At 38.3% G+C, this 72,089-nt stretch overlaps 1 protein-coding gene across 1 annotated transcript; it reads right to left on the bottom strand.

Moving 5' to 3' along the window:
• Positions 1 to 31,875: 31,875 nt before the first annotated feature.
• Positions 31,876 to 69,638, bottom strand: BPNT2 (3'(2'), 5'-bisphosphate nucleotidase 2). Its single transcript, XM_070630558.1, has 5 exons — positions 68,978 to 69,638; positions 50,755 to 50,917; positions 49,301 to 49,396; positions 39,498 to 39,659; positions 31,876 to 37,867 (listed from the first exon to the last, which is right to left on the bottom strand). The coding sequence occupies exons 1-5, from the start codon at positions 69,362 to 69,364 to the stop codon at positions 37,596 to 37,598; spliced, it is 1,080 nt and encodes a 359-aa protein (XP_070486659.1). The 5' UTR covers positions 69,365 to 69,638; the 3' UTR covers positions 31,876 to 37,595.
• Positions 69,639 to 72,089: the final 2,451 nt, after the last annotated feature.

Raw genomic sequence — 72,089 nt, 5'->3', positions numbered from 1 at the left:
GCTCCACCCAACCCCAGTCCTCTCTGAGGAGATCTCCGGCAGTCCAGAGCCCCTCCCAGCAGTCAGTGGGGCAGGCAGTGGCAGCTGGTGGGCCACTGCGCTGTTTGGGATTCTCTCCGGGACCCTCCCGGCGTTGCGGATGCTGGGCGGGGCCTCTCCACTAATGGCGGGCAGAGACTTTGTCTGCTGCCCGGGCAGGACTCCAGAGCTTCCCCCCCGGGCCATGGAGCTGGCCGCTGGAGCTCCACCCAGTCCCAGTCCTCTCCCAGGAGATCTCCGGTAGTCCCGAGCCCCACCTGGCAGTCAGTGGGGCCGGCAGCAGCAGCTGGTGGGCTGCCACGCCATCTGGGATTCTCTCTGGGACCCTCTGGGTGCCGTGGACGCTAGGTGGGGCCTCCCCGCCAATGGTGGGCAGAGGCTCTCCCCGCGGACTCAGGTGTGTAACTCCGGAGCTTCCCACTGGGCTTAGGTGTAATTGCGGGGGGCTTAGGTAGGGCTCTGGTCACCTGTTTCCACCTTCGCTCCTCTGTGTGCGCTCCCTCCTGCCCTAGGTGTGTGTCATTGTTCTGGGGGCATCCGCTGGAAGAAAGCAGCTTGCAGGTATTAGGCTGTTTGGTTGGGGTTGGAGAGTTTTCACCTGTCTTCACCTCCTCCTGGAGGGAAGTCCGTCCGCCTTCCGATGTATAGCAGTGTGGGTCTCTCAGGCGTCCTGAGATGCTATATGGATATCCTTTGTTAAGTGATGAATGTCCAGTTAGTTGTAGATTCGAAGGGGGAGAGACAAAGAAGACTACTCACACCGCCATCTTGGATCTTCTGCTAGACCATTATTTTTTTAAAAATCACTTCTAAATGATTTGAAAGCACTGAAACTTTTTGATTGTCTTAACTCCTCAAGGGCTATTTTGTTTTTCCCTTTTAACTCTTGTGGTTGGCAGATATCAAAAATATCATCTCAGGGTGGCCTGGTGGTGAGGCAGTTGGGTTCATGAATTTGGATCCCAGGCGCAGACCTAGACACCACTCATCAAGCCACGCTGTGGCAGCATGTCACATGCAGAATGGAGGAGATTGGCACAGATGTTAGCTCAGGGACAATCTTCCTCAAGCAAAAAGAGGAAAATTGGCAACAAATGTTAGCTCACGGCCAATCTTCCTTACCAAAAAAAGTGAAAACTGTTCCCACAGTGCTTTTCCATGGACTCAAGTCCTCCAAAAGGAAGCTGGTGTTGCCTCCAGGGCATTTCTACCCTAATCTGTTACTCACTGTCACAGGGCCTTTTTGTGCTTAGTCTATTAGATTAAGATAAAGAATTGCCCAAATTATTAGATCTGACAAATCAGGCATATTTTGTTTGTTTACAGCCCCAATCTTTCATAATAGTTAATCAGAGAGTCTCATCTACCATATGGACAGCCCACTAAAGGACATGGGACCTCCCATTCTCTTCTCACCAGGATGAGGCCAACCACTCAAGCTAACATTAATGATAAGGAAGAAAGCCTGAGACCCGGGCCTCGGGGCACCCAGCACTCATCTCACTCAAACCTATAGTGATCACTGTCCCCACCTGCAACCTTCCACACCCACTCACATCCACGCAGGTCCCAACATGCCAGGAGGGAGCACGGCCATCTGCTACTCAGACTAACAGAGCAGTAATGGCTTTTGCCTTAACTCCTGGAAATCTACAGAAGAAGAAGGATCAGGAACTTGATAGGGATGGAAGTTCTGAGCGTAAAAACAAGCCTGCAGGCCAATCTGTGGATCTCCTGCCCTCTCCAGTCCAATACCTCACAGAAGAGAAAGATACCAAGAAAGTGGCCTGTATGGCCTGTGGCTGCAGACCTTGGATGTTGTTGAGATGTGGGTCTCCAATCAGGAAAGAACAAGTAAGAAACCTGGAGAGGCAATGGTTTTCAGCTGCCCCTCCTGACAGACGGGCACTGACTGGGGATCGGGGGAGGGGGAGTGGTCCTCACCTCATCCTCCCAGATCAATCTTTGTTGATTGGATTTTAATAGCTACTGTTTCCTCTGCCTAATCTTCTTTCTTTTCTTACAGATCTTGTCTTGTCCCTTGGACAGTAGAGTTTGGGACAGGCAAGGGCATATATCCCAACCAAACCAAACACAGTCTTTTCCATTACTTTTCTGTAAAGTTGTGTGAAAGACTTTTCCAAGCATGTGGAGTCCGCTGGAAGAACGTGCATCTGGGCTGTCTGAGAGCCATATTCCCCATTTTATGGAGAAAGACAATCTACAGAAGGAGAGGAGGAAGGCAACACACCAGCAGACAGAGAGAGCCAAGGGAGGGAGAGAGAAGGAGGGAGAGAGATGACCACATCATTTAAATAGTCGATCTTCCCATCCCTAATCTCATCTTCTTCAGACACTTGAGCCAAGGAATCATTTTGTACTTAAGTTAATTTGAGTTAATTTCTGTCTCTAGAAAGCAAGAGAGTACTCCCTGATAAATACAACATGAGGCAAAGGCCTTTGGATCAGACAAGCATAAACAAGGCTTGGAGGGGAGAGTGTGCATCCTTCAGGGCTGTGAAACTGTCCTAAGCTTGTTCCATATTTTATCTCATTTCATCCTCACAACAATCCTGTGCTTGGTACTAAATTACTTCTCTTTACAGCTGGGTACTTTGCCAAGACCATGCAGCTAAGAAGAGGCAGTGGTACATTCAAACATAGGCAGTCTACACCAAGAGTCCCAGTGGTGAATGTCCATACTCAATACTCTTGTCTCTGGAGGTTCCTGAGTCCTGTTTCTGACACGGCTCAGTAACTGACTATTCTTGAACTGTTGGTTTACACACGGGCCTCTGGTTTAGCAGATCCACCCTGTCACTCTCCAGGGTCCAGGGCTGAGGGTGACCTATCCGTACTGGAAATTCAGATCTTACTGTTAATGGCGGTATCATTTTGTTGTCTGACAGACCTTATAATTTTGAATGTTCCCTTTGTTGAGATATTTAATCCACCGAGGTTTCCAAGACATATTCGGCTTGCAGTCCAAAACAAGTGTTTGACACACTGAAGAATGTTTTATCACGTCTCCAGAGAATAAAAAGTGTTTTTGAGAAAGATCGTTTCCCTCCGGCCCCATGCCATCCCACTGCTTACCTACCAACAGCTGCGTTAGGCAAAATTACATCCACTTTTAAAAATATTTTCCATGACAATGTTCTCTTTGAAAAAATTGGATCTGGTCCTCTGCCAATCGGAGATTTGACGTAACCAAAGATCTTAATCCAGCTGGAGAACGAAATTCACTGAAAACAGTAAGAAAAACTTTCACAAATGTGCTGTTTGCATTCCTACTGTGAAATAAGATCTGACCCGGCACATATCTGGGAAGAACTCCCACCAGAGCTGTGCAAATCTTGTTTCACGATCGGAAATGTTGTTTGGGAAAGAAACCACTCTGCTCTCTGTCCAACAAGATGGAAGCCTGCGTCTCCTGATGTTCTCATGTTAATCCCAAAAGCACGATTGGCTGGCAAACAGCGCTGGCTGGGAGGAAGGAATGAAAGTTCTAGAGAGTAAATGGAGACCGTGTGAGGCGGCGGACGCCATCAGTGAATTCACAGTGAATCATGTTTTTTTTCTCCATTTACTCCAAGCTCCAAACTGTTTGAGCAAGATAAATCAAAATTTTTGGAAGTTTCAAAAAATAAAAAATTAGATAGTATCTCTGAACTATCAGGTGGTACTTGGCACTGACAGAGACGCCCCTCTTTCAGGAAAACTTGAGCCTGTATTGAACTGCTTTGGAAACTGAAATGATATTCCTGATAAGAGCCATCCAAAAGAGTGAAATGGGAGGAAGAAAATAGTCCTTGAAGTTATTAAAGGGCTGAGATATTAGAAACATTTCTGTGTTTTCAAAATACTCAAATTATAGAGCAATTTTTAAAATGATGGTCTACATCCTAATTTTTTAGTTAGGATATAGAATAGAATTCTCTATTATTTATTTATGTGAACAAATAAAAAGCATTTTTAAAAATACAATTATGAATTTTCTTATTTACTATCCCTACTTCTACAGCAGTGGTTTCTAAGATAATAAAGCTCCAAAATGCAGAACGACATTGAGTTTCACTTCCAAAAGCAACAGATTCTTAGAGGCATCCCTTATTATCTTCTGCTTAGAAATGCATATATTTTTTTCAGTTGGAGAGATACTTTTGTGGCCTCTTGTTTTGGATAATCTCAACTTGTGGAGATAGACTATTAAACTGGACTCATGTAGGTTTCATATAGTGGGCATGCACTGTTAAGATGAAAGCCTTCTGAATATTCTCTCCCTGATATCTCGCATCCCCCTCAAACATGTATGTCTTAGTTCAGAATTCCCTGTCCACCTGCAAGGCATATTCATGTCTCTACTCCACAAGTTTCAAATCCTCTTGTTGACGTGCTACATAAAAGGGGAGTTAGGGGAATCTTATCCCACTATTTGAGTCAAACATTCGGTGCTGAAACTTCTCAGGAATTTCTGGTGCATAAGGAAGGAGCAGGAATCACAATGCCACCCTGTGTGCCTGTAAAAAATTTCCAATGGGTATTTCTGAGACTCTGAGGAAAGCATATATGTCCTCCAAATCAGTCTGGGTGTCCCATTATCTCTCGCTCCAGCCGAATAGACTTCTGCTTCCGTCTCCTCTTACTATCACATAGCTGTTTCTCCTTGCACTTCACTGCTTTGCCAAGGTGTCTTCCTTCTCAAGATGTAACCTGGAAGATAAGGAGACCTTTAGCAATTAATACCTGCTCTGGCCTGTTTGTTGAGACCCCAGGGTCCCTGAACGACAGATTAGCAATGGCTGAGGTAGTATTTGATAACATTCTTAGCTGCAAATAATTGAACCCACCTTAGCTAGTTTCAGCCTACACCGAAGTTTATTAAACTCTAGTAGGGAGCTCTCAGAATCTCAGGAAGGGCAGAGAATCAGAGTTGGAGGCTATACAGCCAGGAACACTATCCAAATTACACTGTGGGCCATTCAAGAAAGACCCTAGAGTCACTGCCACCGGGCACGGGCACTTTAGCTCACTGCACATGTGGTCCACCAGATGCTACCTTTCAGAGCTTTGTCAGGGCTGACTCTGCAAGCCGAACGTTTCATTGTCACCCTCAATTTAATTATTTTACACCATACTGCTTTCTTCATGTCACTGCTATCCAGGTTGCAGTCATATGTGAGATTTCAGAGTCTATGCCACATATCAGTGTCCTGGTGGCAAAGAAGACTTGGAACAAGAGTTTCTCCTTCTACCGTGTGAAGGTGAAGCCATAAACCAAGGAGATGTGATCTAAAGTGTGGGTAACAAGAAATCAAAACAAATATCTATATAGGTGAATGGGCCTGAAGACAGCCTTCCATAATCACTTGAACACGAGTGAGGTGGTGGGAAAGACGTGGAGAGTCGCACACACCTGCTGTGTCAAGTGGACACAGAAGCACTTAGAGGGCTGATGGACCCAAAGGGCCTGGCCAGAGCAAGAGGAGTGCAGAGCGCACAGACTGGATAGCCAGAGTCCACAGCGGGGTGTCAGGACACTTCAGCACAGGCGCAGCTAGAACAAAGGCCGGCACCCAAAGACCATAGGTATGAGTTGCCTCAGTAGAGACCAGATCATGGCAGAGAAAGGTACTCGGACCAGATGCCCATCCCCAATGCCAAGATGGTAATGGAGGCCTCTGGGAACTTGGATCACCCCAAGGGAAAGCCAAAAGCAGAAGGGGAAGGGAAGAACTCTCAAATATGACAGCATATAGACCCAAACAAGCTCCAGTCCTATATCAGAAGTGACAGTATTATCTTGTGATGGCAAGTGTGGAAATAAACGAAGATAGACCAAATGAAAAAAAGCAAAGCAAAGGCTATTTATTCTGGCCGCCATCCCTTGCATTTTGGCAGAGACTCAAAGGAGTGGGAGATCTTTATAGCAGAAAAAAGGGAAAGTGTCAGCTGTGCCCTTATTGGAGGCTATTGGCTGCGGGAACCTGTCAGTTATTAATCAAGTCTTGGCCACTTTGGGCTGATTGTTACAGAAGTTATTGTTTAGCTTCCTGGATTGTCACTAGAGATAGCAATCTGGTTTCCTGCAAGCCTGACTTACAGCAGGCTGCCTCCGTGAGCTATTTATTGTAGGTAAGGGGTTGATTCTTGGTCAGGTTGTTGCAGGTTGTGGGTCAAATTTCTATTTTCAAATATAATCTGACCATCGTCCATTTATATATTCAGTCTCTCACAAGTTTAACTTTTTTTCTCCATTAACCAGAAAAAGATGTCTTAAGTTGAGCTCAGTTACAAATAAATTTACTTTTTTGCACATTTGATTTGTGATTGCAAATTCTAGGCCTCTTTGTCCTTATTATTGATATTCCCCGCCCTCTGTCAAGACTGCCTTTTACATTAGGAAGAGAGCCATAATTCCTCTCCTCCAGGTCCCAAAAGCTCCTTGCAGGATATGAATCTGCAATAGACAAGAGCCCCTTTAGAATGTCTTTCCCAATCAAAGGAGCAGTATGTCCTGCAGGTGACTAGTGCTGACTCTTCCACAAGGACATCCTCTCCCCAAGGACAGTTTCCCCACAGCAACTTTTAAAGTAACATTGTTATCATTGTCCCTAAAATCCTTCATCCTACTCCCACTTCCATGAGTAATAGAAATGCCAAGGCTGTTAAATAATCTCCATTTAGATTTCTTGATATTTTGAATACTTTTATTTTTACACAAATTCTCCTCTCCTGCCTTGTCTCAGAGACAAGAAGGATTTCTTTTCTCTTCTTAAGTCAAGCCTTCCTCGTCTGTGCTCTGACAACTTCTACTTCTTTGTGGTCTGACTCTTCAGTTGGTTTCCTGCTTTATCTAGCACCCTCTTTTTCTCTCTGCAGGTTATTTTAAGTCAACAAAAATTTATGAAGCCCCTTTTCTGTGTCAGGCGCCTTGTTGGTCACTGGAATACAAAGGAGAGCGAGACACTTTCTTGCCCTCAGTGAGCAGGTGGTCTTTTCAGGGGAGGAGAGAAGGGCTCCTCACTGGCTTCAAACATGCTGGGAGAGACAAGGACTGAGTTTTCAGTGGGGACCCTGCATGTCTTTGTTCCTTCAACTGGTCCTCACCAGATAAAATCCAAATCGCTGGGACAATGGCTGCACATCCACAAGAAAAATGTCTTCCTCCTCATAGACCCACTCCTGACCAACCACTCCACAGACTAGTTAAACTTCTGCTTAACTCCTGTTGTAGCCTTGGAAAACATTCCACCTTTCTTCCCCAGTTAAACTGCTCCCTCAGATCCATCTTGTCCCCAGCATTTTTTCATAAAGGCTTATGCTAATGGTGTTCTTGTTGATTTTCAGTTTTTGCTGCTGTGCATCAGCACAAAGACAGCAACTTTACAGAAACTATTTAACCAATTCTCACAGTTACATAAGATCAAATCTCTCCAATAAATTCCTTATTTTATTCACTTTTATTATTTTTTAAAATTTTATTTCTAAGTGTATATAAAACAAGTTCTTCATTTTATAGATACTTATACATATGCATACATATACAATATATATATGCATTCTTACTGGTTCTGCTTTTCTGATGGAACTCAAACTGATACAGAATTTGGTATCAAGAATGGTTCTAGAAGAAGGGGCTGGCCCCGTGGCCGAGTGGTTAAGTTCCCGCGCTCTGCTGCAGGTGGCCCAGTGTTTCGTTGGTTCGAATCCTGGGCGTGGACATGGCACTGCTCGTCAAACCACGCTGAGGCAGCATCCCACATGCCACAACTAGAAGGACCCACAACGAAGAATATACAACCATGTACGGGGGGGCTTTGGGGAGAAAAAGGAAAAAAAAAATAAAATCTTTAAAAAAAAAAAAAAAGAATGGTTCTAGAAGAATACAATCTTAAGGATGAGTTCTTTGAATTGTTTCTGGACTATATGGAATTGGTCTTTCAATTTGATTAGATTTAAAGGCATTAATATTTCTGTTTCCAGTGGTAAGTGGCCACTGGTAGAACATAGCAAGCAGTTGTAAAACAGCTATGCAAATTACCACCTGTATATACCTATAATCAAGTACCTATAAAAAAGAAGTCTCTGGGTGATAAAGTATTTTTATAAAGCATTTTAGTAAAAATAAGGAGTAAAATGGGGTAGGTTGGCTGCTTCTAGATGTGCTGAAGGACTTAGGGAAAAAAATAATGAGTTCAGGGCTTTTAATTCCCAGGTTAAAGCCACATAAGAGATCTGAAAAACTTCTATGACTTCCTTAAAAGAAACTAACAATAAAACCAAAGCAAACAAAATAACTCTTACCTCTGTGACTACAGAATTGAAATTCTGAAAACCCAATCCAAAGTCTAATCCTACAGGTGGCTAAACCACAGGCAAATTAAATACTCAACCTTTCATGGTACTTTTTGTTAAAGTTAGGACATTTGTTGGGAAGGAATGGGATCCCCAAAATTGGAATGTGATCATCTGGACAGATTTTGATGAAGCTTCAGACCTTGTACTCCTCAACTCCACCAAGCCTTCTTTCTCAGTGGAAGCACCTCTACCACTCCTGCCTAAAGAGTTTAGTCCCCCTTATCTGAAGAACCTACCGTGACCTTCACTGAATTACCTGTTTTGCAAAGAACTGTGGATCCTCTCATGGCTATATTTCCACCACTTCTCCTTGCTTCTAGAACTGTAACCAGACTTGAGTCTCAAAATGCCCCAGAGGGTGAGATACAAAATATGACTTGTAAGGAGATGCAATACATATCAAAAAAATTGCATGATTTGCCAATTTATATTGACAGAAACCTGAGGAATGTGTGCAAGAGATCTTAAGGATGGGGGATCAGAGTGAAGAGAATACAAAGTTGTATCAACCTGAGTTTATTGATTTAGGCTCATTAAGCAAGGATACCGGATTCCATGTGTGAGGTCAATGGGCTGGGAATGGCTCTAACAGTTTGTTTCATTGGTTGCCTGAAATATGGAATGAAAAACGACCTATGAGAGAGAAAGAATTCAGAGAAATACTCATAAAAATGCTCACTGAATTCAGGAGAAGAATGGAGGAACAAATGTACACAGTGAGAACTTTAACAAAGAATTAGAAAGTATAAGAAAGAACTAAACAGAGCTTAAGAATACAATAGCTGAAATGAAAAATACACTAGAGGGAATAAACAGTAGATGAGGTAATACAAAGGAAGAGATCAGTGATCTGGAAGACAAAATAATCCAAATGACCCAATCAGAATGGCAAAAAGAAAAAAGAATTTTAAAAAATGAGGACAGTTCGAGAGACATCTGGCACCACACCAAGCATACTATTCACGTTATATGTGCCCCAGAAGAAGAAGAGAGAGAGAAGGGGGCAGAAAACTTATTTGAAGAAATAATGGCTGAAGACTTCCCCAAGCCACAGAAGGTAACACATATCTAGGTTCAGGAAGTACAGAGAGTCCCAAACAGGATGAGCCCAAAGAGATCCACACTAAGATGCAGACCCACACTAAGACGCATTATAATTAAAATGGCAAAAGTTAAAGATAAAGAGAAAATCTTAAAGGTAGCAAGAGAAAAGCAACTAGTCACATACAAGGGAACTTCTAGAAGACTGTCAGCTGATTTTTCAGCAGAAATTTTCCAAGTCAGAAAGGTGTGGCATGATATATTTAAAGTGTTGAAAGGGAAAAAATTACAACCATGAATACTGTGCCCAGCAAGGTTATTATTCAGAATTGAAGGAGAGATGAAAAACTTCCCAGACAAGCAAAAAAAACAAAGGAGTTCATCACCCATAAAACAGCCTTACAAGAAATGTTAAAAGGTCTTCTCTAAGTGGATAAGAAAAGGCCATAACTAGAAATAAGAAAATATATGAAAGAAAAAAATCTCACTGGTAAAGGCAAATATATAGTAAAAGCAGTAGATAAGCCACTTAAAAAGCTAGTATGAAAGTCAAAAGATGGAAGTAGTTAAATCAACTCTAACTACAGTAAGTAAGGAATACACAAAATAAAAAGATGTAAAATGTGACGTCAAAAACATAAAGCGTGAAGGGTAGAATAAAAATGTAGCACTTATAGAATGCATTTGAACTTAAGAAAATATCAGCTTAAAATAAACTACTACATATATATAGGTTGATATATATTAACTACATGGTAACCACAAACTAAAACCTACAATACACACACAAAAATAAAGAGAAAGAACGCTAAACATAACACTAAAGAAATTATCAAACTATAAGGAAAGATGCCAAGAGAAGAAGAAAGCTAGAAAAAAGAACTACAAAACAACCAGAAAATAATTAACAAAAAGGCAGTAAGTACATACTTGTCAATAATTATCTTAAATGTAAATTACTAAATGCTCTGATCAAAAGACATAGGGTGGCTGACTGGATTAAAAAACACAATTCATCTATATCTTGCCTACAAGAGACTCACTTCAGATCTAAAGACACACACATACTGAAAGTGAAGGGATTGAAAAAGACCTTTTTTATGTAAATAGTAATGAAAATAAAACTAGGGTAGCAATACACATATCATAAAAAAATAGATCTTAATACAAAAGCAGTAACAAATGACAGAGAAGAACATTACATAAAGAGAAAGGGGTCAATCCTAGAAGATACAACAATCACAAATATTTATGCACCCAACATAGGAGCACATAAATATATAAAGTAAATATTAACAGGCATAAAGGGAAAAATTGACAGTAATACAATAATAGTAGGAGACTTTAATATGCCATTGACAACAGTGGATGGATCATCTAGACAGAAAATCAACACGGAAACATTGGCTTTAAATGACATATTAGACCAGATGGATTTAATAGATATATACAGAACATTCTATCCCCAAACTGCAGAATACACATTCTTTTCAAGTGCACATGAAAAGTCCTCCACGATAGATCACATATTAGGCCATAAAACAAATCTCAATAAATTTAAGAAGATTGAAATAATATCAAGCATCTTTTCTGACCACAACAATATGAAACTAAAAATCAATTACAGAAAGAAAACTGGAAAAAACACAAACACATAGAGACAAACAGTATGCTACTAAACAACCAATGGGTCAATGGAGAAATTAAGAAGGAAATCAAAAAATACCTTGAGAAAAATGAAAATGAAAACACAACTTTCAAAAATTTATGGGATTCAGCAAAAGTAGTTCTAAGAGGGAAGTTCATAGTGATACAGACCTACCTCAAGAAACAAAAAAATCTCAAATAAACAATCTAACTTTACATCTAAAGAAACTAGAAAAAGAAGAACAAACAAAACCCAAAGTTAGGAGAAGGGAGAAAATAATAAAGATCAGAACAGAAATAAACAAAATAGAGACCAACAAAACAATAGACAAGATCAATAAAACCTGGTTCTTTAAAAGAGAAACAAAATTAATAAACCTTTAGCCAGATTCATCGAAGACAAAAGAAAGAGGGCCCAAGTAAATAAAATCATAAATGAAAGGAGAGAAGTTACAACCAATACTACAGAGATACAAAAAATCATGAGACTACTACTTACAAATATATGCCAACACATGGGACAACCTAAAATAAATGGACAAATTCCTAGAAACATACAATCTCCCAAGACTGAACCAGGAACAAATAGAAAATCTGAACAGACCTATTTCTAGTAATGAAATTGAATCAAAACTCCCAAGAAAGAGAAGTCCAGAACCAGACAATTTTACAGGTGAATTCTACCAAAAACTTAAAGAAGAGTTAGTATCTACCCTTTTCAAAATATTCCAAAAAGTTGAATAGGAGGAAACACTTCCTAATTCATTCTACAAGACCAATATTACCTGGATACCAAACCAGATTAAGACACTACAAAAGAAGAAAATTACAGGACAATATTCCAGATTAATATAAATGCAAAAAATCCTCAACAAAATATTAGCAAACCAAATTCAACAATATATTAGAAAGATCATACATAATTATCAAGTAGTATTTATTCCATGGAGGCAAGCACAGTTTAATATCTGTAAGTCAATCAACATGATACACCATGTTAAGAAAACAAAAGGTGAAAATTATATGATCATTTCAACAGATGAAGAAAATGCCACTGACAAAATTTAACATACATTTATGATAAAAACTCTCAACAAAGTCAGTATATAGGAAAGATACCTCAACATAATAAACACCATATATGACAAACCCACAGGTAATATCATACTCAATGGCAAAAAGCTGAAAGCTTTTCCTCTGAGATCAAGAAGAAGACAAGGATGCCCATTCTTACCACTTTTATTCAACAGAGTACTGGAAGTCCTAGGTACAACAATCAGACAAAACAGAAAGAAAGAAAGAAAGAAAGAAAGAAAGAAAGAAAGAAAGAAAGAAAGGAAAGAGGAAGGAAGGAAGGAAGGAAGGAAGGAAGGAAGGAAGGAAGGAGGGAGGGAGGGAGGGAGGGAGGGAGGGAAGGAAGGAAGGAAGGAAGGAAGGAAGGAAGGAAGGAAGGAAGGAAGGAAGGAAGGAAGGAAGGAAGGAAGGAAGGAAGGAAGGAAGGAAAGGCATTCAAATTGGAAAGGAAGAAGTAAAACTGTCACTATTTGCAAATAGCATGATACTATATATAGAAGACACTAAAGATGTCACCAAAAAAACCATTAGAAATCATAAATTGGCTTAGTAAGGTTATAGGATACAAAATTAATATAAAGAAATCTGTTGCATTTCTATGCAGTAATAATGACCTATCATAATGAGAAATTGAGAACAATCCCATTTACAATTGCATCAAAAGAATAAAATATCCAGGAGTAAATTTAATCAAGGAGGTGAAAAACTTGTACTCTGAAAACTACAAGACATCGATGAAAGAAATTTAAAGATGACATAAACAAATGAAAAAATATATTGCGCCCATGAATTAGAATAATTAATATTGTTAAATTGTCCATACTACCCAAAGGAATTTAAAGATTCAATGTAATCCCTATGAAAATGCCTATGGGATTTTAAGAGAACTAAAACAAACAATCCTACAATTGGTATGGAACCACAAAAGATCCCAAATAGCCAAAGCAATCTTGAGAAAGCAGAATAAAGCTGAAGGTATCATGCTCCCTGGTTCCAAACTATACTACAAAGTTATAGAAATCAAAACAGCATGGTACTGGCACATAAACAGACGCACAGATCAATGGAACAGAATAAAGATGCCAGAAATAAACCCACACTTACGTGGTCAAATAGTCTATGATGAAAGAGGCAAGAATATTCAATGGGGAAAAGACAGTCTCTTCAACAAGTGATGTTAGGAAAACCAGAGAACTACATGAGAAAGAATGAAACTGGACCACTTTCTTATACCATATACAAAAATAAACTCAACATGGATTAAAGATGTGAATGTAAGACCTGAAGCCATAAAACTCCTAGAAGAAAACATAGGCAGTCAGCTCTTTGATACCAGTCTGAAAAATATTTTTTAGCATATGTCTCTTCAGGCAAGGGAAACAAAAGAAAAAATAAACAAATGGGATGACACCAAACTAGAAAGCTTTTGCACAGCAAAGAAAATCATCAACAAAATACCTTCCCCCTACTGAATGGGAGAAGATATTTGCAAATGACGTATTCAATAAGGGATTAATACCCAAAATATATAAAGAACTCAGATAACTCAAAATCGAAAAACACAAATAATCCAATTAAAAACTAGGCAGAGGACCTGGATAGACATTTCTCCAAAGAAGACATACAGATGGCCAAAAGGTACATGAAAAATTGCTCAACATCACTAATCATCAGGAGAATGCAAATCTAAACCAAAATCAGATATCATCTCATACTTGTTAGACTGGCTATTATCAAAATGACAAGAAATAACAAGTCTTGGAAAGGATGTGGAGAAAAGGGAAAACTCATGCACTGTTGGTAGGAATGTAAATTAGCACAACCACTATGAAAAACAGTATGATGTTTTCTCAAAAAATTAAAAATAGAACTACCATATGATCCAGCAATTCCACTTCTGGGTATTTATTTGAAGGAAACAAAAATGCTAATTTTAAAAGATGTATTTACCTCTATGTTCACTGCAGCATTATTTCCAATAGCCAAGATATGGAAGCAACCTAAATGTCCACCAGTAGATAAGTGGATAAAGAAAATGTGGTATATGTACACAATGGAATATTACTCAGTCATAAAAAAGAATGAAATCCTCCCATTTGGGACAACATGGATGGATCTAGAGGGTATTATGCAAAGTGAAATAATCCAGACAGAGACAGAAAAACACCTTATGATTTTACCTATATGTTGAATCTAAAAAAGAAAAGAAAAGAAAATGAATTAAAAAACCCAAAACGGAAACAGATTCATAGATACAGAGAACAAATTGGTCATTTCCAGAGGGCAGGAGGATGTGAGGAAGGGGAAAATAGGTGAATAGGATAAGAGGTACAAACTTCCAATCATAAAATAAATAAATAAAATAAAATAAATACATGGGGTTGTAATGTACAGCATAGGGAATATAGTCAACAATATTGTATTTTGTTGATGACAGATGGCAACTATTCCCATGAGAATGATCATTTTGTAATGTAAATAAATGTTGATGGGCTGGCCTCATGGCTGAGTGAGTAAGTTCACACGCTCAGCTTCAGTGGCCCTGGGTTTGCAGGTTCGGATACTGAGCACGGACCTAACACCACTCATCAAGCCATGCTGAGGCAGCATCCCACATAGAAGAACTAGAAGAACCTACAACTAGCATATACAACTATGTACTGGGGGACTTTGGGGAGAACAAAAAAAGAGGAAGATTGGCAATAGATGTTAGCTCAGGGCCAATCTTCCTCACCAAACAAAAAAATGTTGAATCACTATGTTGTACACTTGAAACTAATACAATATTTTACGTCAACTATACGTCAATAAATAAATAAGTAAAAACAAAACAAGTGAACAAACATAACAAAAAAGAAACAGACTCATAGATACAGATGACAAACTTGTGGTTGCCAGAGGGGTGGCAAGGTTGGACAAAATATGTGAGGGGGATTAAGAGGTAAAAACTTCCAGTTATGAAATAAATATGTCACAAGGATGTAATGTATAACATAGGAAATATAGTCAATAATATTGTCATAACATTGTAGGGTGACAGATGGTAACTAGACTTAGTGTGGTGATCATTTCTTAATGTGTAAAAGTATCAAATCACTATGTTGTACAACTGAAACGAATACAATATTGTAGGTCAATTACACTTCAATAAAAAAAGGTGACCTATACTAAATGAGGTTGAAAAGCCAGAACTTCCTTGATTTATTGTAAAGAAGTTATCCAAAGGCTTAGGAATGTTGGAATTTTAAAGTAGACTTAGCATTTAAGACCTGCTCACCCACCCCCTCACTATGACTCTGTGAGGGTCCAGAGGACATTCCCTTCACCAAGGCTATGAGAAATAAATTTCTGAGAGAGGCCCAGCATCTTTGAAGTGCTCTGTGTTGGCTCTTTTCTTTAGGCCAGGAATTATGGTGGAAACTGCTACCATGGAAATGGAACCCCTATATTCAATGGGGATAATAAGACCCCAGGAAGTCAGGGACTAACTGGTGGTATTTAATAACCAAATACAGGGTAGGCATGATTACAGGAATGGGCAGCAGAGCCAAAGCAGTAATCAGAATAGTCTGATACAATTGGCATGGACTGACTGATCATGGGGTTCCTAGAACTGAAATAAATTCATAGCCTACTAAAGACTTTCTTGATCTGTATAAGCAAAAAAAGATCCAAGTCTAGGAAACATAAGTCTAGCAAGAATCCCTAAAACTTATAGTCATAGCTCCTCAATCAATTAACAGATTTAACTCAATTCACACACCCTGAATACTTTGAATGAAGAGGAAATGTGGTCCCCTTGAGGAAAGACCTTGCTACGCTGCCAAAAGTTTATACTCTTAATCTTCCCATCCTTCTCCAAGAGGGATCTGCAGGCATTTACCAGAATGACTATGCATTGGAAAAGGGAAAATAATCAGACTTTGGAGGTATTATCAGACACTGGCTCTGAAATGACACTAATTCCTAGTGATTCAAAACACCATTGCATTTATGTCAAATCATTATGGTGTAATTTAATTTTAATGTTTAAAAACTTTAATTAAAAAACAATTCAAATCACTGTGGTCCTTTAGTGAGAGTAGGGACTTGTGGAGGTCAGGTGATCAATGGAGTTTTGGCTGAGTTCTATCTCATCGTGGGCGCAGTGGGTTCCTGAATTCAACCTGTGGTTATTTTTCCAGTTTTGAAATGCATAATGGGTGTAAACATATTCAGCACCTAGCAGAATTCACAGGATTCCCTGACCCTTGGCATGAAACGATTATGCTCATAAAGCTGAGTCTACCTACAAAAATAGTAAACCAAGGATTTCCAAATCTGGCCAAGATGAAGTAACATGGATGAATTTATGCTCCCACTTGAAACAAACAAAAGCTGAAAAAGATATGTAAAACAACAGTTTTCAAGACACTGGGCATCAGGTAATGAGGGACAATGACTCCTGAGAGTTAGGAAAGAAATAAAGTTAACCCTATGATTACTCCAACTTCCTGCCTTGAGAGAGTTTTCAGGTGACAGCACAGGGGAGAAATTCAGATAGAGCTCAGCAGACTCACTGAGTTCAGGAGAAATAAGCGTGTGTCTAGGGTGACCAAAGTGGCTAGAGTTAACATGAGAGAATACCAGAGAGGAGAGAGCTTCACAGATACAGACCTATGGACATGTTCAGAGGGACCCTTTAGAGTGTTCAGTAGAGTAATGATCAGCACATGCATGTGAGAAAAAGAACTGTTAGAAAAGATTAGAAGGAGCAGTACCCAGCACTCACCAACATCTGGGAATAGTGCCTGTTCCCACCAGTCAGACTGGAAAAACTCATAATTCAAAGGGCATAGGACTGAATACTCAGAAAGGTAGTAGGGGAATGACTATCAATAAAATAAATTCTGTTCTGGTCCCTCCTAACAAATTTTAAAGTTTGTAACTGGAAGAATCAAACTGTTTCCAAGTACTATAACTAAGTCTTAGCACAAAGCTCAGGAATATTCATAGAAATACAAAAATGTCCAGCATGAAACAAAGAAAAACTCCAAATGCCTGGCATCTAATCAAATACGAACAGATATGCAAAGAAGCAGAAAAATATCACCCATAATGAGGAGAAACATCAATTGAAACCAACTCATAGAAAAATGTTAGAAGTAGCAGATTATGGCATTAAAACAGTATTATAACTATATTTTGTATATTTACATGGAAGATTCAAAAATAGAACCAAATAAAACTTTTGGAGATGAGATTAATGACAGATTAAACATCATAGAGAAGAAGAATTAGTGAACTTGAAAATATAGGAATAGAAACTATCCAAAATGAAACGTAGAGAGGAGGAAAAAGACTGAAAAAAAATGGATAACACATCAGTGAGTTGGGAGACAGCATCAAGCAGCCTAATATAAGACTACCCATGGAGAGAAGAGGTGAAAAACATTTGAAGAAAAATTGGCCAAAATGTTTCCAACATTGATAAAAACTATCAATGCACAGCTCCAAGAAGCTTAACAAACTCTAAACACAATAAATATGTAGAAAATATGGCAAGGAAAATCAAAATCATGTTGCTCAAAAACACTGATAAAGAGAATATCTTAAAAGTAGATAGAGGAAAAAATACACCTTACATACAGAGTAAGAAAGATATGGCTGATCACAGGTTTCTCATCAGAAACAATGCATGTGAGAAGACAATGGAGGAACATCTTTAAACTACTAAAAGGAAAAACTGTTAATCTAGAATTTTATACCCTGCAAAAATATCTTTCAGAAGGTAAAACAAAGACTTTTTTAGACACACGAAAAGTAAAGGAATTCATCACCAGCAGACCTGTAATATTAAATATGTCAAAGGAATTGAGAGCCCAGAAATCAACCCACACATTTATAGACAGCTAATTTTTTATAAAGGAGCCAAGAACATAAAATAGAGAAGGGAGTCTCTTTAATAAATGGTGTAGGCATAGATAAAGAGAACAGATTAGTGGTTACCAGAGGGGGAAGGGGATTGGGGAGTGAGCAAAATGGGTAAAGAGGCACATATATATGGTGATGGATAAAAATTAGACTGTTGGTCATAAGCATGATGTAGTCTATACTGAAAGTGATAAATAATAATGTATACCTGAAATTATACAATGTTATAAACCATTATGATCTCAATAAAATAATTGAAAAAAAACTAAATGAATGGTCTTGGGAAAACTGGACAGTCACCTGCAAAAGAATGAAAGTAGACCACTATCTAATATCATAGACAAAAATTAACTCAAAATGGATTAATGACTTGAATGTAAGAGCTGAAACCATAAAACTTCTAGAAGAAAACATAGGCAGTATATTCCTTTTTTTCTTTTTTTTTACAGATTTTATTTTTCCTTTTTCTTCCCAAAGCCCCCCAGTACATAGTTGTGTAGTTTTAGTTGTGGGTCCTTCTAGTTGTGGCATGTGGGATGCTGCCTCAGCATGGCTTGATGAGTGGCACCATGTCCACGCCCAGGATTTGAACCAGCAAAATCCTGGGCCACTGAACTGGAGCATGCGAACTTAACCACTCGGCCATGGGGCCAGCCCATGGCAGCATGTTCTTTGACACCAGTCTTAGCAATATCTTTTTGGATGTCTCCTCAGGCAAGAGAAACAAAAGAAAAAATAAACAAATGGGACTATATCAAATGAAAAAGCCTTTGCACAGCAAAGGAAACCATCAACAAAATGAAAAGAGATTGGGAGAAGATATTTATAAATCATACATCTGATAATAGGTTAATATCCAAAATATATAAACAGCTCATACAACTCAACAACAAAAAACCAAACAACCTGATTAAAAAATGGGCAGAGGATCTGGACAGCCATTTTTCTAAACAAGATATACAGATGGTGAATAGGCACAGGAAAAAATGTTTAGCATCACTAATCATCAGGGAAATGCAAGCCAAAATACAATGAGCTATCACCTCACACCCACTAGATGGCTATTATTAAAAAAGACAAGAAACAAAAAGTGTTGGAGGGGTTGTGGAGAAAAGGGAACTCTCATACACTGCCAATGGGAATGTAAATTGGTACAGTCATTATGGAAAACAGAATGAATTTTCCTCAAAAAATTAAAAATATGGCTGCCATATGACCCAGCTATTCCATTTCTGGGTATTTATCAAAGATCACAAAAACTCTAATTCAAAAAGATATATCCACCCCTATATTTATTGCAGCATTGTTTATAATAGCCAAGACTTGGAAACAACCTAAGTGCCCATTAACAGATGAATGGTTATAGAAGATATGGTATATATACATAATGGAATACTACTCAGCCATAAAAAAGATGAAATCTTGCCTTTGTGACAACATGTATTACGTTAAGTAAAATAAATCAGATGAGAAAGACAAATACCATATAATTTCATTCACATGTGGAAGATAAAAACGTAATAGTAATAACAGACACATTGATACAGAGAACAGATTTGTGGATACCAGAGAAGTGGGTGATGGGAGGGTGAAAGGGGTAAAGAAGAACATTTGTATGTTGACAGATGGAAACCAGAGTTTTGGTGGTAAACACGTCTTCTACAGAAGTCAAAATATGATGATGTACATCTGAAATTTATATAATGTTAACCAGTTTTACCTCAATGAAAAATAAATGATGCAATAAAACACACACACACACACACACACTCTCTCTCTCTCTCACTCCATATCCACAGCTTCTCTTCAATATTCAGATCTCATAGGGCAAGGCTGATATTTCCACACTGCAAAAGATAGTTGAAGTTGAGGAGTGGCTGCCCCTTTGGGAAGGCATGTGCTCTTCAATATGCCATTGTCTCCAGCAGTTCCTACTAATTTGTATTGCTACGTATTTATCTCCTTAGCCTCTGAGCATTTACATTTGCAAACTCAGGACTAGATAAAGTTTACAGTCCCTTTCAACTTCAGGCCTCTATGATCCTAAAACAAACCAAACTGAAAGGAAATTTCTTCTGTTAGTATGCTACAGGACTGTAGTTGGTCTTAAAATCTTCTAGAAAAATAGAATGGTAGAAGAATAATTAACTTTCATGGTTTGGAAGACTTCCAGATCAGTTTTGTCTCCTTATTTTCACTTCCAACTCCATTATGTGATTTTCCTAATTTATTCCTATAGTAGCCTCCCACAATTCCCTGAGCTGACCACCTGAGCTCACAGACACATATTAATGGAGTGGCTACATAATTTATCACCCAAATGTGGATAATTTTGAGAGAGAAAAAGGAGGCGAAAATAGTTACAATGATAAATTTTAAAATATATTTATTTATTGACCAACAAATTGATTTCATAATTATCATGCTTATAAAAATGCTATTCAAAATTATTTACAAAAGTAATTTTTTAAACTCAAAGTAACGTACCTGAACACATTAAAGCAAGAAAGAAACTTCTTTATATTAATATGTAAACTGTTAAAAATAAGACAACAGGCCCAAAATGTAGTTGCTTATGCTAAGCCCCAAGTCATTAAACCAAGACTTAAATTAATTCAATTTCATCTCTCTCAGAAATGGAATCTTACACCATTCAGGTGTAAGGAATCAATCAGGAATCACATGATCAGCATTAATTAGGTTGTTTGCCCAAGAGACCTCTGGAATACCCTAAAGGAAAGTAACCTTTAATAACCAATTCACTTTTTTGCCTAGTATAACTTCCTTGTCCTACCTTTCTGTCTGCTAGATTGGATGCTGCCCGATTCATGAAGCATTGACCAAGGCCAATAAGATCTTTAAAATTTACTCCGTTGAATTTTGTTTTTTAACAAAACAGTTGAAAATAACATAACCGTTATTGGCATAATTTCACATTTTTTGATCAGTTTCATAGCCATCTCTGTTTCTAATATTGTGTCACTTGTATTTTTCTGAATAGAGTATTTTTCTTGATTATGATACTATTCTTTCTTTTTCATAACATTGAAAACTGTGTTTTATTAGAAATTATTCACAACTTTTGTGGCTGTTATAGTCTGAATGTTTGTGTCTCCCTGAAATTCTTATGTTGAAATTCCAAACCCCAAAATCATATTATTAGGAGGTGGGGCCTTCTGGAGGTTCTTAGGTCGTGAGGGTGGAGCCTTCATGAATGAGATTAGTGTTCTTATAAAAGAGAGTCCACAGAGATTCCTCACCCTTTCCACAATGTGAGGACACAGCAAGAAGGTGTTGGCTATGAACCAGGAAGAGGGGCCTCACCAGAATGTGACTTCCCAGGCTCCAGAACCGTAAGAAATCAATTTCTGTTGTTTTAAGCTGCCTAGTCTGTCATATTGTATGATAGCAGCCCAAGCAGACTAAGACAGTGGTAGACTGCAAAAATGGCCACACATTGCTCTCATCCTTATTGGCATGTCCCTTTGTAGTGCAATCGTGTCACCCTCTGAATCTAGGCCTGCACAAACGACTTGTTTTGGTCAATAGGACATTAGCAAATGTGATGTACACATGGGATCAAAAAACACTTGAACATCGGGCTCGTCCTTTTCTTGCTCTGGGAACCCTGTTGTCCATCACCATGTCAATAAGCCCAGGACAGCCTGCTGGAGATGTGCAGTGCAGTCACTCCTTTCATCCCAGTAAAAATTTCCAACAGCAACTAACAGCCAGCACCAACCATCTATCATGTGATAGAGGCCATCCCAGACCAGACATTGGAAGCCCATCTTTTGGAAGACTGCAATCACATGAGTGAGCCTATCTCAGATGAGCAGAAGAACCACCCAGCTGACCCCAGCCCAAATGGCCAACTCACAGAATCATGAGTCAATAAATGTTATTTTAAGCCATTATATTTTAGAGTAGTTTGTTACACAGCGTAAGCTAATGATTCTTTTCTATGGAGAAATATTGACATTTTTTAAATAAAATTATATTTTTATTGTGAAAATACACTCCATACAGGTACTGAAATACCTGGTGTGCTCAGCACAAGTTCAAGTAAATAGAAGAAATTGTCAATTCCAACTTTATTCATATTGAAATGAGTAAATAATGTGGCCCAAATATCTACATAGATACTGTGTTTTATTCTTCATTTAAAATACCTTTCTCCAACAAATATTCTTATGAGACAAAACTCATCAAATAAGCTGTCACTATTTACAATTCTTTTAAATATCTCTCCAAATTTAGAGGCTGCAAAATTACGTTCGTTCTCAGTTTCATTTCATTCCAGCACAAAACATAAAGTCATCTAATTTAAGAGTATCTCCACCAGATTGGACTGGTGGTTACCATTGGGGAAAGGGGAAGGGGGAGGGCAAAAGGGGTGATTAGGGTCACATGTGAGGGGATGCATTATAATTAGTGTTCAGGTGGTGAACATGATGTAATGTATCCAGAATTTGAAATACGATGTACATTCGAAAAAAATAAAAATTAAAAAAAAAGAAAAGAAAAGTTTTTTATAAAAAAAAAGAGTATCTCCATCAAAAGACTTTTTTTACTTCAAGATACTCCAATGCATATTTGTAGGATTTCAAAATTAAATTTTATACACTGTTTGTGCTGTCATTATTTAATTTGTTCAGTTTCTCCATTGATTTTGTAGGAAGAAAAGTCAATATTTTCTTGCCTTCCATGATTGTTTCAATAATTGCAATTTTCTAAAAGCATCAAAAGCTCAAGTTTTTGATGCTCCATTTATTGGCTACTTTGATTAAAGTTTTAAAAGTAACCAGAATTTAGAGGATTTGTTTTTAAAAGTTCTAAATGGAAGACATTTAGATTTGGTTGACAAATAAGTTCTTCCATGACTCATTAACAATAACGTTAGATGTTTCATCTTTTACAGAATAAACTTCCAAGAACTTTACTTTGATTGGGTGGATTTAGAAAAAGCAAATAATTATTATTGGAAATAATTTCCTATTTTAAATCTCTGATGTAAAAGTGGTATCATTTAATTGTTCGCAAAATTTTCCTTCTGTCAATGGGGCCAATGTGTTAAGTGTATTACCCCACTTATTAGTGATGCCAATGACATTTTGGAATAAAAACCAAGTAAAATTAATTTGGATGAACAGTCATTTGATCTAAATGAGAAGTCAGCCTTCTCAGACTGAAAGACAAGCATACAGTCTGTGCTATATGCATGGAACTGTCATCTTTAGGCTCAGTTTTCTTAAAGTAAGTACTAACTTTTTTTTTTTTTTTTTTTTAAAGCCAAGTTTTTTTTTTTTTTTTTTTTTTTAAGATTTTATTTTTTCCTTTTCCTCCCCAAAGCCCCCCGGTACATAGTTGTGTATTCTTCGTTGTGGGTCCTTCTAGTTGTGGCATGTGGGACGCTGCCTCAGCGTGGTCTGATGAGCAGTGCCATGTCCGCGCCCAGGATTCGAACTAACGAAACACTGGGCCGCCTGCAGCGGAGCGCGCGAACTTAACCACTCGGCCACGGGGCCAGCCCCCAGTAAGTACTAACTTTTGAAGAAGATGATGATGTTTCTTTGACAGACTTGTGTCTTCTGGTTTTTATGTTATTTCTGTAGACAATACTATTCATCCTCACCTTTCTTGAGAAATGAAAATTTAGTTCTCTATTTTTCATTAAATACATACTTTTTGAGCTCATTGCTATTGAAAGGGCTTATTGCAAAATTTAGAAATCAAAAATTGTAAAATAAATAGCTGTGGATTTTCCCTATACAATAAGTGATAAAACTGCTGTAGTAAGAGCATTCAGACTGCTCTTGATGAAAAAGTGTTCAGCCTCTATTTCCCACAAATATTTGACATATAAACAACTTATAGTTTCTCACATTTCCTGCTGACCTGGCAGCTTCGTGATGCAACAGCTTGTATCCAGGGCCATGACACAATTAGAGGGCACAGCAAGTGGTTGACAGGGGCCTAGCTCTGGGGACTTCTAGCACTGTTCAAGATCAGACAGGGAGCTGTCTGCAGCCACTCCCATCTACGAGCACTTTGTTTTATCATTGCGTGCTCTATGTGCTGCCCTTTTCTGGAAGGAAGACATTAATTATGTTGTGCTTGGAAAGAATCTGGAAAAGACAGATGGGTTATCACTTATCTTTCAGATTTAACCACTTATTAGAGTGAGTATACTATTCACTGAACGTTCCTCCCACATGCTACCAGAAAAGATAAGCAGAAGCTGGAAAGACAAGGTGGAAGCCTACCAAAGCCATCCTGGCTTATCTTAATGCAACTACGACATTGTTCCATTAAAAAATAAAAGATAAAATCCTGGGACAAATACTTGACTGAATGAGATGCCCAGACAACAGGCATTAACAAGGATTGTTCTGAGCAAACTGAGACATAGGTAATTATACCTATAAACAAACTCCTGTCATAGTCTTTAATTTTTTTACTCAATTATTCATATAGATTATGATTTTGTATAATAATTTATCACTCAATGCTTTTCTTACAAACTGGTGTGGCTTCTATGATGATGTGTGCAGAATGATTAAATAACAAACCTGGAGCTGAGCTGTAGTAGGCAGAAAGGGCATACAATCCCGTTCTACAGAAAGCATAAGAGCATCCATCTCTCTTCCAAGTGGGCAGCCAGCTTGCATTCAATGGGAAAGGATTTTTGCTCTCCACAAATTAGGGAAATAAATCTTCCCTTTTGTGACACTATAATGCTAAAAATGGATCCTAAAGAGTGGAGGGTCAGAAAGAGAACTCCCAAAGAGAAACAGAAGACTGCAGAGCTAAGAAAATGAAATATTAATAACAGCTAACCTTCATAGAGGACTTTATTTTTCGTGATTAGTTCTATGGGGAAATATTATCTTTGTCTTCATTTTACAGATAAGAAACCTGAGGCACATATAGAATTAGTTATCTGTCCAAAGTCACTCAGCTAGATGTGAATCCACCCCATCTGATTCCTAGGCCTGTTTCACCGCTATACCACACTGTCTCCCCAAAGAAGAAAATCTCTCTGGGCTGATGTACCTGCCACAAAGGTTTGTTGTTGTCTAAATAGTTCTTTGAGAGATGGAATAATAAATTACAATTTGAATCCCACCAAATAGCGTTCAGGGTTGTTGTACTTGGTTTGCCTACATTACCTAAAGCTTGTAAAATTCTTGTTTCATAGGATAGAGGGGTAGTCCTTGGAAAGACGTCGCTGTTTTCATAAAGCCCCAAACAGAATCACTTCTAGTTATTGTTGCACCTCATGTGAACATTTGGGAACAGATCCAGCACTCAGAAGAGTAGGGACACGAAGCAGGTTCCAACCTCCCAGAAAGGAACGGCCATAGCACAGTTGGCTGGTTTGGCAAGTGGTTGACATGTGCTACTCTTCGTGTCCATTTTCACTTTAATAGTTGCTGCCCTAAACATCTTTTCTTGTGTTCAGTGCATTCCAGTCTTTATTAAGCTCTTTCTCTATTTAATCCAGGGATTTTTTCCCCAAGAAATAGACCTGAGACCTTCTTGACTTACTCAGAGACTTTTTTTCAAGACTTCAATACTTAATAAACTGCTAGGGTCATTAAACATTGTCTCTGAGTGAACTGAAGATGAAAAATGGTATTCTTTCTTGGCAAATTAAATTTATTCTTTTCTGGCTGGAAACACTTTTTATTGCCTTCACAAGTGATAGAGCTCAAGCACTAACTTAACTGTTACTCTGCTTATTACCATATAAATAGCTTTTAAATTCAATATGCTACTCAAATTCATGCAAATTTTTAAAATAGAGAAGGCTTATCTTCAGGAAAAAAGAATCTAGAGTATGAAATTTCTTACATTCCAATGTCTAAATAGTTTGAATTATATGCATCACAGTAATCCTGACATTTTGATTAGATTGCATATATTTAATCTCAAAAATACATATTAATTCCCAAAATGGTGATCATCAGATTTGATTTATTATGACTCTCCTGCTCATTTGTGGTCTTAAAGGAAAAATAATAGTGAGGAGACGACTGTACATATAGACTGCGTTTCATTTTCTCATAATTTTCTGATGTTTCTTAACAACCAAATCATAAAATACTGATATTCAACAAGACAATTAAAAATAAGTTAAAGTAAATATCATGTCTTCCAGAGGATGTGTACCTTCTTACATTAATTTAAAACTCTTTGAAAAAAATCTGTCATTGCTCAAGATGCTTATTTCTAGAAATCCAGATCTTCTAGACATGCAGAGAATCAGGAAAATGATACTCATAATTAGAAGAAAAAATTAACCAATAGAAAAGACCCAGAAATGACAGAGTTGATGGAATTATCAGACAAGAGTTTAAAACAGATATTATAAATATGTCCAAGGATTTAAAGTAAACGTAAATAAAAGGAGGAGGCAGAAACTACAAAAAATAACCAGTGGGAAACTTCAGAGCTAAAAGTCACTCAGAATAAGAAATTCCCTGGGTAGATTTAACAATAGACTAGAGACTGCAAGAATAACAAGTGTAAGGGTTACTGAAGGGAAGTGGAAAACATGACAACAAAGACTGTCGAAGTTGAAATACAAAGAGAAAAAGACTGAAAAAAGAAGAGGCCTCAATGGCCTCTGGGGCAATACTAAGCAGTCTAACTTAAAAGTAACTGCAATTTCAGATGGAGAGAAGAGAAGGGAGGGCAGACTATTATTTGAAGAAATAATGAGCATAAATTTTTCATATTTGTTCAAAAGTGTCTTACCGTCTATCCAAGAATGTCAACAAATCCCAAACAAGATAAACAGAAAGACCATACCAAGGCACAGTACAATTAAACTGATGAAATTCCATGATAAAGAGAATTTCTTAGAGCAGTCAGAGAAAAAAGACACAGTGTTACAGAGAGCATTAAGGCTACGCATTACTGCTGACTTCTCATCAGAAACAACACAAGCCACAAACCAATGGAAAGAAGCAAAATTTTAAAAAGACAAAAACAAACTGACTTATACAATTGTGACACAGTTGGCAAAGGCTTGTCATTAATGTATACATAACAGTAATACAGTGGATAAAGAACACACATAATTCACAAATGAAATACAAATAAATGAATAGCAGATAATAAATGTAAAACTTCTTTAGTCACAAAAATGCAAATTGAACTCATTTTTCACTTATGAAATTGACTTTAAAAAATATCTAATATTTGTAAGTAGAAGTGAATATACTCATTCACTCCTGGTGGAAGCATAAATTAACAGAATTTTTCTAGAGTCTTCACACTGTGGTTATATATACACAAAAATGTTGAACAATATGGTTGGCCTTTGACCCAATAATTTCATTTCTAGGAAATTTTTCTAAGAATCCTAATGATGAATGTGTATGAAGATTTAACTAGGATAATCATTGTAGCAAAAATAAAAATTAGAAATAACATAATGCTACACTTATATGATAGAATACTATTCAACAATTATAAACAATATTTCAGTTGAGTATTCATAGACAGGGAAAGGCTAAGTAATAATAGAGTAATACTAATAGATTAATATTGGTACTAATTAACATTAGTATTAATACTATTGATACTAATAATAGTAATAGAATAAGATATAAATATAACAGGAACATATGTATACACAAAGAGATCTAGGTTAGAACATACACCAGTATGCAGTGAAGTATTACCTTGACTTGGAATGTTCTGCTTGACAATATTTTCTTTGTTTACCTGGTGGTCTTAGGCCATACTGGATAGTCTATGTTAACAAAGTGATTTATGGTGGGATCTTTTTGCCACACGGTATCAACTTGACCTCTGGAGGGGCTGAAGACTAAGATCAAGCATGAAGTAGCTAGTCATCCTCACATCACCAATCCCTAATAAAAGTCCTGGATACCAAGGCTTGGGTGAGCTTCCCTGGTTGGCAATACTCCATTTATGTTGCCACATATGCATTGATGGGAGAAGTAACTACTGTCTATGCAGCTCCACTGGAAGAGGATGACTGGAGGCTTGCAGCTGGAACCCTTCTCAACTGTGCCCTAGGTGACTTTTCTAATCGTTGATCTTAACCTGTATTCTTTCGCTGTAATAAACAATAACCACGAGTATAACAGCTTTACAGAGTTCTGAGCCTTTCTAGTGAATTATTGAAACTGAGAGTGGTCTCAGGGACCTCCAAACGTGCAACCAGTAGGTTAATTATGTCTGAGTCTAAGTGTAGGATTCTACAGTTTTGGCTAAACCATAACTTTTCTACAACAAACATAGCGCTGATTTCATAAGAATGCATTCATTGCTTATATCCTTTAAACAGGTGTATCATTTCACATAGAAGTAGATTAAGGAAGTAATCACATGGGTGATCATTGTTCTGTTATCTGTAATAACTAAAGTGGAAAATACGTATACAACCGGGGATACAATAAGTAAATCATGTACGTCTGTAGAGTTGAGTATTATAACTTTTAAAACACTGTACAAGAGCACTAAGATAAAAAATGTCAAAACTATATTGGTAAATGGACAGAGTAAAAAATGTAAGTATATTTCTGTTAAATTATGCATGTATAATCTATATTTCAATAGGGAAAACACACACAAAAGTGTGAATCATGGTTACCTTTGAGTGGTGGAATTAGAAGTGGCATTAACTTTTTGCTTTGCACTTATATGTGTTTTACTCATGTTTTTTGAGCATGTGTCATGTTTATAAATAAGAAAAAAAACTTTTTTAAACTGCTTTTAGCCCCATCCCTAAAATAAATTTTAAAATCTCTTAAAGTAATTTAGTGCTAAATTAATTAGGGATAAATTAGGAATGGATAGTAGCAGGGGACCAAGAATAGAAACTAAAAGGTAGTCAAAGAGGTAGAAGGAAAACCAGAAGAAAACGAGGTCATGGGAATCAAAAGGGGAAAGACAGTTTCCAGGAAGAGCTAATCAACCACAGCAAAATTCAAACCAGATAGGCATTGGCACTTGGCAGTTCTGGAGGTCACTGTTGGCCACCTATGGAAGACTATCTCTAAAAGGGGAACATTTGCTTTCTCCTTCCCGGGCTTTTAGGCAAATTGAAATAAGAAATGTAAAAATACCATACCAAGTTATCTAGCCATCCTCAGATGTATATGATCAGATTTTCCATCCTTGTATGTGTTGTGGGGGACTGGAATTGGCCACCCAAAGATATGTGTCTTTGGCATGAGGATTATTTTGGGCTGGTTATTTTTAAAAACTGCAGACAGGAAAGAAAGTCTGAAAAGTAGAATTTACTGACCCTTTGTTAAGAGACATTTACATTTGTAAAGGAAATCTCCATCTGTAAAGGTGTCTCCCTCTCTACCAGGAAGAAGGAGGGATGACCTTATCTCTAGAAACTCAATCAATGAGGAAGGCAAGGACTTAAATCTGCATAATAACCTTACTCTTGTTTATTGTGCTTCTTTGGTGATCTCCCATAACTGACTCTTCCCAACCCCAACATCCTCCTTTGTCTTTACCTGAGGGTGGTATTTAAGGTGAGAGCTTCTGCCATTTTGGCGAGTTGTTCAGTTTGCCTGAGCCTCTCCCATGTACACGTTATAAAACTTTGTTTAATTTTCTCCTGTTATTCTGTCTCATGTGAATTTAATTCGTTGTCCAGCCAGAAAGACCCAGAGTGGGTAGAGGAAATGTCTTCTTCCCCTACAGTGTACACATCACACTTTCCCCAAGATATTGCTGAATATCCACCATTTTTATCATCTTACCTTCTTTGATCTTGTTACCACACAAAGGGCACAATCTGCTCACCATGAGACAAAAGCCAATCATCAAGAGGCAAGATGGTGGCAGAGAAAGGGCATTTTATTACAGCTTTCTAACAAGAGGGAAGATGGTCAACTAACGTCCAAAAGAACCATCTCAAGGGGTCACAGAATCTTGAAGCAGTTATATAGGCCAGTGGGTTAAAGGGGAGGGGTTAGGAATGTTGACCCTCTGGTGTTACAGACTGGGAGTTGCCACACCAGACCTTTGTTTTCATTGATGATGGATATCAGCATAGACTCTCAGTTTGGGGGTCACCACATTCCTAAGGAACTTGAAAGAAAGAAGTACCATCTTATTGCAGCTGGGAGGTTATGTGCACAAGCAGGAGTCATAAAATCTACAGAACAGGTAGATCTCCTGGAGGGTGCAAATCCAGCTGGGTTAGTCAGAGGTCATTCAATGCTACAACATGGTCTCTTTTCCACAATATGGCTTCCCTTACGTCAACCTTGTGTTGAGCCGGTTTCAATCTTGACTTTTCCAGATACCACTTGTTTTTACATAATCCATGGCAAAATCTGCAAGATGCTTGACTCTAAGGAGTCTTTCCTAGTTTGGTAGAAGAGGCCTACAGCAAAGGACGCTGCTAGCTTATGCTGGTGTTCAAGGAACAGAGTCTTTTTTTTCATGTTAGGATATATATGCTAGGCATAGCAACAGAAATAGCAAGAGGGCCACAGAGTTATCTGTAACTCCCATGAAATTAAAATGTACTATGAAGAAAGCTCATCAGCAACCAGAGAAACTCCCGATGTTTTCACTAGATGGCTTGGATTTGAAGTAGATGCCAGGGGTTTAAATTTCCTCAATCTCACAAGTGGTTAAAAAATAAGAGGGAGAGCTAAACAAAGTACCCCATCACTCATTGCCCTTTCCTGAGCCAAGCACTTAAAAAATCTAATTATCAAGGTACATTTATGGACTATCTAACATGAACCCAATACTACAAAGGTCTCAATGTAAAACTACGTATCTCTGTTCTAAAAAGTGTCATCTGCTTCTTTCAGTTTTCAAACAGGTATTTTCTGCCTCCTGTGTGTGGCTGTAGCCCAGAGAGACCAGGTAGGTGCGGAAGCAGCAGTAGAGTATCCCAGGACAGCAACCACCTAGAAATCCACAGCTGGGATAGGGCTCGCCAGCTTTGAGGGCAAACCCAGACGTCTCCCCAACCCTGCCATTTTTATACTCAGTGTCGTTGTCAAGTAGAAAACACTAATCTGAAGCCCGACAAATTCTTTCTCAAGAAATCCTCAGGAAACTTCACAAGCAAAATTTCAGAAAAATCATGCTTTTCAGAAAAAGCATTTGAAAGAATCTTGATTTGTTTTAAATCAGTAAAGAGAGACAAATAGACTGCCAGTGATAGAATGAACGGTCTTGATCTTCTGAAGCTTATTTATCTTCAGAAGAAACCAAATTAAAAACTAAAACATCTTAAAGGGGCTGGATGACATCTTTTTATTATCTACAAGCCTTGAGGAAAACAAAAGCCTTGGATATTTTTCTCATCACACTTTTTCTATTAACTACCTACCGACAATTTTGCTCTTTTCTTCTTTCGCTCTTTTCTATCTTCCATCTTCATTACTTTAAAAAAATCTACCGAAGGATTCAAGTTACTTTTGTTATAGTCAAGTTTGTCATGTACACCTATCCTCAAACAGATGACTTTTGCGTCCCATAAAATTAAGAATTCAAAAGCAGATGCCTTCAGAGACAGAAAGCAGGATAGTTACTAGGGGCTGAGGGGAGGGGTGAGTGTGGAGTGACTGTTTAATGGGTACAGTTTCTGCTGGGGATGATGAGCAGCTTCCTCAAATGGATAGTGGTGACAGACAGCTGCACAACATTGCGAATGTGTTTAATACTACTGAATTGTACACTTAAAAATGGTTAAAATGGTAAATTTATGTTACGTATATTTCACCATAGTTAAAAAAAAAAAGGGACGAAAAAGCAGACACAGCACATCATCTCTTTCAGACATGACCAATTTATTCAGAAAATTCAAATTTCAGTTTGGCAGAGAGTTTGGGATAATCATTTAATTTGAGGCAATGACATTTTCTAGAGCTAATTGGCTATGGGGTAGCATCCGAAGTAAAGAAAGCAAAACTCTTAAAAGTAATTTAGTGTTTTTGAGGTGATAATCATAAATATTTGCAGAGGAAACAAAACAAACAACCAGCTGACACAACTGAGGCATGAGAAATCCTAATGCTAGTAGTAACCTTTTACTCAGTTTAGTTCAAGAGACATCACGCACCTTATTTGTTCAAGACATTGGGCTAGCTGCTGGGGTGGAGGTGGAAACACAAAAATCACCAAGACATGACCCCTGTCCCTAAGAAGTTTACACTAGCACATACAAAACTGAGCGCTATGGCGGGGTACAAACTGCTCTACAGACATGGCGGGAGGAGACTACTTCCCACAGGGGGTTGAAGTCGGGACTCTTAAATTTGGTGGTGTGGGTGAGGCAGGGTATAGCACGCCAAGAAAGGAAAACTCTGGTGTCTCAGCAACAGGAAACGGTCTAGCTCCTCTACAGCTTTAAATGTGTCAAAGGGGAAGGGATAGTCAAAGGTATTTATTTTTATTCTAATCCCCTCCATGATTAGCCCATTATAAGAAAGAGATTGACAGGAAGTGAGGATGATAAAAAACAAAGTTTCAACAGGCAGGGACATAGGCAGGGAACACCATTTCATAGTTTTAGTGTAAAGTCAATCCCTTGTGTAGTGTATACACATTTAGAAACTTAAGTAACACCATCAAATGGGGGAAAAAAACGCACTGGGCAGCATCACAGTTCCTGATGGCAGAACATGATCTCTCCTGTTAGACTATGAAGCTAGCTTTGGCTACTGCCAGTGGTGGACGTAAGGGCACACAGAAACTGAAGTCCATAAATGTTCCCTCCTTAATTCAACATAAATGATGAAGATGGCTTAGAAGAGAAAGTTTGGGGAGAGAGATGAAGTCTTTGCAGGCTAACTGATCTAATGATGGCTTGGCATGCTGTATTTCCTATTTAAAAAGATACAGGATGAGCAAGTCTTTCCTGAATAATTTACTGTGTATAACATACACCTCAAAAAGAATCTTAAAGGAACATACTACCAATCAAACCTCATAGTTTCTGCTTTTGCAATTTCCACAAATTACCTTAATCATAATACTTTAGGGACCCCCGACAAACACAATATATAACAAGTTATTTTAATGTTTTTCATCATCCTTGGCTTCTGAAAGTTTGAGTTATTTTATCTCAGAGGAAAACTACTTATAAATTTCATTTTCCCACAAAATTAATACACTGCCCAACTTTAAAAATAATTTAAACAAAGGAAAAGCTTTCCTGTAAGCCTTTACCAATGGTGAACTGGAATGGAAGCACCTGCCAGGCTTTGAGGAAATAAAAATAAACCACTTACATAACCAGCACCTCATAAACCAAAACCTCCTTCTCAAGTACGAAGTCCAATGCTTCTTGCCCTCTTATTAACTGCTAATCAGAAGGCTCCCCCATCTAGGAACTGCTCTGGTTTGTTACGTCATACAACATACAGTATTTTTTAACAGTAATAAATTGTTGATATGGTACCATGAATAAACAGCAATTCTAAAACCCAAGTGACTCAGAGGACTAGGAGAACATATAAGAGCACACTGAAATGATTTAAAAAGAAACTTTTTTAAAAAATGTAATCTATCCTGGTCTTATATTATTAATTCAAATTAAAAACCAAAGGATGAAGTATCACTTCAGACCTATATACATCAAGATGCCAGTTCTTATAAAAATGTATTTTAGTTGTAAGTGCTAGATTATGCAAAAATAATTTTATATCAATTTTATTTAACTTTAATGAATTTTCCCCAACTCTAATATTAAAAACATCACAAGAACTTAAATCTTAAAATGGCAAAAAGTTCCTATTTTCCCCATCTATTAAAAAAAGATTTTGTTTTCCCTTATTAACATACAATGCCCTATTGTTAAGGCACAACTTTTTTTAGGACAAAAATGAAATGACAGATTAAGTCTATTTTACACAACAGTTACAAGACAGACTCTTTGTAGGCATATACTGAAAATAATTAAACACATCTTAAATTCAACCAAGATCTAAAATGAAAAATCATTATTTTTATCCAGGACCAATCAACACATAGCCAAGATAAGTAGTTGCAGTTGGATAAGCCAAACAATTTGTTTTTAACCTGCAAAAGATTGTCTCCATGAGGCCATTTTCAAGGTTTTACCAAGCAGAGGCAAGCTGGATATTTCTCTCAGGAACTGGGGGGAGCGCCCCAGCTTTCTCTACTTAGGCTTGCCCTATTAGAGAGTCGTCACCCTCAAAGCCGGAAGGGAAATCCAATTTTTGACTTAAGCATCTGAGACAAGGGTGGAGTTCCTGATTATGGGGGTGACGGCACATGTGGCTTTGTACTCTCCCTCTGCTATCCTTCCTGGGGCTGTCTTTCTTCTTTTCCACCCTCTTCTTGGCCTCTGCTCTTCCCCTACTTCATCTGATCCAATTTGCACAAGGTTCAAAGGAAACAGGAAGAATCTGCACAATTGTTACTTAAAACACATAAACCAAAACTCTTCATTACACAGCCATAAATAATTCATTTAAATATTGTTAAAATCAAGGAAAAAACACTAAAATTGGGGGAAACAATTGAACACAAAAGACAAATATGTCCCATCTTATAGGCCCTTATAACCTCAACTGAAATAGGGTTGCAAGCATGAAAACTAATAGAAAAAAGCAAGTTTTCTCAAGCAGGCTTATATACCCAACTCTCTTGTATTTTCTGCGTTTTCACTCTTTGAAGGACGGGTCAGAAGAAATGCTATGTAAAGACAGAGGCATTGGCTTAGACTTGACAGTGTAAAGCTTTGTGGTTTTGAAGGTGACTTTCCTCTACTTTTTCAGGAGAGTCTGTAAAAAGTAATAGCCAACGAGGACTCTGCCAGGATTGCTCTCTCCCACTGGGAACTTTCCTAGAGTCTCAGTTCTACCAATCCTGAGAGAAAGAGGTCTACGAGAGAATCAGCGTAAGTGCTGGGGAAGAGTAGATTGTTTAAGAAAGAGAAGCAGAAATAAAAGGAGCCCATGAACAGGCTAAGGAGATAGGGAACAAGGTAGAGAGGAAGTAGGGCAGAGGGACGGGACAGTTGATGGATACTGAAGTTACTGATGTCACTGCTTTTACTAAATGTGACATGTAAAACTTAATTTTATGGGCAAATTATGCTGTAAATAAGGGCAAAGGAAAGAGAAACGAAAGACCAGGAGTTGGGGAAGTGAGGGTCACTAAAAGTAAACTCTAGCTGTTTTGCTACATTTTAGAAATAATTTTATTCATTGTAATTCTGGGAGATATTACATGCCTCACTTACTCATGAAGGTGTTTTACTGGTATGTTCTGGCACAATAATGTCTTACATAAATAAATATAAATACTGTTCTTTGTACTTATATTAGTTCTGTAATGTATATTGACTTTTAGAAACAAAAACAATTTTTTAAATGAACTTCCTATAAAAGCACTTAAAAATCATTAGTAACTAGAGTATACCCAACAAATTATAAAAATAATGCATTTAACTGTCAGCCAAGGTCTTAATTTTTGCATAAAACACAAGCCTTTCACAAGTCATTATCTACATGCAGATTAATGAAATTAAAAATAAAACCAGTCATGCTTGCTAATATGAACTAGTTCCATTTCCATTAAATCAGAAAGTTTCCATGTCATATTGAGGAAAAACCCTCCAATTAAATTCTATTTCCTAATATGCCAGTCCTATTTCCCTATGTTTGACACATTGAGACTAAAACCAATGCTTATACCACAGGACTCTGGAAACAGCATATGCCTTTGCCATCTCTCCTGAGAAAAAACATTTCCTCATCTCATTGCAAAGTAAAAAGATGAAGTTTCCAATACGCTGTTCAGAATTCCTAAGTCCTGTTTAAATATCAAGTGTTCCAACTACCAAAACTTTGAATGAATTTTCACTGAACAGAAGCCTACCTACTGAGGTCCACTACCCTATGAGATTTGTGAGCGGTTGCTAGAGATTAGGTGGCTATGTGGATCACACTAGATTCAATTCCCTCATGAGGAATTAAAGGGTTTTGTGCAGTGTAATATGCAAACCTAAAGTTGTATGCACATTCCACCAGGTGAGGATGTCCACTCTTTGGTCAATTTTACCTCCAAGACAGGAAAATAAATGGAAAGTTATTTTAGGGTTAAAAATTTAAAAGAAAGAAATTATGAGAAATCTCTCTCCTTATCAGTGTATTATGGAATACAAGGACATCAAAGTCACATGAAATAATGGTATTGTTTACGTGAAGTTTCCAGATACCACAGTGAGAGAAATCAGATATCCCAATGAGAGACAGTTCATCAAGAAAGGTTCTACTTACAATGACACATGCCACGACCTTTCTTCCAACCAGATTCTGCATTCTGAATAGAAAAAGACTCATCAGAAAGTAACTTTAACCTTCATTATTTTAATCTGATGGGCAACTATAAGGTATCTCAAGAGTTATTAGCTTGAGTTTGGTTAGGTTAGATCCCTTTATTAATGGTAAAAGCAACCACGGCAAAAGCTGCCATAACTCACTCTTGATACTGAGAATCTCTACATATAAACCCGGCAAATTTTTTAAAAACTACTAAAACAAGGCTTTTGAAAATAACGAAAGCTAGTTCAATTCATGTAATGTCAAATAATTTTCAATTAATGATAGAATCAATTATATTCTTACAGTGCTTTACAGTATATTTTGTCCCTAATGAGAAAATGCACCAAAATCCTAGTGCTAACCCTGAAACCTTAGTCCAAACCTTACAATTTAAAGACTAAATGTTGGTCAAGAGGGAAAGGATGGAACCATGCACTGTCTACAGGGCAAACAAAAATCAACAAGATGGCAGAAATGTTGAACCCACGGGTACAAACACTTTTCTTTATAAAAACAAAACACACACAGAAATTACAATTACAACGCAACCATCATGTCTATATTCTCTACTAGCTGGTGAACCTGTTATTAAAATTTCAAAGGAAAAAAATTTAAGTTTTTTCTATTTTAATCTAGAAGAAATAATCAGTAACAGACAACTAAAGCATTTGTTGCATATTAATGAGTATGTGGCTTCTTGTGCTTTCCATCTTAATTAGGGGTAAAAACCCCCAATTACTTTATTTTCAATGAGATATAACTGTAAAGGAATAGTATAAACATCTACACAAAATCAATCCTTTCTCTTCAGCCCAATTCTATATGAAAAGTACTAACAAATATTGAAGATTCATGATGTTATGTGAAAATGGTGACTCACAACAATGTAGACTTAAGCTATAGGTTTTTAATTCACAAATATATATATATATATATATATATATATATGCGCCTTGTGTATGACAACCGTACGAAAATAGTCTCAAAAATAAAGACAATACTTGAGACACGAAGCAACCCATTTTCCCTGATCTCGCATCCTATCACAGGGAAAATAAATCTCTGATGCTTCATAAATACTTTAAAAAGTTTGGGATGGCCTTAACCATGCATAGTCTTCACCGATCCTTTGAAGCCTCCAACATTTCAGGCTGACTGCTCAGCTCTGGAAAAGCTGGGACTTGTAATTAGCCTTGCTTATTTATGTCCTGTCTTCTCGAGATCTGGGAGTTTTCTGACCAGAGCCTGATGGTTCATACTGATGCTAGCGAGCAGACCTCCTTCAATGCCGTCGGAACCAGTATAACTGATTTCTTCACCACTCAGGGTAGTCATATGCCCCCCAAGGGCTTTTAAGATGGCATTGCCAGCACATATATCCCACTTTTTGATGTATGTCACATGGATATATAGATCAGCTTTTTCTTGACTTTTATCAGGCACATCCAAGAGCGCTAAAACTTTATAACCTAAAACATAAACACAGAACTTAGGTCACTGTTAGAAAGATTTAAAGACAGCAACAACACAGACATTAAACCCAAATGAGCAAAAAATATACTGCAAAGTAACTTATTAAGCTATTCTCAAGTATAACCAAATACATGTCTATAATTTTTTAAATTTAAATCTACTTTCTGGTTGTTTTCTGTGGAATGACACTTTCTGTATACATATTTCCTATGGAATATTATACTGAAGCTAAACTTGCACAGGTTTCACTTGACTATCTAGGAAGGCCAGATTTGAAAGATGAGGGCACAAAATAACACTACTATCTTAAGTCCTTTGTTAATGAGACATAATTTTAAAAAATAAAATAAATGCAGAAGAAACTGGGTCTAGAATCTGGTTTATCCCTTCCTACTAGGTATTCTGCATACTAACTTTCCTAACCAACTTAATAGAGAGCCTATAAGAAAATGATAAAGCCACATTAAGGAAGACAAATATACGTAATCAGCAAATTAAAACTATCAGGCTTAAAAGTTAATAAGCATTACCTTTCCCTTTATTAGGGTGCTGAAAGGGTTTTTCAAGCACAAATATCTCTGACCATAATTTGCTATGTATTTGAAATAAAACACTTGTAATATTAAATAGCACTCAAAACAAAGGTGGGCAAAGCCCACGAGCCAAATCCAGGACACAGCCTCTTTTTGTACAGTCTTCAAGCTATAAATGGTTTTCTATATTTTTAAAAGATGGTTAAAAAGAAATCAGAGAGTATCTAATAGAGACCATTATGTGTCTCACAAAGCCTAAGATATTTACTATCTGGACTTTCAGAAAAAGTCGGCAACCTCTGATCTATAACACTGGTAACACCATACACCGTACAGAATATACATTAAGATGGGTAGGCACAGACTGTTTGGCTCATCCCAGACATGCAAGTTGAGGAGTCTAGGTGTGTTAAAAGTGGCTCAGTGGGGCTGGCCCCATAGCGGAGTGGTTGGGTTCATGCACTCCACTTCAGTGGCCCAGGGTTTCGCTGGTTCGGATCCTGGGTATGGACATGGCACCGCTCGTCAAGCCATGCTGAGGCGGCATCCCACATGCCACAACTAGAAGGACCCATAACTAAAAATACACAACTATGTACCAGGGGGCCTTGGAGAGAAAAAGGAAAAATAAAATCTTAAAAAAAAAAGTGGCTTAGCAATGAGCTGTTCTAACAAAACCTATGGTGACTCCCGGCATCCTTCTACCATACAAGGCATTGTAATGTGCTTGATCTTTTCTTCTCTCTCTGATAGTTCCACAGTTAAACTAATAGGATAATTATTTTAAAATCAGATCACAGACAAAACAACCATTGATAACATCCCTGACAGGCAGATGCCTTGGTAGTATTTAAGGAAGAGAAATCACTGTTGTGAGATCGTCTGCTTCTATGTGAGATTGTTTCTAACAAGAAGGCTTGTACAACTGAAATCCCACCCTAGAGATAAGCATGCAGAAGACATGCCTGTCTCAAAAGCACACTGTCCATTCTCACTGTCTTCCCAGGCATGGGGACAACCAAATCTGTCTCCTGAGATAAACCCTGACATGCTGGGAACACTTCACAGGCGTGACAGGGGAGTAGAAACATACCAGCACCACCAGCTGGGATAATTGTAGTCTGGTTTCCAAAAGTCTGAAGAGCAACCTGTTTGACCATTCCTGAATGGGAGCGAGACACAACGATCCTTGGGGTCTTCTCATTGTAGGAAGTGCGGGCTTTCACATTTGACCCACCATCTACCATTGCCCATGCTGAAAAGTAAACATAATATCCATTAATAACACACTTAAGAGTAGAAGTGAAAATATCAAGAGAAACTGAAAAAATGTCCTCTTCCATAGAATTATTTGTACGTTTTTTTCTAAAACAGAAAGCTTTCTTTCCTAAGTACAAGAGTAATATGTTCATATTTTTTTTACATTAAAATAGGCACATATTAAGACAAAGCAAGGCCATTTAATCCTGCCTAGCCAGAGAAAATGACTATTAAATACTTGGCTTAAGCTCTCCCAGGTTCCAGGGTTCCCTGTTCGGTGGCGGCTGAGTCTTCACTGGGATCCAACTGCAAGTAAACTTCTCCTTGACGGTAATTTCACTTCCTTCCCTCCCTTCCACAAATGTGATCCTAAGAGCACCCCCTAGTAAACATCCTGCATGCCAATCTCCATCTTAAAGTCTAATTCCTGGGGAACCCAACCTGCAACAACCTATGACATAAACACAACTAATTACCCTGGATAATTCAAATTTTAAAATCAATTTTTCTCCTATACTACCTCTACTTCTGATATATTCTTGGTTTCAATTATTTGCATATTGGCTCAATCTCCTAAGGAGTTTTATAAACATAAAACAGTTAAAGAGGCGAATGAGTTAGGTTTATATACCTGCTTACCAGAGAGTATAAAATGCTCTAGATTTCAAATTAGAACAAAAATTTTTAAGAAGGTGAGAAGACCCCAGAGATGGCCTGAAATGTTTTTCTTGGTTTGCAAGTTTTCTTTACTCACAACTAAACCATACACGAAAACAAATTTACTCATAATTATCCCAATGAGATAGTTGTTCTGGCAGTCACTCACTATGGGATAAAATACAGTCCACCATGGCTAGCAATGAAAGCTGCTGCATTACCACTCAGTCCTGGCTGCAGAAAAATATCAAAAACATTAACAGACTCTGAGTTTCTGAGTTTCTGAGTTCAAGGATGATGGCAGTCTCTTGCACTCTTTTCAGACTTATTTCTAAAAACCACACACAGCAACAAAGAGAGAAAATACAAACACCCTTAATCAATACCTAATGAATAAGTAGGATACACAGGCTAGCTATAAACACAAATTTATGAGAAGGAAAGGGAGTCAATAGCAAAGATCAGCAGAATAAGTACCGCAGCCAACCCCAACGTGAGGAAGGCAGCAGGAGCTTCACAGAAGTACCAAGAGGTCAGAGGACTCTCGGTGATGGGAGAAGCCAGATAACATCAGGCAGGATTTCTTCCCAGAAGGAAAAGATTCCATCTAAAACAAGAACTACTGAAAGTAGGTCTGAAACTTGGCAACAGAGCAGTGAGAAGAGGCTCGGAAAATACATGGAATAAAAACTGTAGTCTTGAGAACACAATGGACGATGTATGACGTCTTTGAGGACGTCTCTCCAAAAGAGAAACAATTTGGAAGACAGTAAACAGAACCAAAGAGAAAGAAGGGGTTTGAAGATATGGGTGCTACTGAAACAAGACAGGATCAAACAAGAAAGAAGAAATGTGAAAACAAAAAAAGGTGCCTGATAATAAAGATAATGTCTTCCTCACGCTAACAGAAAAGAAAGCACCTGAACTGAGAATCATCCAAAGTCCTTTTCTGCCACCACCCTCGCACCAATTCTACAGTAGCTGGCCCAAATATGAACAAGAAATATAAAACTGCAATGTCCATTGAAAAACATGAAGAAAACACAGGGAATGAAGATTAAAACATTTCAAGCTACTTAAAAAATTTCTACAGACGAAAACTATAAGACAACATTCCAAAATGATTAAAAACATATAAGCAACAAAAAATGAAAAGAACACTATGAAATACAAAAATCCAAGAACTCAGAAAAGGTGGATAAACAATAGGAAGATATGAAATGGGAACTCACATAACACAAGAAAGAAACTGAAAAAAAAAAGGACAAAAATCACTGAAGACTTAGCATTAAATCACATGATATACAAAGGACAAACGTATGTCCAAAAAGTATAGCAAGCAACGAGAAAAGCAGAAAATAAGTGAAATAAGTAAACGGATAAAGGACCAGAGAGAAACTAGATAGAGAAGCCAGTGAAAGAAAAGTCAACATACATATATTAGGAGTCTCTGAAAAAGAAAAGCAAAATAATGAAATACAACTAATCTTTAAAATTATGACTCAAGAAAATGTCCCTGAAATAAAAGAGGACCTAAATGTCCACACTGAGAGATATACTATGACATATTATGTAGACATCTGCCCAGAATGCCAACTCTGAATCTGAGATATAGTTCTACTATTAGACTTTAAAGTTCTTTGGCACTCCAAGCAAAAAGACCAAACCACTTACAAAGGAAAGAAAATCAGGTTATCAGCCTTATTATTATTGCCAGCAAGATTCAATGTGTGCCTTCACAGGTATCACAGCAGTTAAACAGTTTTTACCAGTTAACCAAGAAAAAAGGTGTATAGTGGGTTGAATGGTCCCTTACTGAAATTCATGTCTACCCAGAATCTTCAGAATGTGACCCCATTTGGAAATAGGGTCTTTGCAGCCGTAATTAAAGCTGAGGTCATTCTGGATTAGACTGTACCCTAAATTCAATGACTGGTGTCCCTATAAGGAGACACAGAAACACACAGACAAAGTGAGTGAAGACAGAGGCATGGATTGCAGTGATGTGTCTACAAACCAAAGAACAGCAAGGAATGCCTGGAGCCACCAGAAGCTGGAAGAGGCAAGGAAGGATTGTTCCAATGAGCCTCCAAAGGGAGCACAACACTGCTGACATGTTGATATCAGACTTTCGGCCTTTAGAACTACCAGAAAACAAGTTTCTGCTGTTCTAAGCCACCGAGGTTGTGGTAATTTGTCATAGCAGCCCTAGGAAATGAATATAATGTGAACCAAAGATTTTATAACTAGCCAAGGTCTTTCAAGAATCAAGGTTATAGAAAACGCTTTTAACATGTAAGAACTCAGGTAATATCACATCCATGAGCAAGCTCTTCTGAAGTAATCTATTAGGGGATAAGTTTTATCCAACCAAGGGATGATCGAGGAAATCTCAGCAAAAGCACCAGTGGTTAGCACTGAATAAATTTAACTGTGGATTTAAGAGGAAATCAAAAATAGGAATAAAGGTGGAAGAATAAAGGTAAATAAATGTTATCTCATAGTTGATTGGTGACAAAGGATTCCACTTAAATCTGAAGAGCTGAACAGTAGAGTAGAAAGATAAACATCCAAAAAGACCTGATTCACTAAAATGGGGCAGTGGTCAAGAAGGAGGCTAAAATAAGCTAATTTAATTGTTACTCACAGGAGAGAACCAACAGATGATACTTAAAGAAAAGGACCATATAATGATATCTACAGAATCTTACTAAAGGTGTTAGTAAAAGTGAGCAAGAAAAGGAACAAATTTAACTTAAAAAATAATAACTGCAGTTTGAATCACATTGAATATGTAAAAATCTATGAGATCATAAGGATATTCAAAGGTGAATATTATCCAACACCCCCCCCCACCCCCCCAAAAATAACAGCTACTCGCACGGGAGGTAGTTTTTACTCTAATGCCTTACTTGAAAATTGGTAAAGGAAGAGCTAAATATTTTCCTGTCTTTCTAGTAGGAACTACATTTCAGGATAAATAACTAACTCCAGTTGATGAAGAAACTTCTCTACAGAATTCCAACTAACATACATAGAAAAAAACAAGAGAATTAGAAAATCCCATTTTACATGTTTAATAGATCTTAAAACTATTAAGTAAAAGATTTAACAGAATCTCAATCTCAAATGGTGTCACAATATCTCTCCAGATTACCTGCTGGCAACAAGAGAATCAAAATAATTTTTGTAACAGAGATCTGGTCATGACCACCTTAACCATCTTAAGCACCATTAACAGTGAGATGAGATACTATAAGTCACGTAATACGATGCAGTAACAAGTACATTAAGAAGGTCTACAATGTACTCTTGACAAAAATGCTTAACTTAATTCAATCAAGGCTTCACATCTAATTCACCCTTTATAAGAAAAAGAAGATGTAAAAATACACAAGTCAAACAATACCCTGAGGCAATATTAGAAGAATCCAAAAGGCAGGACATTCTATCACAACTGACCTGGTCAATGTCATGGGGAAAAAGGAGCCTGGAGATTATTTTAGATTAAGAGAATTTAACATAGCGACCCAACAACCAAAAGAAATGCTTGCCACTTGACTGGATCTTGGTTTGAAGTAACTAGTTGTAAAATCCACTTTAGAAACAACTGGGGGAAACATACTTACATTCACAATGGATCAATTAGGGAATAATTGTTAATTTTATTATTATATTAATAGTACCGTTCTTGTGTAGAATATATGTCCTTTTTAGAGATGCATACTGAAATATATAGGGGTAAAATGTAATGATCTTCGAAATTTTCTTTAAAGTAAATAAGCAAAAAAAGAAGCAAATATATAAAAATGTTAACTGTTAAATCTAGTTAAATCTAGATGAAGGAATATATAGATATTCATTATAATTTTATGTTTGTTTCAAATTATTCATAATATAAGTAAAAAAAAGTAATGAGAAAAAGGAAAAATCACAAGTAATCCTCCAAATTCTTTTTAGAAATGATCAAAAACCATGGTTTTACTAAGAAGTGAATTTACAATGCTCTATCTCTAGAGGTCAGTATTGCATAAGACAATAAAGACAGCATATCTCAGTAGATAGTACAAGAATAATTTTAGATAACAACTAAGTTAATATTTTTTATAGAATATTTTATGTTACATAAACTCAATACATTCAGCAAGACACGTATATGGACAAAATTATTTCAAGCACCTTAAAAAATACAGTAGGTGCTTAAATAAATGTAAGTGATTGATGAGGAGGAGGAGGTAACAGAGATAAGGGAAAACAGCAGTTAACAATGTTTTTATTCTGTCTGCAAGATATGCCAAAAATAGTCCAGCAGGAAACAAAAAGTGGTTGGTACTTGGCTACACAGACTTCAAACATTATAACATTTCTAATAGCTCCAAATTTCCACTGAGTGGATACACTACACTTACTCATACATTTATACGTTACTTCATTAAAATACTATTCAAGTATCTCTTGCTTCTTAGAATTTCAAACTCAGTGAATTAATTCTAAGTCTGATAAGAATTTTGAGCAGCTTTGCTCTAACTGCTGCCAACAACAATATCTAGCTCCCATGACAGTCAAGCATAGCTAAATTCTGGTAAACATACAAACTTGACAGTTGGCACTCTTCAACAGCAATATACGGTCTGGGTCTGAAAATAACAATCTAAAAAGAGGACACAAGGCAAACAAACCATTGACCCAGGAATGGAAGGTCAAAGCACGCCTAATTAAGGACTCATTGACTCTGTTGGAATGTTTGCTGACTAGCAAGCACCTTATATTCTAACAACCTGGGCAGTCACGTCAGCTGCATCACATAAGAACAGGGTATTTTATTACTAACTTAAAAAGACATTTGTGGAACATAACTTGCTCCTAAATTAGAGACTTTTGGCTTTTTTATTTTCAGGGAGGTAAGCTCATGAGGGAGAAATACATATTCTTGTGGAATAAAGAATTTAGAAAACGGGCATTTTATTATCCCTACTGTCCCCCTCTAAAACGAACAGACATGGAAACTAGGGCCCAAAGAATGTGAATCTATTTGCCTATCTGGTATCAATTTCTTCTGGATTTCCTTTATTATGGTTCCAATTCTCTTCAGAGTTGCAGGCTCTGTTGGCAGCTAAGGGTGCCATGTAACATCTGGCCAATGAGATGAAGCAGAGGGCTTCTAGTCATTCTTTCTTGATACAAAGAATATCCGGGATAGAGCTCTTGTCCTCCTTCTTTCCCCTTTCTTCCTGCCTAGAACAGAGCCATGGCTAACTCGAAGCACCCAATTTTGTAAGCAGGCAAACAAAAAGTCACCTTCTACGACAAAAAGCAAAGAGAGGAGTCAGGTCCATAACAGTATCATAAAATGACTGAACCACCCCTACTTTTTGGCTGTCCTATTAGGTGAGAAAAATAAAGCCCCTACTTGTTTAACCACTGTAATCAGTTTTACTTTATATACAGCTAAATGCAATCCTAACTGATATGGAAGAGGTAATAAGGGACATTGCCAAAAGAATAAGGGGTGGGGGGGGCCTCAAAGACTTAAGCCCTGTACTTTTATATATCCGTTTTCTCTTTTTTATTAAAAAAAGTCATTTTAACTCCTGCTTTATATTCTTTCCAGAGTTATTTGGAGGCTGAGTGAATTTATGTCAATACACTTCAGAAACTATGAAAACACTAAACAAATGCAAGATACTAGCAAGGAATGATTAGCTCTTGCAGTAACATTGTGAACTGTATGTTTTTATAAGAGCTGCTAAGCCCCTTTCCTCATCTACAAAAAGATAGTAACAACATTTTTCCTTGTCACACAGAGTTATCTATCAAAAGGTTCAAATGAGATAACACTAAAGTAAACATTATATATTATTATGAAAGTGGTGTGATAAACTGATTTGCATAAAATTCCTGGGGTTGATTCCTTCTCTAATTTAGCTGGATGACCTTGAGGAATGAATCAAATTTCTGAGTCTCACTTTCTCACCTGTAAGAGGGAGTATTAATGGTAATTTTGTCCCTCCCTCACGAGCTATACTAAGTGTAGCAGTACTGCTAGATTATACTCCAATATCCACTTTCCCTATTTTCCCTGAGTGACAGAATTCCTGAATTTTAGCTTGGATGGCCACTGAAAATAAAGACTACATTTCTTAGCCTCCCATGTGGCTGAGTTCTAGCTATGTTTTGATCAATGGATGTGAGCTGAAGTGATGCGTGCGACTTACGGGTCAAACCTTTAGTGGGAAACATCTTCCATGTCTCCCTTTTTACCCTCTCCACTGGTAGAATGTGGATGAACCAGTGAGCCATCATCACTCACACAGAGGAGGGTAACAAACTTTAGCATAGCAAAGTAGGAGAGGGAATGGCCTCTGTGCCAGGTACCAGGGAGCTGCCATGGCAACCCTGGCCTGCTTACATATAGGCTGCTACAGAAGAGAGAAAAATAAACTCTTTTGTTCAACCTCCTGTATTTTGGTGCATATTACAGCAGCCTAACCTGTATCCTAACTAATTCAGTAAGAACTAAACATGTGAAAGCAATCCATAAACCATAAGGCAATTATGTAACTAATATTAAGGCACATTATCACAGTAATGGCATAAACCTTTTGTAGCTCATCAAATTGTCAACTTTAAAAACTATCTGAATTATGAAAATGAGATTAAAGCCCAGACAATACAAAGCAGATTTGATTTTGAAATGTAGAACCAACTCTCAAATACATGTTTAGCCTAACTCAGAGCAGCTAGAATTTGGGATACAAGGTTATTCTCAAAGCAAATGAATTTAGAGTAATCAAAAATAAACCGTGTGTCTATTTCTCTCCACTTGACAGACAGCCCTATAATGCACTGTCAGCCACACCACTGAGACACAATGGAGAAGGCTGGAGTAAATGATAGAACTGTATGGACGCCAGGTGCATCAGTTTCCCAGGGCTGCCGTAACAAATTACCACAAACTCAGAGGCTTACAGTAAGATAAATTTTTCTTTTTTTTTTTGCTTTTTTCTCCCCAAATCCCCCCAGTATATAGTTGCATATTTTAGTTGAGGGTCCTTCTATTTGTGGCATGAGAAATTTCTTTTCTCATAGCCTGGAAGCCAAAGGTCCAAAATCAAGATATTGGCAAGATTTGTGCCTTCTGGAAGCTCTAAGGAGAATCCGTTCCATGTCTCTCTCCTAGCCTCTGGTGGCTGCTGGCAATCTTTGATATTCTCTGGCTTATATTGCAACACTCCAACCTCTGCCTCCACCTTCACATTGTCTTATCCTCTTGCTGTCTGTATATGCTGTTTCTTCTAAGGAGACTCTCATTGGTTTAAAGGCCCACCCTACTCCAGGATGATCTCATCTTGATACTTCCCTTAATTACATCTGCAAAGACCTTATTTTCAAATAAGGTCACATTCTAAAGTTCCAGGTTGTTATGGTTGAATTGTGTTCCCTCAAAAGATATGTTGAAGTCCTAACCCCCAGTACCTCAGAATGTGACCTTATTTGGAAATAGGGTCATTGCAGATGTAATTAGTTAAGATGAGGTCATGCTGGAGTAGAGTGGACTCTTAATCCAATATGACTGGTGTCTTTATAAAAAGAGAAGAGATACAGTGACAGCGACATAAGGAGAATGCCATGAGATGATGGAGGCAGAGATTGGAGTGATGTGTTTACAAGCCAAGGAACACCATGGATTGCTGGCAAACTACCAGAAGCTAAGAGAAAAACATGGAAGGATTCTCCCCTACAGGTTTCAGAGAGAGCATGGCACTGCCAACTCCCTGATTTTGGACTTCTGGCTTCCAAAACTGTGAAAGACTACGTACCTGTTGTTTAAAGACACATGGTTTGTGGGGTTTTTTATGGCAGAACTAGGAAACTAATTGAGGGGTGGATGTGAATTTGAGGATGACATTATTCAACCCACTGCACCTGGTCATTAAGGCTGCTTTCATCACTGGCAAAGTGGATACTGTCACCATCAAGAACCACATCATCTTAAAGAATAGTGGAGCCAAAAGGGTCTTAATCCCTGTCCCGTGTTTTTCATGGGAGTTACCACAAAGTATGCCTACTCCTTTCAGACTGTCAGCAATATTGCTTACACCATTGTTTCCCTCAACTTCTCCACCATGAGAACTCATGGTGTCATTGTAGACTTGTGACACAGTCCATGCCATCACTCCTACCCAGGAGACCATGGCTAGCCTCTCTGGTAGACCGTGGCATTATGGTTGCAGTGATACCAAAATGTCAACCCAGCATCCATTAGCACTGGCAAGGCTTTGGGTAAGGTGATTCCTGAGCTGAATGGGAAGCTTTGGCATGGCCTTCCATACTCTCACTCCCAACACGGCTGTCATAGATCTGACCTGCCATCTGGAGGAAGCTAACAAATATGCCTGCATCAAGAAGGTGGGAACTCAATGGTCCGAAGGAACTCTGAAGGACATCCAGGGCTAAAGAGAGATTAGCCTAATTATTGAGACTTTCACAGTAACATCATCCATTTTTGATGCTAAGGTTGGCATTGCCCTTAACCACCACAATATACCCTTAACCACCATAATATAAAACTCATTTCCTCATATGACAACAGCTTTGGCTAATGACACTTCACGGTGGACTTCGGAATCCACACAGAATGTATAAGAGCCCTGGACCTTTTCCCCAGCAACAGCATGTGTGAAACCGAGAGGAGCCCAGCTGCTAGGGAGTCTGTGCCCACCTGTATTCCCCAAACACTAAGAATCTCTCATCTTCATTCGACACAGTTTCTATCCTTTAAAGAAAGTTTAGAAAGCTCTGCTTTGTAATGTATCATCAGTACCAACAATAAAATCCTCATTGTATCCAGTGAAGGGGTGAGGTAGGTAGGGGATTAACTTTAATAAATACTGATCTTAGCTGAGATTCTGACAGGACAGTAAGTACAAGAGACAAATGAGTTAATAACATTAACGCTTGCTCTAGCATATTTCTTACCTGTATATTTAGAAAATGGCTTATGTATTACTCCTAGCACAGGTTTACCATTTACAGCCACACACACCATAGTAGTGACATACTTTCGAAGATCCTCTATGAGAAAAGAAAACCAAAAACACAATTGTCAAAGTAACATATAAATTCCGGATACAATGTTATATTTTATTTCACTAACAATTTATCTATACAAAATGTCTTATCTTGGTCAACAATCCCCTCAGACAAAGAGAGTCTAGCAATGAGAGCCACTTCAAGGGAGTAGTTGAGTTTTGGTTTTGTAAGCAGATTATCTGGGTTATTTTCCCAACCCACCATTTTATCAGCTGCCTGTCTCTGTGCAAATTACTTAAATTCAGTTTCCTCATCTGTGAAATACAGACACTAATTAACTACCCATTTTAGGTATAAATTAACTAATTTTTAATTTTAGGATTAAATTTAAAAATCAAGTTCAGTACTTAGAATAGTCCCTGCATAAGGGATGCACTCACTAAATATTATCACTACCATATGATCAGGCCAATCTCAGCTTAGAAAAAACTTTTTAAATCAACAAACCCCTCAATATTCCATATTTCTATTATCTACTCCTGTAAAATATTGTTTCATAATTTCAGTTACTATTAGATACACACAGCTAGTGCCTTCTCTCTGATCTCCAAATAGTTACCTATTGAGTGTCTATTATGGGCCAAGCTCAGTGCTTAAGCGTGAAAATACAAAGGTAAGAAAACAGAAGCTCCCACATTCAGAGAACTTACCATTTCGAAGGAGGACAAATATACAAGCAACCAACTTTAACATATACACCAAGAGAACAGAGAAAAAGTAGGAATTAGGTCATTCTGGGTAAGAAACAAAGCATGCGAGAGGATCCACAGAAATGAAACCTGAGCTAGAACCAGGTAAAAAGAATGAAAATAGGAGGTGGGGAAGTAATTCTCTGATTTGCTACTTACTCGCTCTCTGGGTACCTAGGATTTACTATTTTGAATTCCAAGGAGAGACGTACATGCAATAAAACCTAAATTCCCACTATCACAGGTAAATATTGTATTCTGGCTATATAAATAAAGACCTCAATAATATACACCTCAATATACAAGTAAACACCTCAATAAACAGATATCTAACAGGAACCATTTTGTTGGTGTGACTGATAAAAACCTCCCTTCACTGAAGAATCAGTGACACAGTGAGTCACTATCACCCACAGGAGTACACAGAGTGGTTTGGGCAGAGGTTGGGAAGGGGAGTTGATAGTAACCAATCCAGTCCAGATGTTTCATACCACACTGCATCAATTCAGCTCTGTCTTATAATCTACTTAGAAGAGTTGCCTTAGATTGGTAAAATGCCTACTACCATGTATATACCACCTGCCCTAGTTCTGGTTCTCTAATAAATAATGGCAATCTGAAGTTAGAGATCAATTTTAATTTTAGAATTACCTGTATATTCCTGTGTAGCATCAAGTGGGTCGATCCACACAGTAACACTTTCCGCTGGTACCTCTTTAGGGGCGGCTATTTCCTTCAGGATGTCCTCAGGAATCTTACGATCCCATAAGATAACCTCCTGATCAGTTGCATCCACGTGTTCCTCAGTATTTATCTGCACCAAAAATAGTTGACAGTTAAAAAATTTAAAAAGAAAAAATAACTACCTGAGAAAACACAAAAGAGAAAAACATTTCAGACAAAATCACATAGATTGAAAGTAGGTAAATCGATATTTTCATTTATTTTGAGGCATTTCATTGCAAAATTAAAATATATCGCAAAAGAAATCCCAGGGACATCTTGTCTTTGAGTACTTTCCAATCTAATATTCAAGTTTAGCTTGTTGTCTAAGTAAAAGAGAGAGTCCAAATATAGAGAAACTAAGCATCAAAGAAACAGCTGTTTAAAACTTAATGATATTTATGAAAAATAATAGATCTAAAGTATAAAAATAGACTGGCAATATCTTCAAACACAAGCAACTAGTAAGAGTTAGAAGGAGAAAATAATGGACTTAAAAAGTAATATGCTTTACAAATAGGGAATCTATAAATGCTAAGAGATGTAATGTCCTAGAAAAGTAGTCATCTAAAATATACCTGTGATCAACTGGAAAAAGGAAACCTGGAAATGATGAAACAGATAATAAACCAGATTTTATACAATATAAACAAAGCTGAAGTGAGTAAACAAAAGAGAGAAAAAAGTCAGTCTTCTCTTCATTATACACCAAAGACATGTCACAGGATAAGGAGGTAAAGTCGAATTTTCTACTTTTTATTTACCAGAAAACAAAATTAAAATATAAAATCAATCTGACTAACCATACAGATATGTAAAGGTGTGGGGTGAGTAGAGAACCACCGCTCTGAACAGTGAACTTTTTCATGCATACTTAAAATACATTCTGAGTTACTAGACAATTTAAAAGTAATGTGTTAGAACTGTATTTACTTTTATAAATTAGGACAAGCCAGTGAAGCAAATTTAAGAATTGACTGTACTTTAAGAATTAGGTTAATAACAAACTGACAACTTTATTCAAATACTGCTTTATCAGAAGACTTCCTCTATCAGATCATAATATACACACACAAGAAAAATGTTCCCAAAATGTGGAATTCAATTAGGGACTAACACCTAAGCAGGACAGGCTTTTGGATACTGTGCTTTCTGACAAGCTCTGTTTCTGGGGTAGATCACCAAGTTTATACTGCATATGACACCATGCCCAGACTCCATACTACCGTCTCAGAGCGATTATAACACTGACAATACATGAGTAAAGTCACATAGGATGAAAACCTTGCAACTATCAGTAATCTCTGAAAAGTACTCTGAAATATCCCAAATTGTCACAGAGGTTAAAATAGTAACATTCCAGAAACATTAAGTCATTTAAATCATAAAATAATTTTAGTACAGTGTACAGTAAACATCTAATTTGTTCATTCACTTATTTATTGATTCAGCAAACGTTAACTGACTGCTTACTATATGTAAGACATAGTTTCAGGGCATAATGCACAATGGTGACCAATGTGAGACAAAAATCTCTGTCCTTGTGGAGCTTAGATTCTAGTGAAAGAGATAAACAATAAACAAGATAAATAAGTAAAACATGTATGCTGGATAGTGGTAAGAAAGAGAAAATACAGCAGGGAAGAACAGGAAGAGTGTTGTAGGAGTAGACGACCAGTTATTCTTTAAGGTAGGGTGGATAGGATTATGCATAATCGCCCAAAACTAGAAACTACCAAATGTCCATCAGCTGTTGAATGAATAAACAAAATGCGGTACATCCATATGCTGGAATATTATTCAGCCATAAAAAGAAATGAACTGATTCATACTAAAGCATGTATGAACCTGAAAAGCATAATGCTGAGTGAAAGAAGCAAGACACAATACACCACATACTGGATGATTCCATTTATGTGAAATGTCTGGAACAGGCAAATCTGTGGAGACAACAGATTAGTGGTTGCCTGGGGCAGGAGGTAGAACAGAGAATAGAAGTAAATGGGCACAGGGATATTATTGGGGTGATGAAAACATTCTAAAACTGATTAATGCTGATGATTGCACAACTTGGCAAATCTACTAAAAATTACTGAATCGGACATTTGAAATGGGCAAATTATATGGTATGTAAAATATGCTGCAATAAAGTTGTTTGGTTTTTTTTTAAAAAAAAAAGTAGCTAGGGAAGCCCTCACTGAAAAGCTGGTATTAGAGTGAAGATCTAAACGAAGTGAACCTACCAGGCATCTAAAGGAAGCATATTCCAGCCCATGGAGTAACAAATGTAAAACCCCTGAGGTGGGAGTGTGCCTCACGTATTCAGAGCACAGTAAGGAGATAAGCATGGCTAGAGCACAGCCAGCCAAGAAGGAGCTGGAGATGAGGTCTGAGGTCTGAAAGTAATGGGAGCCAGATGGTGAAGGACCCTCCAGGCATGACACAGTCAGTTTCCCTCCACCATACAGAACCTCGATTAACAATGTGGAGAGGGTCCTGGCTACTCCGGAGAGCTAAAGGAGGGTGGGGTTGTGTGGGGAGGTACAAGGATTAGAAAAAAGCAAAATCATAATATGCAACTGATGACTAATTATTGAGAAAATCCAAAAGAACTTGTGAATAAATTATAGAATAACAGAATATAGCAAAGTCACTAGATCAGTAATTATTAATCAACTGCATTTTTATACACCAGCAACAAATATTCAAAATATTTCACACAAAAAAAGGAAACCATTTAAACTAACAACAGAAATAAATTACCTGGAAATAAATGTACTCAAGATGTGCAAAACACTTTGAGAAAATTAAACTATATTAAAAAATATTAATGACAAAAAAATGATAAATATGTCAATTCTCCCATTAAATCTATAGTAAACTTAGTATAGTTTAGTAAATCTATAGTAAACTATAGAGTTAATGCAACTCCAACCAAAATCCCTAAGGGGATTTTTTTGCCCGTTCTTGGAAGTGGGACAAGCCATTTTAAAAACATTTATACGGAAAAGCAAAAAGCCAGGAAGAGCCAAGACATTTTGGGGAGAAGTAAGAAAAAGAATATCATGGTGGGATGACTTTCCTTACCAGATATCAAGATGTATTTTAGTGTTAGAATAATTAAGACTGGCATTGGGGATGTATTTTGGCTTTTCCCCTCCAGCTTCTTTGGGGTATAACTGACAAAGATGTATATATTTAAAGTGTACAATGTGATACCACTTGATATAATTTGATATATGTAGACATCATGAAATGATTACCATAATTAAGTTAATTAATGCATCCATCACCCCATATATTCACTTTTTTCTTTTGTGGTGAGAACACGAGATCAAACTTCAAGCACACAATACAGCATTATTAACCAGTCACCTTGCCGTATATTAGATCCTCAAAACTTATTCACTTTAGTTATATCTGAAAGTTTGTACCTTTTGACCAATCCCTCCCTATTTCCCCCACTCCCTACACTGGCAAGCACCATTCTACTTACTGTTTCTATGAGTTCAATTTTTTTTTTCTTAAGATTCTACATATAAGTGATACCATGCCGCATTTGTCTTTCCCTGTCTGGCTTCTTTCACTTAGCATAACGGCCTCCAGGTTCATCCATGTTGTCTCAAATGGCAGGATTTCCCTCTTTTTAATGAATAACATACCATACACACACACACATATCTTCTTTGATATGGATTGCACTGAATCTGTAGACTGCCTTGGGGACTATGGACATTTTAACAGTACTAATTCTTCCAATCCAAGGAAAAATTCTATCTTTCCATTTATTTGTGTCCTCTTCAATTTATTTCATCTTTCTCTTCAGTTTTCAGTATAGAGGTCTTTCACCTCCTTGGTTAAATTTATTCTTAAGTATTTTATAGTTTTTGATGCTATTGTAAATGCAACTGTTTTCTTAATTTCTCTTTCAGATTGTTGTTGCTAGTGTATAGAAATGTAACCGATTTTTCTATATTGATTTTGTATCCTGCAACTTTGCTGAATTTACTTATTAGTTCTAACAGTATTTTGGTGGAGTCTTTAGGATTTTCTCTATGTTAGATCATATCATCCACAAACAGAGACAATTTTACTTCTTCCTTTGCAATTTGGACACATTTTCTTTCTTTTACTTAAGTGATTGCTCTGGCTAAGAATAGAATGGAATGGAAATGGTGCGAGTGGCCATCCTTGCCTTGTTCCTGATCTTAGAGGAAAAGCTTTTAGGTTTTCACCGTTGAGTATGTTAGCTGTGGGGCCGTCATATATAGCCTTTATTATGTTGAGGTATATTCCTTCTATATCTAATTTTTTGAGGGTTTTTATCATGAAAGGATGTTGAATTTTGTCAAATGATTTTCTGCATCTCGAGAGGATATGATTTTTATCTTTCATTCTGTTAATGTGGTACATCACATTGACTGATTTGCATATACTAAACTATCCTCACATCTCGAGATAAATCCCACTTGATCATGGCGTATGACCCTTTCACTGTGCTGTTAAATTCAGCTTGCTGGTATTCTGTTGAAGAGTTTTGCATGTATTGGCCTATAATTTCCTTTTCTTGTAGTGTCCTTGCATGTTTTGGTATCAGGGTAATGCTGACCTCATAAAGTGAGTTTTGAAGTGTTCCATCCTCTTCAAGTTTTTGGAAGAATCTTATAAGAATTGGTATTAATTCTTCTTTAAATGTTTCGTGGAATTCATCCATGAAACCACCTGATCCTGGGATTTTCTTTGTTATTCCTGGGATTTTTGACTGATGATTCAATCTCCTTACTAGTTACAAGCCTATTCAGATGAATTTCTATTTCTTCATAATTCAGTCTTGGTAGGTTCTAAGTTTCTGGGAATTTATTTATTTCTCCTAGGTTACCCAGTTTGTTGGTATACAATTGTTTATAGTAGTCCCCTATCATCCTTTGCATTTTGCAGTATCATGTGTGATATCTCTGCTTTCCCTTCTGAATTTATATATTCAAGTCTTCTCTCTTTTAATCTTAGTCTAGCTAAAGGTCTGTCAATTCATCTTTTCAAAAAAATCATCTCTTAGTCGATATTTTCTATTGCTTTTCTAGCCTCTATTTCATTTATTTCAGCTCTGATCTTTGTTCCTTCCTTCCTTCTGCTAACTTTGGGCTTACTTTGTTCTTCTTTTTCTACTTCCTTGAGGTGTAAGTTCAGTTGTTTATTTGAGATCCTTTTTTTTTCTTAATGTGGGCATTCATCACTATAAATTTCCCTCTTAGAAGTGATTTTGCTGCATCTCATAAGTTTTGGCATGTAGTGCTTCCATTTTCATTTCAAGATTTTTTTTTCATTTTCCTTTTGATCACTTCTTTAACCCATTGGTTATTAAGTGGGTGTGTTAATTTTCACATATTTGTGAATTTTCCAGCTTTCCTTGCTACTGACTTCTAGTTTTACACCACTGTGGTCAGGAAAGATGCTTGATATGAATTCAATCTTCCTCAATTTGTTCAGACTAGTTTTCTGGCCTAACACATGGTCTATCCTGGAGACTATAATGTGTGAGATTGAGAAGAATGTGTACTCTGCTGCTGTCAGACGAAATATTCCATATATGTCTGACAGGTCCCTTCAGGCTGAAGTGTAGTGCAAGTCCATTATTTCCTTATTGATGATCTGTCTGAATCCATCAGTGAAAGTGGGTAATGAAGTCCCTCCTATTATTGCATTGCTATCTGCTTCTGCCTTCAGAACTGTAATATTTGCTTAACATATTTAGGTGTTCTAATGTTGGGTGCATATGTATTTACAATTATATCCTCTTAATGAATTGATCCTTTTACTATTATATAATGACCTTCTTTGTCCCTTGTAACAGTTTTTTAAAGTCTATTTTGTCTCACATAAATACAGCTACCCTGTTCTCTTTAGGTTTTCATTTGCATGGGATCTTTTTCCACCCCTACATTCTGATCCTATGTGTGTTCTTAAAGCTAAGGTAAGTCTGCAGTAGGCAGCAGAGAGTTGGGTCTTGTTTTTTGACCCATTGAGCCACTCTGCATCTTTTGATTGGATAATTTAGTGCCTCTACATTAAAAAAAAATTACTAATAGGTAGCACTTACTATTGCCATCTTGTTCACTGTTTTCTGGCTTCTTGCAGTTCCTTTGTTCCTTTCTTTCTCTCTTGCTGTCTCCCTTTTTGATTTGATGATTTTTCATAGTGGTATGCTTTGACTCCTTCCTCCTTATCCTTTGTGTGTCTACTAGAAGTTTTTCCTTTGTGGTTACCACGACACTTACATAAAACATAATAGTCCATTTTAAGTTGATAGTTTCAACTGCATACAAAAACTCTACCCTCTTTTACTCTCCCTCATTTTGTTTCTGATGTTACAATTTACATCTCTTTATATTGTGTAAGCATTAAATTTTTTTAGCTGTAGTTTTTAAAAATACTTTTAACTTTTATATTAGAGTTAAGTGATTTACACACCACCATTACATTATGAAAATATTCTGAATTTGACTATATACCTACCTTTACCAATGAGTTTTACTTTCACATATTTTTATATTACTAATTAGCAACCTTTCATTTCAGTTTGAAGAACTCTTTTTAACATTTCTTATAAGGCAGGTCTAGTGGTGATGAACTCCTTCAGCTTTTGTCTGTCTGGGAAAGTCTTTATCTATACTTCACTTCTGAAGGACAGCATAGCTGGGTAAAGAATTCACAGCTGGTAGTTTCTTTCTTTCAGTACTTTGAATATATCACCCCACTGTCTCCTGGCCTGCAAGGTTTCTGCTCAAATATCTGATGATCGCCTTATGGGGGTTCCCTTGTATCAGGTGAGTTTCTTTTCTCTTGTTGTTTTCAAAACTCTGTCTTTGACTTTTGACAATATTATAATAATGTGTCTCAATAAGGCCTCTTTGAATTGAATCTGTTTGTGGACTTTCATGTACCTGGACGTCTATATCTCTCCCCAGATTTGGGAAGTTTTCAGCCATTATTCCTTTAAATAAACTTTCTGCCCCTTCCTCTTTTTCTCTCTCTCTCTTCCTTCTAGGACTCCCAAACTGTGAATAGTTCCATTTGACGATGACCCATAATTCATATAGGCTTTCTTCACTCTTTTCAATTCTTTTTTTCTCTTCTGACTAATTTCAAATGACCTATTTTCAAGTCCACAGATTTTCTTTGCTTGACTAAGTGTTTTGCTGATTCTCTCTATTGCATTTTTCATTTTATCCATTGTATTCTTCAGCTATAAAATTTATGTTGGTATTTTAATGACTTCTAATCTCTGTAGAACCTCCCATTTTGTTCATGTACTGTTTTCCTGAATTTTGGGGTTGTCCATCTGTGTTCTCTTATAGTTTGCTAAGCTTCCTTAAAACAATTACAGGCACAACTTGTTTTACAGCGCTTTATTGTGATTCATAGACACTGCACTGTTTACAAACTGAAGGTTTGTGGCAACCCTGCCTTGAGTAAGTCTACCAGTGCCATTTTTCTAGTAGCGTTTGCTCATTTCGTGTCTCTGTGTCACGTTCTGATAATTCTCGCAGTATTTCAAACTTTTGCATTATGATTATATTTATTATGGGGATCTGTGATCAATGATCTTTGATGTCACTATAACTGCTTTGAGGTGCCATGAACTGAGCGCAGATAAGACGGCAAATTTAAACAATAAATTTGTGAGTTCTGACTGCTCCACCAACAGGCCATTGCCTTGTGTCTCTCCCTCTCCTCGGGCCTCCCTATTCCCTGAGAAGCAATATCGAAATTAGACCAATTAACAACCCTACAATGTCCTGTATGTGTTCAAGTGAAAGGAAGAGTTGCAAGTCTCTTGCTTTAAATCAAATGTTAGAAATGACTAAACTTAGTGAGAAAGGCATATCAAAAGCCAAGATAAACAAAAAGCCAGGCCTCTTGTACCAATTAACCAAGTTGTGAATGCAAAGGAAAAGTTCTTCAAAGAAATTAAAAGTGCTCCTACAGTTGGGGTTGGCCCCGTGGCCGAGTGGTTAAGTCTGTGCGCTCCACTGCAGGCGGCCCAGTGTTTCGTTGGTTCGAATCCTGGGCACGGACATGGTACTGCTCATCAAGCCACGCTGAGTCGGCGTCCCACATGCCACAACTAGAAGGACCCACAACTAAGAATATACAACTATGTACTGGGGGCTTTGGGGAGAAAAAGGAAAAAATAAAATCTTTAAAAAAAAAAAGTGCTACTACAGATAACACACAAATGATAAGAAAGCAAAACAGCTTTATCGCTGTTATGGAGAAAGCTTTATTGGCCTGATCAGAAGATCAAACCAGCCACAACACTCCCTTAAGCCAAAGCCTATTCAGAGCAAGGCCATAATGCTCTTCAATTCTATGAAGGCTAAGAGAGGTGAGGAATACAGAAAAAAAGTCTCAAGGTAGCAGAAGTTGGTTCATGAGGTTTAAGGAAAGAAGCCATCTCCATAACATAAAAGTGCAAGGAGAAGCAGCAAGTGCTGATGTAAAGTTGCAGCACGTTATCCAGAGGACCTAGCTAAGATAACTAATGAAGGTGGCTACACTAAACAGATATTCAGTGTAGATACAACAGCCTTATTTTGGAAGAAGATGCCATCTAGGACTTTCATTGCTAGAGAGGAGAAGTCAGTGCCTGACTTCAAGGTGTCAAAGGACAGGCTGACTCTCTTGTTAGGGGCTAATGCAGCTGGTGATTTTAAGGTGAAGCCAGTGCTCAATCACTATTCTGAAAATCCTAGAGCCCTTAAGAATTATGCTAAATCTACTCTGCCTATGTTCTATATACGGAAAAACAAAGCCTGGATGACAACAGATCTGTTTACAACACGGTTTACTTAATATTTAAGTCCACTGTTGAGACCTACTGCTCAGAAAAAAAGATTCTTTTCAAAATATTACTGCTCATTGACAATGCACCTGGTCACCCGAGAGCTCTGATGGAGATGTATGAGAGTCTTGTGTTTCCACATCTGCTAAGACAACATCCATTCCACAGCCCATGGATCAAAGCCTAACTTTGATGTTCAAGTCCTATTATTTAAGAAATACATTTCATAAGGCTAAAGCTGCCACAGATAGTGATTCCTCTGATGGATCTGGGCAAAGTAAATTGAAAACCTTCTGGAGAGGATTCACCATTATAGATGCCACTAAGAACCTTCATGATTCATGGGAAGAATCAAAATATCAACATTAACAGGAGTTTGGAAAAGCTGATTCCAACCCTCATGGATGACTTTGAGGGGGTTCAAGACTTCACTGGAGGAAGCAACTGCAGATGTGGTAGAAACAGCAAGAGAACTAGAATTAGAAGTGGAGCCTGAAGACGTGACTGAATTGCAGCAATCGCATGATAAAACTCTAACAAATGAGCAGTTGCTTCTTATGAATGAGTAAAGTAAGTGATTTCTTGAAATGGAATCTTTCCTGATGAATTTGCTGTAAAGACTGTTGAAATGACAACAAAGGATTTAGAATATTACATAAACTTAGTTGATAAAACAGTGGCAGGGTTTGAGAGGACTGACTTCAATGTTGAAAGAAGCTCCACTGTAAGTAAAATGCTATTAAACAGCACTGCATGCTACAAAGAAATTGTTCATGAAAGGAAGAATCAACTGATGCATTGAACGTCATTGTTGTCTTGTTTTAAGAAATCGCCACAGCCACCCTAATCTTCAGCACCCACCACCCTGATTAGTCAGCAGCCAATAACACTGAGAAAAGACCCTCCACCAGCAAAGTTTATCACTTACAGAAGGCTCAGAATACGGTTAGCATTTTTAGAAATTTTTTTTTAGCTGAGGAAGATTTGCCCTGAGCTAACATCTGTGCCAGTCTTCCTCTATTTTGTATGCGGGCTGCTGCCACAACATGGCTGCTTAAGAGTGGTGTAGATCTGCACCCAGGAACTGAACCTGGGCTGCCAAAGTGGAGCACACTGAACTTAACCACTAGGCCATGGGGCTGGCCCCAATAATAACGTATTTTTTAATTGAGGTATGTAATCTTTTTTTAGACATAATGCTATTGCACACTTAGACTACAATATAGTGTAAACATAACTTTTATACACACTGGGAAACCAAAAAATCCACTATGACTTGCTTTATTGCAATATTTGCTTTATTGCAGTGGACTGGAACCAAACCTGCAATATCTCTGAGGTATGCTCTTATTTTGAATTCTTTGTCAGGCAATTTGTAGATCTCAACTTCTTTTGGGTTGGTTACTGGAAAACTATCATGTTCCTTTGGTGGTGTCGTGTTTCCTTGACTTTTTGTGTTCCTTGAAGTCTTGCACTGTCATCTTCACATTTGAAGAAGCAGTCACCTCCTCCAGTCTTTACTGACTGGCTTTGGAGGGGAGCCATCTTCACTACCAAGTCCACTAGGGATTCTGAAGTTTTCTCAGATTTCTTCTATGGATGTGCCTTCTCCACACTTCTTATTTCCTCTTGCAGGGTAATTCTTAAAACTGTATGCCTCATCTCAATCCTGCAAAGCCAAGCCATGTGCTGAGAGCCTCCCATTTGTTTTCTCTAGGGCAGTGGCCTGAATTACTCAAGGATGTGAACATTTTCACAATCCTGCAGTCTTGCTGGCTTTCCACTTGCTCACTAGCCATCTGTAAAGACTCCCTCTCATGGTCTACAGGAGCAGGCACCAAAATCAGGCCAAGGTAGGCGGGAGCAGTGGGATGAGTGTGAGTGAGGTAATGTGGAGTGTTGGGGGTACCCATGGGCCATTTGGTGGGGGAGGGTATGCAGGTAAGGAGTCCCCAGCAGCTCCTGGGCGGGCTTCCTGATGGAGTCTGTGAGATGGTTGGTAGCAGCATCTCTCCGACGAGCTCTGAGTCCTGGTTGCTGTACTCCCACAGCCTCTCCCAAGCCTTCAGCCTTACAGATCACCTCAGTAATCTAGGTGAGCTGAGAAAGAAGTGGGCTTCTTGAGCAGAGTTCTACACAGCTGGGGAAGCCAGGCACTCACACATACGCTCCCGTGGGGAAAATCGCAGGCTGAGGGGTATCTCCTCCAGCATCAAGCTGTATCACCTTGAGGGAGGAGTAATGCGAGCAAAGTGAACATATTCTTCTTACTCTCTTCAATGCATCCATTCTTGTATTTTTTCCCCCAGTGGTGTGGTGGAACTTCCCTGTTGGACTCCCAGACTCCCACAAAGGTACTCTCTTTTGTTGGCGACTGCCAAAGTTGATGTTCTGTGAAGGAATGAGAGTAGAGAACTCCTATTCTGCCATCTTGCTGATGTCACTCTAAAGTATTTTGGCTTTGGAGTCCACATTCTTAACGACAATGCTATGCTACCTCAGATGAATGAAAATAAGAATAACACCATGCAAAAACCACAGAATAAACTTGAAACAAAAAATGTGACTCCCAAAAAATACAAAGTAGTTCCTGGATCTTGATCACTATAGTTTACAAGTGGCAACTACTGCACGTTATGATTAAGATTTTTGCTTACAATTTAAGTCAGCTTCTCCATATCCTTTCAACTGAATGTGAGCTAACAAATTATAGAACTGTATTTGAGAAGATCTTCACTGAGAGTCAGGTTAGGGAGAGACAAATAAAGCAAGAGAACAAGAACATCACCACAATCAACATAATCTGCTTTTGCCCAAGCGCATTTGTAACTTGCTCCTGCAGCTACACATCTACAAATTTAATAAATCCATTATCCACCACTGTAAATGGCCTTACAAACAGTTGCTAAACATTCATCTCTCTCTCATTTGGCTTCCTAAAATAGCCTTTAATTGCTCTCACCTCCTATGGTGCATTCACTGATTCATTCATCCATTCAACAACTATTTCATGACTACATATTCTAAACTGTTTTGGGCACTAGAATATAATAATGAACAAAACAGACGAAATCACTGCCTGTATGGAGCTTCCTTTCTCAACCCAGTAACCTGCTATCTTCCTAAATCAGATCATGTCACTCCTGCTTAAAACTTCCCTAGTTTCTCAATATAACGGGATAAAATACAGACTCCTTACCATTATGTACAAGGTAAGTGCTCGATGATTGGGCCCTCATAACCTTTCTCTGTCTGCACCCTTATTCACTGCACTCCAGACGTCCTTGTCTTCCGGTCCCTTGGCCTCAGGGCCTTTGCACTGGTACTCTTCTGCTCATACACACTCTTCCCAAATCTCTGCATGATGGTCTGCTTCTTATTCAGCTCTCTGCTCAAATGACAGTGCCTCAGAGTGGCCTTCCCTGACTACCATGGCCAAAGCAGGAACCCCCAGTCACTCTTCCTACATGATCTTATTTTTTCTTCTTCAGCACCCTTATTACTATCTGAATTAACTTACTTGTTTACATGTTTACTATCTATCTTGACCCACTAGAACCTAGGTTCTGCAAGTTCAAGAACACAGTTTTCTTCATTACTGTGGCTCCATCTGCACTGCCTAAACCAGTGCCTGGCACAGTAGGTGGTAAATAAATTACTTCTTGATTGACAATATTATCCTTCGTTAATGTAATTTCATTTCTTCCCCATAATCCTTTTCCACTCAATCTACTCTCCCTCCCTCATCAGTAGTGCCTGTCCTAGTCCTTAACAGGGAAGTGAATAAGAATTCAAGACCCCCAAACACAATTATAGTGATGCACCTCATAATGACATTTCGGTCAATGAATAACTGCATATGTGAAGGTGATTCCATAAGATTAGTACCACATAGCCTAGGTGTGTAGTAGGCTATACCACCTAGGTTTGTGTAAGTATACTCTACGATGTTTACACAAAGAACGAAATCACCTAATGACGCATTTCTCAGAACATATCCTCATTGTTAAGTGGCACATGATTGTAATGCCAGTCATATGACAGTTCAGTTGCTTTAAGATTAAAGAGGGTTTTGGTTAATGCCTTAAGAAGGTCCCACTTACTGCATTTCTCCATAAATCATTATATCCTAGTTAAGTTTTGGGACATAATGCCTTACACTGTGCCTATTACACAGTTGGCATTCAGTAACTATTTCCTAAGTGGATAAACATTGCTCTACCTGTCTTATTCTCCTTCTACCTTTTCAGAAGGCTTTTACTATCAACTACTCTCTCTCAAATGTATCCCTATAAATAATTAAAGATGCTCTAATGTCTCACATCTTAAAAACAAATATACCAAAAAGAAAAAATCCATAGAACCTTCTCTTAGTCCCACATAACAACCTAGCCAAGTTCCTCAGAAGTTTCTTCAAAGACTTGTTTACTCACTGTCTCCACTTCCTTACCTCCCACCTTTTTTAATTTTGCACCCTTCCCTTTAAGCCAACAAGCAAGCTCTCACAAAGTTGGCCAGTGACCTACATAGAGAAGAACCCTCATTAAGAGTATGTGTTCTACTATCAGACTGCTTGAGTTAAATACCAGCTCCTCAATTTATTGAGTATGTGACTTACCTAGGCTAGTCATTAAATCTTTCTGAGCTGCAGTTACCTAATTGCTAAAAGCAAGTGATAAATATATCTCCCTATACGCTTCTATGGATTAATCAATGAAATAGAAAAAGGTAAAACAAACAAACTTACTACAGTGCTCAACACAGAGTAAGTACTTAATACAAGTTGGCTGCTATTATTCTTGTTAAATTATTATTTTCTGTCTTTGTTATCCTTGGTCTTAGGCCCTGATCTTCCCCTTTCACACTACATTCTCTCCCTAAGCAATCCTATCCACAACTGGCTTAAGTTAACATTACAACACTGATGACTCACAAATTTGTATTTCCAATTCAGACCTCTCTTCAGAGTTGCAGACCCATATATCCAACTACCTCCTCAACATGTCCCTTTGGACATTTCAAAGGCACCTCTACTTTAACAAGTCTAAGATGGCACTCATAATCTGCCTCCTCACACTTCTCATCCTCTACTCTCCTTTTTACCATCAGCAAAAGACCAACTGTGAAAGCCAAAACAGGAGTCATTTTTGAAACATCCCTAGAAATCTTATCATACCCTTCCATATCTATCTTCTCTACAAAGATAACCCCAACTCAGAATGTGTCACCTCTCACTTGAAAAAGTCTAACTTGTCTATCCCCTCTAAACTATTCTCCAAGCATCTATCCTGAGCCCTTCCAATTCAAAACACTGTACTTAAGAGTACACGTTAGTTATACCTCCTATATTGCTGTATATACAGAATTAGACAGACCTGAGATGATTCTCAAATCATTAAATGAATCTTTGTGAGTGTTTGATTATTTTCTAGCTATGTAAGCTTTGGCAAATTATGTAGCCTTTCTTAGCCTCAATTTCTATATCTGCAAAATGAAGGCAATAGTATTTAACTTCCTATGTGTTTGTCAAGAGTAAATTAATAATATCAATAAAAAGCTCAATTCAGTGCTTGTCACTTACTGAGGACTAAATAAATGTTAGCTGGTTTAACAAGCTCAGTATAACTTTCCCATTGCCTGAGTTCTGGTCCTCATCTCTCTCACAACCTATTCTAACAGTCTCCTAACTGATCTCACCCACCTTCAAATGCCCAAAGCCCACACAAAGAACGGCATATTGCAGGCTTCAAGAAAAGTCAAGTAAATCTGGCCTTCTTTTAGTACTCTAGGATTAAACTAAAGATCACGTCCAAACTTCTTTGAACTTGGGATATGATCTAGCCCTTGCCTACCTTCCTAAGTGCTTCCACAGTAATTCTCCCACATGCATCTGATTCAGACTCATCAGGCTACTTGAATTTACTACACTACCACCTCTACTGGGTCTGCTCCTTTGAACTTGTTTCTTCCTCTGTCTGCAATGCTTACGTCTGCACTAATTATCAAATTACTAGTTATCTCGATTTTACAGAAGAGGAAACTGTAGCTCAAAGAAGTTAAATGACTGGCTGGGATCACCTAGGCTGGTGACTGAACAAGATGTCAAGGCAAATATTCTTTGCACTATATTAGCACTTCTCAAACTTTTCCAGAGAGTACGCCTGTTGAGAGAAGAGTTTAACTCTCATCCTAGAGGTCAAAGAAGGCACAAACTCAAGCTGCTCCTACCAGCTGGAGTAGCATGCTTTATCTTCAAATGAATCACTGTCAAAAACTTTGAACAAGTCAAGTTGAGCACAACAGCCCCTCAAATAGTGAGTACTTTAAATCAAAACTATAAATTCTAAGTTTGTCTGTTCTGTGGCCGCAAATCTACTCCCAAAAACTATCTTCAGCTTTCATTTTCATCATTATCCACAAGAATATAATGAGAGTGTCATACAAGTGGCTGCAGTCACTATTAATTTTCACACAATGAAATTAAGCCTTGCCAATGTGTTTAGGGAGAATGGCTGGCCTGAGGACTCTCCCAAGAGATAGGCTAAAAAGAAAAGGAAATTCAGGGATCCTAGGCCAAACTTGAGTTTTCTTAGGACACTACATTTCTCTAGAGTGGGGTTTCTCAACCTGGGACCCAAGTGAAAAATTAGGCCAGATAATTCTCTGTTATGAGAGACTGTCCTGTACATTGTGGGTTGTTTAATTTCTACCTACTTGATGCCAATAGCATTTCACCCCTAGTTGTGACAACCAAAAATCTCCAGACATTGCCAAATGTCCCTTGGGGACAAAACTGTCCCCAGCTGAGTGCTCTAGAACGACACCAGTAGAAGTATATCCTTTTACTGAGCAGTGAACATTACATAGGAGAGCTCAAGCCTCTGACTCTGGAGAGGAAAGGCCTGGGAGAAAAGAGACGTCCCTCCATATGCACAGGCACCAGGATAAAAGAAAAGCATATCTGCGGCTTCTCGATGCTAATTTTCCATAAGGAAGTAAACTGGGTGGGATCTGATTTAAGTTCCTTACCAAAAAATTTCAGGTGAGGCTTCAAAAACAATCAGACATTTAAGACTCTACTTCTGAGTACTGGGGGAGGGAAGGGAAGAAAGGAAAGAATCTAGGGCTGAGTCTCGTCTCAGATGGCTACAACATTTGGCCTCTAGTCCAACAACATAGTGACAAAAGGAGATAGTTCAACATGATACCACCCTACTTTGACACTGTATAAATGAATGTAACCTCTTCTATTCCACCAATCACCATCCAACATGAACACTAAAGACGTACACACAAACTTTCAAACAGTCACAAGAAATCAAAAAAGTTATTTCATATAAAGGCAGAGACTTCAATATCTGCAATTCTGGAGCTTAGCTTTTGTGTTTAATAGAATGCAGCTCATTACTCTTGGCAGCTATTCCCTTAGAGTTTGCTAATAAGTGAGACAACAAATGCAGAATTCTGGGGAAATTACCCAAGGCAAAAGGTTTGGTGGGGGGGGAGTTCGCATGTGAACACAGGCCCGCATAGATACATGTTTTCAATATAAGAATATTTTTGTCTTTACCTTTTTTTAAAAAAATTCAACTCTGCTTGCTATATTTTACTACTATTGCTTTTAAATTTCTACAGTTTTATGTTTCCTCCAGGAAATCACACTCTAAGTTTTGTTTTAAGCAGTCTTCTAAAGATCTAGCAAAATGAAGTTAGATAGTTGATATAAACTGTAGAGTGAAGGCTTATCAGCCTCAGATTTCCCAACTATAAAGTGGGCATAAATAAAATTTACTTCTTAAAGTTGCTGTGAGGATCAAATGAAGTCCTGTGTGGCCAGTATCTGGACACCTAGAATACACTCAATAAATGACTACTATTACTACTGTTATAACTATTACACATCAACATCTATGAAACTCTTGCACAAACTCTTAAGGAAGAACATGTGTTTTGGAGAAGAGAGAAAGATATTTTACAAGCACATCTTACATCTAGATGCAAATACAAGGTCAGTACTATTTGTGAGGACAAAGCAGGGGAGGGCAAAAGAAAAAGTGGAAATGCCCTGTGTTTTGAGTATTCTTGTGTCAATTACATCTGGTATCCAGCAGTTTATGATATGAAAGCCAATGTTCCTTCCCACTGCAAAAAAATTTTTTAAAAGTAAAGGAAAAAAAGACAGAAAGGAAGAAAGAAAACAAAGCAACAATATGATAGACCGGAGGGAGGGTCACACAAGATATGAAATTCTACAATGGCAATACTCTCCTAACTCTTCAAGAACAACAGTAAAAGGTCAGATACCTTCCAAAGAAGCCAGGCTTTAAATTTCACTGTTTTATCTAATTAATAAAATTCCACTGGAAACAATTTTTCTTCCCAGTAGCCAAAATACACTGCAAGGTGAGCTAAGACATATATTTATAAAGTATTGTTACACTATGTTAAGCTCTTCCTCTGGGATTGTAATACATTTTAAAAGCTTTATTCATTCAACAGCAGCTCCACTGAAATGATGAATTCAAAAAGTATTAATAACAAATCCAAAATGTCTAGATTTCCCTAGGAAAATAACAATTTCTGCCCCAGAAACCTAACCAAAGAAAAGACAAAAGCTCTCCACTTATTTTCTGGAGCAAATATGGGATAGACGGCTGAAATGAAGTTGCTGGGAAATATACTTCCAAACACTTCCTTGATGATCCCCCAAAATACATGCCATTAAGAGCATACTCATAATACTACAGCGAAAGTAATTTGAGCTACCCCCCAACAAATGCCCTGCATAATTACAGCCCTCGAGCAAGACTTCTACAGTCCTTGGCCTTCAGTCGGCTCCCGGCAGGTCAGCCATAAACGTGTATTCTACAGTCACGACCCTTCCAGTAATTAAATCAAAGAAAGAGGGGACCTCGAGGGTTCTAGACCAACTCTTTCATTTCACAGAAAACCCCGAGGCAGGGAGGAAAGTTAACTTTCTCAAGCTTTTGATGTCAAAGCCGATCCTGAGCTCCCGATCCCAGGTACAAAGAGCGCGCACACATCCCGGGAGGGGCCAGAAGGGCAAGGGCCCTGAGTCAGACGGCCTGCAACCTCATCCCGCTCTTCCACGAACTCTTTCCATGACCCTGGGCACCCACACTTCGCGTCTCGATCTCCACGGCTGTAAAGCGGGAGCCAGAGCCCCACAACCTGGGGCTGCTGGCAGGAGTCAAGGCGCTCGGCCGCCTCCCACGGCTCCCCTGCTCCCAGGTCCGAGGGGGCGCTGCCGCTGGCCGCTCCCCCCGTGCCCGGTGCCCGAGCCCCCACCTGCACCGTAGGGAAGGTGGTCTTGAGCAGGTAGAACATCTTGCGGTTGGACAGCACGTCCCCGCTGGTCATCTTGTCCTCGGCTCCTTCGCGCGTCTTCCCCTTGGACTTCTCGTGGAGGACGTTGCTCTCGCGGACGCGCCTCACTTCCTCGCCGCCGCGGACGGCCGCCAGCACCGACACGGCCAGCATCTCGCGCAGGTCCACGGTGGCCCCGTCCGCCGCGCCCGCGGGCCCCGCCGCGCCGCCGCCCGGCTCGCCGCCCAGGCTGAAGAGACTGAAGCGGCCGGCCAGGAAGCCCGAGTAGAGGTGGTAGAGCACGCCGAGCCCCAGCAAGCAGAATACGGCCACCCCCAGCGGGGACAGACGGATGCCCATGGGGGCCATGGCGCCGGAGGCCGGGCGCTCGGGGAGGCGGCCCTCACAGGCCTCCCCGCGCCCGCCGCCGCGCGCTCCCGGGCCAGGCGCCGCGCGTCCTACACCGGCGCCCGCTCCCCGGCGCCCGCGCGCCCCATCGTTCTTTCCCGGGAGAGGCCGAGCCGCGCCGCCAAGCCCACCGTCGCCGTCCCGTTCGTCCAACTCCCCCGGGCCGCGCGGTCCCAGCTCAGCCGGCCGGCGGGGCTCACTTCCACGTTGGCCAACGGCCGTGAGGTGAAAGGGGAGCGTCGGTGTGTATCCGGGTTACGCAAGGGGGCGGGGCGAGGGGCGGGGCGGGTAAGGCTCCTCCCTCGGGGCGGGGCGACTTTGGGGGCAGAGCGGTAGGCTTCGTGCACCCGGCAGTGCTGGACCGCGCCCCGTCGTTTGGTTGGGTTCCGGCGGTATTCGGGTTCTGAGATCACTCCTGGATGTGGCGGAGCTGCTTTCTACGCAGAGAAAGATGCTGATTGCGAAAAATTTAAATTAAATCTCCCTTTGAACGAGAATATATGGATGAAGTAAAGCGTAGTGATAGTCTAGACTTCCCATCCCTCGCAGATTATTGAGGAATGGAGGACAGTACAAGCCATTTTAACTGAGATCCGTATGCTTTTTTCGCCCGCGCTTCTGTAAACGGATCCTGTAGCTTTAAATCGCCTCTCCGCGCTCTTCCAAGCGGACGGGAGGTGGGCTGTGACGGGAGGAATTTTGCTTGGGTCTTTATTCTGTTTGCATCTCCTGTCGTGATCTAAATGCGTATACATTTATATCTGTATGTAATTATAGATTTTTCCCGTTACCTTTACCTGCTGGAATAAACCATCCTCTATACAACTGAAAACCATGCCTTGATCCTGGGCTTTCATGATGAAAGAACACTCCAAGCTTCCCTCACTTCCAAGGATAGTTTACCCGTACCTTCCTCCCAGAGGTCGAGCTGGGAGAGGAGTTGCCTGAGAAAGTCCGCTTGATAAGAAAGGTTGTCCCAGGATGGTCAGTCAATCTAGGATATGTAATCATTGAGTCAATATTAGCCCTCCAAATGTCCTTATAGAAGCATTAGCAAAAATAACTGCCTTCTGCTATGCCACTGACCTTAGCAATAGCAGAGAATGCTTACTAATTTTAGTATTATAAGTATTAATGTTTGCCTTCCCTCTTAAAAGTGAATATTGAGTGCAGTATCATTCTTAAATGTTGGAATATTTGTATAAAATCAACTGAAAATACAGCCTATTTTACTGTTCACAGCCAAAAGTCATTGGTTTTAAATGGGCTTTAATATTAACGACTTAAAACTGCGGGCATACAGAATGGATTGTGAACAGCCATTCATGAGGAAGTCATTAGAGGCAGCCTGACCATACCCACTTCCTTAGTGTTGAGGGCGTCCATAGAAGTTGCCTAGGCTTATACACATACAATAAACAAAGACTGTTCATTGCTTGGTTTCCCTGTCAGCAATCTGTAACTAGTTTAAAAATAATCACATTCCAATAAATAAGAATTACAATAAAATGGACACAAAAAATGAATAAGTACATCACAAAATCAAGTCCAAATGCAAATCAATAAGGGAACAGTCCCTGGAGTGTTAACAGCACTAGATTTTAAAGAACTGGCTTTGTCCTTGTCAGCTTTTGGGAGAAACTTTGAAATTAGCAAGTCTCCTTTCAAAAGAAATTTGAAAGTGAAGGTCATAGAGGAATTATGGTTACCAAACCCAGGGATAAATATAAAGATCAGAGTTGAAATCTAAAGGCTCAGGCTCAACAGAACCACTTCAAACTGCACTATGAGATCCACAAAAGATATGAGTTGGGTAGTAGTTATGAAAATATTAAAAGCATCATTGGAAAGTCTGGCTGAGGTTTGTAAAATAAGCTGAATGATCCTTTCCAAGGATATTGGAAAGGGCTATTGGGCTACGTTCACTGTGGCACTGTGCAAAGCATCAGTGAGACACTGAGAGAGACACTGAAAGCTCCAGAGCGTTTATACCACAGGAAAGGGGTTTAAGAATTGAGGGAAAAGATGCAAACCCCTGTGAGAAGAATGAGAGTGAGTTTAAAGATCAGAGTTCCAAGGGGTGCTCTGGTACTATAGTACTATAAAGGTGCCAATTGACAATAGATAGTAGATACTGATAAAAGGTAACATTTAATCATTAAGAGAAACTTTGTGACAAGAAGAAGGAGTTTAATTAATTATATGTGAGACAGTGATGGTGTCTTAGAACCGTCCTAGGGATTTGATTAAAAGAAACTTGCTTTTTCAGTAACAAGATGTTAGAAGCTTCAAAACATGCATAATGAAAATTAAATGAAAGTAAATGTAAAATAGATTTGTGAAACTGGTCTTCAAAAATAGCCTTTTATCTAGCTGTTGAAGAAGATGAGGACTGCCTAATATTTCTTCTGTATCAATACTGATAGGAACAAGAATTGACATACAGTAGAACATTCTTTAAACCACCTTCCACTCAACCGGCTTGTCAGACCCCGCTCCCCACTATCTTTATGCTTACACCTTGTAAGGTGAAGTACTCTTGGGGCATCTGCCCCCTTTCCCACCCACTAGTAGAATTTATATACTCCTTAGGAGTTAGTTTTGTTTATTTCAACCCCATTTTATCATTGTGGTTATTATTATAAATGCTTATAAATTAAATATTATGTAAAACAATCAAATATGA

This window comes from Equus przewalskii, chromosome 8 (assembly GCF_037783145.1).
Source record: "Equus przewalskii isolate Varuska chromosome 8, EquPr2, whole genome shotgun sequence".
Taxonomy (NCBI): domain Eukaryota; kingdom Metazoa; phylum Chordata; class Mammalia; order Perissodactyla; family Equidae; genus Equus; species Equus przewalskii.
This window is presented reverse-complemented; position numbering and strand designations above follow the sequence as displayed.

What these genes read in the sequence shown, in the direction of transcription:
- BPNT2 (XM_070630558.1), bottom strand. Translation starts at nt 69,364, where the DNA reads ATGGCCCCCATGGGCATCCGTCTGTCCCCGCTGGGGGTGGCCGTATTC. An exon ending in TGCTACACAGGAATATACAG is followed by an intron (nt 49,397 to 50,754) that starts GTAATTCTAAAA and finishes CTTTTCTCATAG; the next exon opens with AGGATCTTCGAAAGTATGTC. An exon ending in GCCATTTTCTAAATATACAG is followed by an intron (nt 39,660 to 49,300) that starts GTAAGAAATATG and finishes TTTACTTTTCAG; the next exon opens with CATGGGCAATGGTAGATGGT.